Source organism: Bos indicus x Bos taurus, chromosome 6 (genome assembly GCF_003369695.1).
Source record: "Bos indicus x Bos taurus breed Angus x Brahman F1 hybrid chromosome 6, Bos_hybrid_MaternalHap_v2.0, whole genome shotgun sequence".
Classification (NCBI taxonomy): domain Eukaryota; kingdom Metazoa; phylum Chordata; class Mammalia; order Artiodactyla; family Bovidae; genus Bos; species Bos indicus x Bos taurus.
The window spans coordinates 75,623,804-75,695,892 of NC_040081.1; positions in this window are offsets into that span (position 1 = coordinate 75,623,804).

Genomic DNA, 72,089 nt, shown 5'->3' on the forward strand with positions numbered 1-72,089 from the left:
TTGCCAACATCCACTGGATCATTGAGAAAGCAAGAGAGTTCCAGAAAAAAACATCTGCTTTCTTGACTATGCCAAAGCCTTTGACTGTGTAGATCACAATACACTGTGGAAAATTCTTCAAGAAATGGGAGTACCAGACCACCTGACCTGCCTCTTGAGAAAACTGTATGCAGGTCAGGAAGCAACAGTTAGAACTGGACATGGAACAACAGACTGTTTCCAAATAGGAAAAGGAGTATGTCAAGGCTGTATATTGTCATTCTGCTTATTTAACTTACATGCAGAGTACATTATGAGAAATGCTGGGCTGGATGAAGCACAAGCTAGAATCAAGATTGCTGGGAGAAATATCAGTAAACTCAGATAAGCAGATGACACCATCCTTAAGGCAGAAAATGAAGAACTAAATAACCTCTTGATGAAAGTGAAAGAGGAGAGTCAAAAAGTTGGCTTAAAGTTCAACGTTCATAAAACTAAGATAATGACATCTGGTCCCATCACTTCATGATAAATAGATGGGGAAACAGTGTCAGACTTTATTTTTCTGGGCTCCAAAAGCACTGCAGATGGTGATTGCAGCCCTGAAATTAAAGACGCTTACTCCTTGGAAGGAAAGTTATGACCAACCTAGACAGCATATTCAAAAGCAGAGACATTCCTTTGCCAACAAAGGTCCATCTGGTCAATGCTATGGCTTTTCCAGTGGTCATGTATGCATGTGATAGTTGGACTGTAAAGAAAGCTGAGCACTGAAAAATTGATGCTGTTGAACTGTGGTGTTAGAGAAGACTCTTGAGAGTCCCTTGGACTGCAAGGAGATCCAACCAGTCCATTCTAGAGGAGATCAGTCCTGGGTGTTCATTGGAAGGACTGATGTTGAAGCTGAAACTCCAATACTTTGGCCACCTAATGCAAAGAGCTGACTCATTTGAAAAGACCCTGATGCTGGGAAAATTGAGAGCAGGAGGAGAAGGGGATGGCAGAGGATGAGCTGGTTGGATGGCATCACTGACTGGACGGACATGAGTTTGGGTAAACTCCAGGACTTGGTGATGGACCGGTAGTTCTGGGGTGCTTCAGTCCATAGGGTCTCAATAAGTTGGACACAACTGAGCAACTGAACTGAACTGAACTGAATAAAGGCTATGTATTATGTTGGTATTACATTTAATTCTATTTTCATTTATATATTTCTCAGCTTCAAATTTTTTTAGTAAGCATATATTCCTTTCACAATCATAACATATGTGTTACTTTTAAAGATATTTCATGATAAAATAAGAAGTTTATGTGCTTAAGTAGTAAAATATTAATATATCTGAGGATGGAGGAAAAATAAAATAGTTTTATGACAATTTAATCTCTGCACATTCAACTAATATCCTTGGAAACAAATTTTTTTTCATAGCTATAGTACACTTTATAAAAATTAAACTTCTACCACTAATTCTTTCTGCTCTCTATGCTTCCTTGATTTATAAACTGAATATCAAATGTAAATTTAGCCTTTATTTAATTTTTAATTTAACAGCATCCATGGTAAGTTTTTATTTGATCATTTGAATAATTTCACTTAGATTTTTTCAGTAATTTGCTTATTTTCACTTATTCTTACCTCCATCCTCCCTGAGAGAGGTCTAAACAAGGGCAATCCAATGTGATTAGCACAACAGAAGCATCTATAAAATGTAGACACAACACAGAAGGATAAATTAAATTTTAAAAAAATGGGAAGTTATTCAAATGTATTCATAAGCATATCTGAGATTATCAGAATACATAGTTTTCCAGGACCAGATGTCAGAAAAACCCACCTTTTGTTGCTATCTCTGATTTCTTCTCATCTTTCATCCATCAGCCTCCCCATCAACAAGCCATCATATTTGCTTATTCAGCTTTCCAAATATTTTCTTCTGTTAACTACTGACATTGTTTCTCATCAGTCCTTCTATGTCCTTGGCCTAAAAAACAGTGACTGACTCCTAGTTGTTATGCTTGATATTAGCCTCTCTGTCCAATATTGCATCTCACTCCCATCACACAAGTTAATTTCTTAAATAAGCATTTCACATGTTACTTTAAGAATATACAATGGATTAAAGACAATCTCTTTAACAAGTGGTGCTGGGGAAACTGGTCAACCACTTGTAAAAGAATGACACTAGAACACTTTCTAACACCATACACAAAAATAAACTCAAAATGGATTAAAGATCTCAACGTAAGACCAGAAACTATAAAACTCCTAGAGGAGAACATAGGCAAAACACTCTCTGACATATATCACAGCAGGATCCTCTATGACCCACCTCCCAGAATATTGGAAATAAAAGCAAAAATAAACAAATGGGACCTAATTAAACTTAAAAGATTCTGCACATCAAAGGAAACTATTAGCAAGGTGAAAAGGCAGCCTTCAGAATGGGAGAAAACAATAGCAAATGAAGCAACAGACAAACAACTAATCTCAAAAATATACAAGCAACTCCTCCAGCTCAACTCCAGAAAAATAAATGACCAAATCAAAAAATGGGCCAAAGAACTAAATAGACATTTCTCCAAAGAAGATATACAGATGGCTAACAAATACATGAAAAGATGCTCAACATCACTCATTATCAGAGAAATGCAAATCAAAACCACTATGAGGTACCATTTCACACCAGTCAGAATGGCTGCAATCCAAAGTCTACAAGTAATAAATGCTGGAGAAGATGTGGAGAAAAGGGAACCCTCTTACACTGTTGGTGGGAATGCAAACTAGTACAGCCACTATGGAGAACAGTGTGGAGATTCCTTAAAAAACTTGAAATAGAACTGTCTTATGATCCAGCAATCCCACTACTGGGCATACACACTGAGGAAACCAGAAGGGAAAGAGACACGTGTACCCCAATGTTCATCGCAGCACTGTTTATAATAGCCAGGACATGGAAGCAACCTAGATGTCCATCAGCAGATGAATGGATAAGAAAGCAGTGGTACATATACACAATGGAGTATTACTCAGCCATTAAAAAGAATACATTTGAATCAGTTCTAATGAGGTGGATGAATCTGGAACCTATTATACAGAGTGAAGTAAGCCAGAAAGAAAAACACCAATACAGTATACTAACGCATATATATGGAATTTAGAAAGATGGTAACAATAACCCTGTGTACGAGACAGCAAAAGAGACACTGATGTATAGATCAGTCTTATGGACTCTGTGGGAGAGGGAGAGGGTGGGGAGATTTGGGAGAATGGCATTGAAACATGTATAATATCATGTATGAAACGAGTCACCAGTCCAGGTTCGATGCACGATACTGGATGCTTGGGGCTGGTGCACTGGGATGACCCAGAGGGATGGTATGGGGAGGGAGGAGGATTCAGGATGGGGAACACAGGTATACCTGTGGCGGATTCATTTCGATATTTGGCAAAACTAATACCATATTGTAAAGTTTAAAAATAAAATAAAAATTTAAAAAAAATCAACACTACACTCTATTATTCATGCAATAAACTCCAAAATGTTTATATGACTCCTAAAGCCTATTCAAACATGATCTCAAATAAATCTATAACTTCTCTCTAGTAACAAACTCTGCCCCACCAACACATTATACCCTATGCGTCTCCTGATTTCTCTCTATATAGTTCCACTGTTTCTTTGACCCTGCTCATGCTTGATCAATTCAGTTGAGTTCAGTCCCTCAGTCATGTCTGACTCTTTGCAACCCCATGGACTGCAGCACGCCAGGCTTCCCTGTCCATCACCAACTCCCGGAGCTGGCTCAAACTCATGTCCATCCAGTCGGTGATGCCATCCCACCATCTCATCCTCTGTCGTTCCCTTCTCCCACCTTCAATCTTTCCCAGCATCAGGGTCTTTTCAAATGAGTCAGTTATCCGCATCAGGTGGCCAAAGTATTGGAGTTTCAGCATCAGTTTTTTCAACGAATATTCAGGACTGATTTCCTTTAGGATTGACAGGTTGGATCTCCTTGCAGTCCAGGGGACTTTCAAGAATCTTTTCCAAATCCACAATCAAAAGCATGGTGGTGGTGGTTTAGTCACTCAGTCATGTCTGGCTCTTTGTGACCCCATGGAGAGTAATGTGCAAGGCTCCTCTCTCCATGAGATTTCCCAGGCAAGAACACTGGAGTGGATTACCATTTCCTTCTCCGGGGGATCTTCCCAACCCAGAGATCGAACCAAGGTTCCCTGCATTGGCAGGTGGATTCATTACTGACTGAGCCACCAGGGAAGCTGCTCATGCTTAACCTCTGCCAATACACCCCATAGTTCCTTGGCCTCTTCTAAATTCCAGGTGAATTCCATCTCACCTGAGGTTCTTCAACACTAGCACTCCATTCCCCATCTAATAGAAATTTTAATAATATTTCTTTAATCTGCATTCCATCATCTTTTATAAAACTTTTGTTATAATATTAAGTTGATCTAAATATTATAGAGATATAAATTTATCTCAGTTATTACAAACTGACATTTTCTTCACTATGATATGAGCTCCTTCATGATGAGAATTATATTTCTTCGTATCCCCAACATCTAGTGTATAAAAAAGAAATGAGTGTTCTGAAATTTAAAGCTTCAAAATAATTCCTTTACTGTGTATAATATCTAATATCAAAACTATCTCATTCATATTTTATTTGGTAATACATTTCTGGTTATGCATTCTTTCTGTGTGACTCCACATTTTAAGTGCACACAACTTTAAAAAATACTGATTTTTCCTTGTACTATATTCTATTTCTTACCCAATATGATTTAACCTACCATTAGATAGATTAATTTCTGAATATCCTTGGATAAATTCCTTTTCTAACAGGATAAAACTAGAATGGAGTTCCCATGTTATTTTAATTAGAATTTTTAAGACAGGCAGTGATGTGATTTTAAATACTTGTGCTACATCTAATAAAATATATATAATGGTTCCTTCTTTATCAGAGCTGGTATCTCCAGCCCTCTCTAATACCCAATAAAACAAAAGATAAATACACAACATATGTAGCATTATAAGTGAGAAACAAAATGCTCCTGTGGGCTTTGAGACGGCTTTTTAGGTGCCTGCTTTTATCAAGGGGATAATTTTATTTATTTATTTTTTTTAACCTTTGATATTTTTTTTAAATTTTATTTTATTTTTAAACTTTACGTAATCGTATTAGTTTTGCCAAACATCAAAATGAATCCATCACAGGTATACATGTGCTCCCCCTCCTGAACCCTCCTCCCTCCTCCCTCCCCATACCATCCCTCCAGGTCGTCCCAGTGCACCAGCCCCAAGCATCCAGTATCGTGCATTGAACCTGGACTGGTATCTCATTTCATACGTGATATTTTACATGTTTCAATGCCATTCTCCCAAATCTTCCCACCCTCTCCCTCTCCCACAGAGTCCATAAGACTGTTCCATACATCAGCGTCACTTTTGCTGTCTCGTACACAGGGTTATTGTTATCATCTTTCTAAATTCCATATATATGCATTAGTATACTTTATTGGTGTTTTTCCTTCTGGCTTACTTCACTCTGTATAATAGGCTCCAGTTTCATCCACCTCATTAGAACTGATTCAAATGTATTCTTTTTAATGGCTGAGTAATACTCCATTGTGTATATGTACCACTGCTTTCTTATCCATTCATCTGCTGATGGACATCTAGGTTGCTTCCATGTCCTGGCTATTATAAACAGTGCTGCGATGAACATTGGGGTACACGTGTCTCTTTCCCTTCTGGTTTCCTCAGTGTGTATGCCCAGCAGTGGGATTGCTGGATCATAAGGCAGTTCTATTTCAAGTTTTTTAAGGAATCTCCACACTGTTCTCCATAGTGGCTGTACTAGTTTGCATTCCCACCAACAGTGTAAGAGGGTTCCCTTTCCTCCACACCCTCTCCAGCATTTATTATTTGTAGACTTTTGGATCGCAGCCATTCTGACTGGCGTGAAATGGTACCTCATAGTGGTCTTGATTTGCATTTCTCTGATAATGAGTGATGTTGAGCATCTTTTCATGTGTTTGTTAGCCATCTGTATGTCTTCTTTGGAGAAATGTCTATTTAGTTCTTTGGCCCATTTTTTGATTGGGTCATTTATTTTTCTGGAGTTGAGCTGGAGGAGTTGCTTGTATATTTTTGAGATTAGTTGTTTTAAAAGATAGAAGAGTGAAATAAAATCATCTAGAGATGCTTGGTTTTAGTGTTTAAAAAATTGAACTTATACATTTTCTGAAAATGACTTTTTATCAAGCTAAACTCATTTCATTTCTTTTTTTCAATATGTCAATAAGATAAAAGCTTATTTTTTTTATCCACTTTAAAGCAACTATTGTTACCATGGATAACTGAAAGAAACATCAGATTCCTTGAATTCAAATTTTTTATGAGGGAAGAGTTTTCTAAGGAATAACATGTTTGAGTTTTCTTTTTTTTTATTTGAAATTAAAAGGAAATAATAATTACTAAAAATTGGTATGAAAAATGTTGATGTATATTTTCACGATTTTTTATTACAGTATCATAAAAAGAGGTGTTCAACTTGCTTTATAGTTACTTGGATTGACTGGATAAGAAGATTTAAAACTAAATTTGAGAAATTAGGCGGTAGTGTCAACAAAAATCAAGCAGTAAGATGTAACAAAAATGTGGATTCCACTTTTGCACCCAGTGGAATGTTTTCCTTCTTAACAAAGCACTATACTTCAGATTGACAAAATAATTGATTTTTCTTTATCATAAAACACTTTAAAATTAATTTTAAATTTATTATAAGATTAAAAATAGAAGCATTGATATTTAAGTTATATGTTTCTCATGCCAACATCTTGAAGTCAAACAAGATAAAAGAAAAAAAAATATTATTCCCTATCTTCCCTATTCCCATAGGGAATATCAGTTAATATCACCCAAAATTTTGTTCCTATCGGTTTTTCCTTATAGCTCAAAGTTTGGCAAGTGGAGTTATTGGTGTCTTTAAACCCATCATCTTTTTCTCTATTATTTTGTGACTTTCTGGCTATTAAATCGATGGACTCAATGCACACATGACTCTGCACTTTCGTTTGCAGCCCTGGCACCCACACAGGTTCCTAGAGAGCCTGCATATGAAGGGAAGTATATCTTCCTTAGCCAGTCCCAGTAGGATAACTCCAGGTTCCAGTGCCAAAACAGATGGGGAGAAGACTGCACTCAGTGTTTGTATAGTCTGTAAAACAAAACAGTATAGTAGCAAAAACAACGAAAACCAAACATCTCTTGAAACTTACCATAGAAAATAAACTAAGTTTTAGGTCTCAACACAGCCCAAACTGTTCTCTCAAAAACTCTAGTGATACAATTGTTATTGTCCCTATTCTTGATTATATTCCACTTCTCAGCAGCAGGTACTTCTCCTAAGTGAACAACAGTTGACACTTGAGTGTCATAGTATATGTTTGAGGGAACAGCTTGTTAAAGGCTGTTAACAGCATGGAACCAGGCAATGCAGAGGGAGAATGGATATTCAAGGAACGGGAAATATCTGAACTTTAGTGGGGCTGGGGCTTAGTATGAAAAAAGGAAAGGGATGACTGAAGAAACTAGAGTAAATCAGGAACCAAATCTTGAAGAAGCTTGTAAGCCTTTTCATACCTCATGCTCAGGAACAGCTAACAGGTTAGGCTAGTACAAAATACAAAGCTCATATTAATTTTTCAGATCAGATCAGATCAGATCAGCCGCTCAGTCATGTCCGACTCTTTGTGACCCCATGAATCCCAGCACTCCAGGCCTCCCTGTCCATCACCAACTCCCGGAGTTCACTGAGACTCACGACCATTGAGTCAGTGATGCCATCCAGCCATCTCATCCTCTGTCGTCCCCTTCTCCTCTTGCCCCCAATCCCTCCCAGCATCACAGTCTTTTCCAATGAGTCAACTCTTCGCATGAGGTGGCCAAAGTACTGGAGTTTCAGCTTTAGCATCATTCCTTCCAAAGAAATCCCAGGGCTGATCTCCTTCAGAATGGACTGGTTGGATCTCCTTGCAGTCCAAGGGACTCTCAAGAGTCTTCTCCAGCACCACAGTTCAAAAGCATCAGTTCTTCGGCGCACAGCCTTCTTCACAGTCCAACTCTTACATTCATACATGACCACAGGATAAACCATAGCCTTGACTACATGGAACTTTGTTGGCAAAGTAATGCCTCTTCTTTTGAATATGCTATCTGCTGCTAAGTCGCTTCAGTCGTGTCCGACTCTGTGCGACCCCATAGACAGCAGCCAATCAGGCTCCCCCATCCTTGGGATTCTCCAGGCAAGAACACTGGGGTAGCTTGCCATTTCCTTCTCCAATGAATGAAAGTGAAAAGTGAAAGTGAAGTTGTTCAGTCGTATCTGACTCTTTGCGACCCCATGGACTGCAGCCTACCAGGCTCCTCCGTCCGTGGGATTTTCCAGGCAAGAGTACTGGAGTGCTATCTAGGTTGGTTATAACTTTCCTTCCAAGGAGTAAGCGTCTTTTAATTTCATGGCTGCAGTCACCATCTGCAGTGATTTTGGAGCCCCCCAAAATAAAGTCTGACACTGTTTCCAGTCTTTCCCATCTATTTCCCATGAAGTGATGGGACAGGATGCCATGATCTTCATTTTCTGAATGTTGAGCTTTAAGCCAACTTTTTCACTCTCCTCTTTCACTTTCATCAAGAGGCTTTTGAGTTCCTCTTCACCTTCTGCCATAAGAGTGGTGTCATCTGCGTATCTGAGGTTATTGATATTTCTCCCGGCAATCTTGATTCCAGCTTGTGTTTCTTCCAGTCCAGCATTTCTCATGATGTACTCTGCATATAAGTTAAATAAGCAAGGTGAGAATATACAGCCTTGACATACTCCTTTTCCTATTTGGAACCAGTCTGTTGTTCCATGTCCAGTTCTAACTGTTGCTTCCTGACCTGCATACAAATTTCTCAAGAGGCCTATCAGGTGGTCTAGTATTCCCATCTCATTCAGAATTTTCCACAGTTTATTGTAATCCACACAGTCAAAGGCTTTGGCATAGTCAATAAAGCAGAAATAGATGTTTTTCTAGAACTCTCTTGCTTTTTCCATGATCCAGTGGATGTTGGCAATTTGATCTCTGGTTCCTCTGCCTTTTCTAAAACAATCTTGAACATCAGGAAGTTCATGGTTCACATATTGTTGAAGCCTGGCTTGGAGAATTTTGAGCATTACTTTACTAGTGTGTGAGATGAGTGCAATTGTGTGGTAGTTTGAGCATTCTTTGGCATTGCCTTTCTTTGGGACTGGAATAAAAACTGACCTTTTCCAGTCCTGTGGCCACTGCTGAGTTTTCCAAATTTGCTGGCATATTGAGTGCAGCAGGTTCACAGCATCATCTTTCAGGATTTGGAATAGCTCAACTGGAATTCTTCATGTCTACTAGCTTTGTTCATAGTGATGCTTTCTAAGGCCCACTTGACTTCTCATTCCAGGACGTCTGGCTCTAGGTCAGTGATCACACCATCGTGATATCTGGCTCGAAGTTATAGAAAGGCCATTTTAGTTTCAGTGTTAAAAATGATTGATGGAAAAAGATGAGTTATCAAGTTGTTACTGTTATCTAGATGACAGTTAATGATGGCTTGATCTAAGGTAGAATTTCTCAACCTCAGCACTATTGATATCCTGGACTGGATAATCCTTTGCTATGGAGAGTGTCCTGTGCATTGACAGATGTTTGGAAGTATCTATGGCTATGCATGTATGCTAGGTCACTTCAGTCATGTCCAACTCTGTGGGACCCTATGGACTATAGCCTGTCAGGGTCCTCTGTCCATGGGGTTCTCCACACAAGAATACTGGAGTGGGTTGCCATGCCCATCTCCAGGTATCCATGGCTACTTCTCACTAGATGCACTAGATGTCAATATCATTTCCACACCAAGTTTTGACAACCAAAAATGTCTCCAGTCTCTGTTAAATGTCCTGTGGGGGCAAACACTTTCACCCCACTGCGTGCCCCAACTCCTTCTCCCCTTGAAGAACACAGATCAAAGAGTGTGGCAAAGAGGATACAGGAAAATACAGGAAAGCAGGAGACTAGAGTAGTAGTTAAAAGATTCTATCTGTGTCAACTATAAGGTGGTGATCTATTGGTTTCAGAGTTTGAGGGAGAATAAAAAGATGTATTTTACTTTCTACTAGGAATAATACAGATTTTTTTTTTTTAATAGGGAGGTGAAGACATTGATTTACATGCTTGAAAAATAAATGGTGGGTATATATATATATATATATATATATATATAATAAAACACACCTATACATGAAATACAGTATTTCAATATGAAATTGAGGAGCATCTCAACTACAGACATGACCGTGGAAACAGAAGGAAGCCCAGTGGTAAAGGTTTTGTTGGCCCTGTGGAGAAATGAGTCAGACTTTTGTTAAGGATCACTGTAATCTCTCTAGTTTGAACAGCTAGTCAACATTGACTGTTTTAGAAAAGATAATAGAAACAGCAGATCTGGAGAATTATGAGTCACAAAATATTAATTTTAGCTACACATTACTAACAATGTTCTGAAATACAATTAACTTCCTTTTTGAAAATATATATAATTTTAGGCACATAATATGGAAAATCAAGGACAAAATATAGTTTAATATTTTATAGAGAAGATGTGCACCATTTTTGATGTTACGGTACAGTGTATTTATTTGCCCAATTAAGTTAACTGAAGATAAGTAACAAAAAAGATATGTGGACAGCTGGAGAGCAAAAAGTTTGCAGAGTTAGAGCAGAGTGAAAACATGTGATTATTCTTGAGATGGTATGAGGAGAGCCTGTCCTTGTGATCTCAAACAGGATGTTTCTGCTATTACAAAAGATTTTTCTGTCAAGTCCTTATTAGGCACTTGAGCTTCATGTTTCCTACTTCTAGTGGTAAATGCAGGATATTGTTTGTCAAAAACCTACCATTTTTGCATGCCTATTCACTATTTTCACTATAAGCATAAAAAGGAAACTAAAGCTTTAAAAACAAAAAAAGGCTATTATTAGCCTAGCAAGAAGTAAAATAGCATCTTTTATGGGACATAAAAAAATCTGAAGTTTTTTACATTTTTTTAAGAGAAAGTAATATTGGCAAAGATTACTTAACCTGTAAAGGATACTTTCATATTCAGTCTGAAATCTTCAAACTGTGATTTAAATAAAGTAAAGAATACTTGAAAATACAGATTTCATTATTCAAACTTTTAGAAATTAAACTATAGCTTAAACTTTAGCAAGGTTAGAGAATCTAGTGTTATACTAGATCTATTGTCACACTTCTAACAGAATTTTTAATATATTTTTATCTATTTGTGTTTAAGAAACAAGTGTTCAATATAAAATAGTCAGAAAATAATTAACTAGTATTAACTACAGTTATGACTTGACATATAGGTTTTCATATCTATACCGATATAAATATTTTCAAAACTGTGATTAACATGTTTCAATAACTTCATTACTTCCTTATATTTATTGGACAATTTCCAGTAAAGATATTTCATAATTCTGTTATGTTTTGAAAACAATTCAATAGCTGTTTTTGGTTTTGTTTTTTAAATTTGATGACCAGTGCTTTTAAAGCCTGGATTATTTTTTCCAGTTCTTTGAAAGCAAACTTTATAAATGTTTTGGTCTCTCTATCTTTCTTTCAGAGATATTTACCCTTCCCATAGATTGTAAAATGATTTTTAAATTTTAAAGTAGCTTACATATTTAATTGGGCTTCCCAAGTGGCACTAGTGATAAAGAAACTGCCTGCAATACAGAAGATATAATAGAGATGCAGTTTGGATCCCTGAGTCTGGAAGACCCCCTGGAGGAGGGAATGGAAACACACTCCAGGATTCTTGTCTGGAGAATCCCATGGACAGAGGAGCCTGATGGGCTGTGGCTTGCAAAGAGTTGAACATGACTGAAATGACTTAGCACAGCATGACACATTTTTAATTCTAGGTATTTCAACACCATTATATAGATTAATGTTCTATTGGTATTTCTTCTTTAGTAAATGTCTTATGCATATCTCTGTCCTTATTTCTATTGAGTGCTTTTTTAAAATTGATTACTTTAGTTCCTTTTATGTTTAATATGTTACTATTCATCACATATGACACTAATTTTTTTGTAGCTTAATATTTATTTTTTACTAAACCATTTAAGATTATTTTGTAGTCAAATCCATTATTGCATTTCCTTGCAACATATTTTGTGCTTTTGAAAGCCATCTTAAACTTAAAGAAAAAGTTCTTTCATGTTATAATATACTTGCAATTTTATTTTAACATTTAAGTCATTAACTCATTTTTGGTTTCAGTCTAAGGAAAACTGGGTTCTCATACCAGCTTTGTTCATTGTTAATTCAAAGTTTGGGCAAGTTCAGTGATCTTTAGGTCTCCTCATTTTTAAAAGAATGTTGTAAAGTAATAAACCTCCAATTAAAATAAATAAATTTATAATTTAAAAAAATGTTGATAGTATCTAGCTCATTAGGTGCTTGCAGGGATGGAATTAGATAATTCATACAAGTGGTTTAATAGACTTCCTGCTGATAGTAAATAATAAGTGATGATAAGAAAGTCTTATGGATTCATACTTAAAAAGAATGTATGTAGGTATAGATCATTTATATAGAGAGGGACATCGAAACATCTATAATTTACCAAAGATTTACTTAGATACAGAAATTTAATTATTTGGATAACAGAGAGCTACTGTCACAACATGAATTAATATGGGCTTGAAATCAATTTCATTAAAATAATTTGGTTGCATTTGGAATAGAATATCAAATTAAGCAGTGCTCATGAATACTGGACATAGAGAATTCCTGTGCATGGGAGTTGCTTGGACTTTGAAGTTTCAATTCTTTGTTCTACTCTTTTTAATGGAATGATTCAATAAATAATGAAAAGTTAACAGTGATGGCAGATCAACAAGCAAAGATAAACACAAAAACGAGGCAAGACAGTGTTCCTTTTCAATATCCTTCAAGAGCTTCAGATTTAGATTATTTCTAGGCATCCAGGCATCTGAGCTATCATCAGGAATATCTAAATTGCTTTCTTACAGGTGCTATAAAGCACTCTCTTTACTTTATCTACACATTTTAGATGGAACCTCATTGAATTTCTCCTAGCCAATTTACTTTCTGCAAAGCTCACATTTCTCTTACAATAGAGAAATTTCTTCAGCTTTACTCTCTTAACTTTAGTCTAATAGCATGGAGGCTTTCCTTAAGTTTCACTGTCAGCAGAACAGCACAAATTTAACATTTATGTGATCCATTTTTAACTAAATAGCAGAAGCAGGAAGTGTAATGCCAAGGGCAATGTGGGTATTAATTTTCTCTATGGCTTATACAATTACTTGAATGCACCCCCAAAGAAAACTAATATATTGATCAAGCCTAAAAATTAGCCTTAATTTACATAAAACCGTAGTATGAATTACTTGTATGCTGTAGAAAAATAGGTTTCAGCAAAAATAACCTATAAGAATTTAGAATTCAGACTCATCTGGCACACTTAAACATATGCATTGCTTGAGAAGACCTTAGTTTGCCTAAAAGAAATGGCCTTTAATTTTCTTTCAATAGCAGAATTAAGATCAGAATCTCTTACATATTCATATTTATTTTTACAGGCTTTTTTAGTAACTGTCACTCTATCAAGTGAAGTAGCTGGAAATAGTTTTATCTTTTCCTACATATTTAGCATTAATTTCCATCCATGATTATATGTAATGCAAAGTTGTTCCAAGAGGATTGTGAAAGTTAAATTCAATTAATCTCACAAAAGCTCAGCAATAAGGGAATTTTATATGCTACTGACAATGTGGTTTCCTAGTGACACTAATTTGATAGTTGATATTACAGATCTATGGCATAGACTACACTAACCAGCAATGATGTCGCTTCCTGGTGTTCATGCTTTTGTCTGATCCTCTCTTTGTGAGTGTGATTGGCTTCTATGACCTGTTCCTAACTCATACAATATGACAATGGTGAGGGGATGGCTCTGCCATATTTAGGTTTCATTTTATAGCAAAGGTGAAAAAGTGAAAGAATGTTACTCCTGTCATAATGTTACATGATTCTCCACCTCAGTAAAGCTGTTCTTTCTCTCTGTTGGCCTTGAAGAAGCAAGCAGACACTTTGTGAGTTGCCTATGGTAAGGTTTCCATGGCAAAGCACCATGGGCTGTCTATAGGAGCTGAAGATTCAAGTTGTACAGCCATAAGGAAATGAATTCAGATAACAACCAGATAGAGCCGGGAAGGGGACTTTTTCCCTCTCTCAGCCTCCAGATGATACTGTAGCTTGACTGACACTTCTACTATGAGACCTTGAGCAGAGGACACAGCTAATATGTGTCCAGAATCCTGACCCATGGAAATTTTGATATAATAAATGTTCATAGTTTTAAGCCATTAAAAAATATTTTTAATTTTTTAAAAGCCTAAATGACTAAATAGAAGTAAAATGTGAGTCATATATTTTAATTTAAAAACAGTACAAAGAAAAAGGGAAACTTAATTTTAGTAATAAATATTATTTTATACTACTTTTAATATATATATTAAATGTCTATATATGCTTAATACATATATTAAATATATACCTTTATATATAAATATATACCATATATTTTATATATATATATATATATATATATATATATATATATATATATATAAGCAGAGACATTACTTTGCCAACAAAGGTCCATCTAGTCAAGGTTATGGTTTTTCCAGTTGTCATTTATGGATGTGAGAGTTGAACTATAAAGAAAGCTGAGCGCCAAAGAATTTATGCTTTTGAACTGTGGTGTTGGAGAAGACTCTTGAGAGTCCCTTGGAATGTGAGGAGATCCAACCAGTCCATCCTAAAGGATATTAGTCCTGAGTGTTCATTGGAGGGACTGATGTTGAAGCTGAAACCCCAATACTTTGGCCACTTGATGTGGAGAGCTGACTCATTTGAAAACACCCTGATGCTAGGAAAGACTGAGGGCAGGAGGAGAAAGGGATGACAGAGGATGAGATGTTTGGATGGCATCACCGACTCAATGGACATGGGTTTGGGTGGACTCCGGAAGTTGGTGATGGACAGGGAGGCCTGGCATGCTGCGGTTCATGGGGTGGCAAAGAGTCGGACACGACTGAGCAACTGAACTGAACTGTTCACAAATTGTACTTTGTGAAAGTAATGGTGATAGAAGTCAATGGGGACTAGGTAGGGTAGGGAGTGTCGTATGGCTTGTGTTAATATCTAGAATTCATATGGATATCATATACCCCAAATTCTTCTCACAAAAGATAAAATTTTGGTCTTAATACTTTATTCCTGGAAAAATATAAAAAAGAAAGAAGCAAATTTCAAAGAGGAGACCATGCCCATATCTCATGCAGAAAAACAACATTGCCCTTTAAGTCAACCTATCCTTATAGGAAATGTATTAGCAGAGAGGAAATATGAGCTTTGCCTAGTGTTTGGAGTGTCCACACAAATCAAGGAAGGCATTCTTAGAGCCCACACTCACAAGAAGGGAGCCAATACAATCAATTTGCAAGTGGATGGACCCAGACTCTTCTGGAAGTTGCCTTGGGTATTATTTAAAACATATGGGATATGCAGTAACTGTATTAACTAAATCACTCTATTTCAAGGGCAATCTGGCATCCTTGGCAATATGCCATCCAACTCAAGTGCTGCAGTAGTTGCTCTTCTAATGCATCCAATCTGCTGTGTCTACTAAAAAGTCAGTTGCTAGAACTTGTACCTGGTATTGGCTGGAGTATTAACTTTACGATTGCTAGGAAGTGTCAGAGCCTTGTGAGCCAAGAAGGGGAAGATAGAATTGCCTGAAGTTCTTATAAATAAATCCAAATAACTTTCCATATATCTTGATCAGATAAGGGCTTATTCATGATCATCCACCCCTACTATAGAATAGCCTAACTGTCAATGCAAAAGATTAATGGCCTGGGTTCAGGATGGATCAAACCACTGAGTTCAGACACTGGCTGCTGTGAGTCATTCCTATTTCCATCCAGATGGTGCCACTGTTGGGCTGAGTAGTAACTCAAGTTCCAGTGGGTAGGTTGCACCATCTAGACCCTCCTGTATACTAGGTATCAGGAGAAATTTTCCCCCTTCCCTGTCCAGACACTGCAGAGGCCATCACAGGAATAGGGGTGGGGACCTTTATAGGACCTACATATTCTACAGGATCTAGTAACATCTGCATTTCTGGAGACATGCAAGTGGACACGGTCCTCCTTTGTTGCAATAGGCAGTCACTTAGTCAAAGTGAGAGTTTGAGCTATGGCAGAGGTGGGTGGAACATATTTGTGATCCATCCTTTGATAGGAAGGGAAGTTCTTAACAGGACATGATTTTCCCTGGTGAGAGGCTCTACCTATAGGAACACTGTGTGCATTGCTAGGAGCTGTTGTTTTGTGGAGTTATATCCCCTCTACCCCATAGGTTATAAAAAGGAGGTTTAATGTATGTTTGTCTTTAATGATTATCCAGTCCTATTTTACCAAATTTCATCCTGCCCAGTTCTTCACTTGGATTACTTTTTATTTTTTTCCCCTCTTTGACAAAAAGAGAATATTTCACTGCTTTGAAATTTGGATAATCCTTTCTTATGTCACTATTTTTTAATATAAATTTATTTTAAAGGGAGTGAAGTGGGAGAAAAAATGAGATGTTGAAATCAGAAGAATTATACTTTAAAATTCCAGAGGCTGAAAAGCTGGACAGTAAATTTGAAAGAATTTTGAAACTTACAGACTGTAAATTTCTGAAGCATTGGTCAGAATACTGTAAGCTGTCAAGAAAGAGCTCTCTTTTGATTTATACTAAAGTCAGAGGTTCTGTTTCCTTCCCTAAACAAACAAATCAACAAACAAAATCAGTGGAAATGGCAATTTTTCCCCCTTCAAGTAGTTCTATTCTCATTAGTTCTTTAGACACCAGAAGAACATAACGGCACAAAATAAGAAAAAAGTTTAGATTTTCTAAACCAGTTAGATATAAGTGGAGCAGACAAATGAAAACAGAAACTTTTGAATATTTACTCATTTGTTTCTGCATCGTGATGAATATTAAGAGAGAAAAGATTATATGTATAATATTTTGTCTCTAAGACAAGGTATTTCTTCCAACTTGAACAGAAGAAATTTTTGTGATAGAACATTTATAGAAGTTTATAACATTTTAAAATTTTATAATTAAAGGCAAGTAATAATATGAATATTTAAAAATATTTAGGAAATAAACTTGATTTCTCAAATCATACTTTAATACTTATTTTAAACATATAAGTTTTGTAAGTTGCCAACATCTGCTAAATCATTGAAAAAGTAAGAGAGTTACAGAAAAATATCTATCTCGGCTTTATTGACTATGCCAAAGACTTTGACTATGTGGATCACAGTAAACTGTGGAAAATTTTGAAACAGATGGGAATACCAGATAACCTGGCCTGTCTCCTGAGAAATCTGTATGCAGGTCAGGAATCAACAATTAGAATTGGACATGGAACAACAGACTGGTTGCAAATAGGAAAAGAAGTATGTCAAGACTGTATATTGTCATCGTGCTTATTTAACTTCTATGCAGAGTACATCATGAGAAATCCTGGGCTGGAGGAAGCACAAGCTAGAATCAAGATTGCTGGGAGAAATATCAATAACCTAAGATACGCAGATGACACCACCGTTATGGCAGAAAGTGAAGAGGAACTAAAAAGCCTCTTGATGAAAGTGAAAGAGAAGAGTGAAAATGTTGGCTTAAAGCTCAATATTCAGAAAACTAAGATCATAGCAAAAAGTCCCATCATTTCCTGGCAAACAGATGGGAAAACAGTGGAAACGGTGGCTGACTTTATTTTTTTGGGCTCCAAAATCACTGCAGATAGTGACTGTAGCCATGAAATTAATAGACACTTGCTCCTTGGAAGGAAAGTTATGACCAACCTATACAGCATATTAAAAAGCAGAGACATTACTTTGCCAACAAAGGTCTGTCTAGTGAAGACTATGGTTTTTCCAGTAATCAGGTATGGATGTGAGAATTGGACTATAAAGAAAGCTGAGCACCGAAGAATTGATGTTTTTGAACTGTGGTATTAGAGAAGACTCTCGAGAGTACCTTGGACTGCAAGGAGATCCAACCAGTCCATCCCAAAGGAAATTAGTCCTGGGCGTTCATTAGAAGAACTGATGTTGAAGCTGAAACCCCAATACTTTGGCCACCTGATGCAAAGAGCTGACTCATTTGAAAAGACCCTGATGCTGGGAAAGATTGAGGGCAGGAGGAGAAGGGGACGACAGAGGATGAGATGGTTGGATGGCATCACTGACTCAGTGGACATGAGTTTGGGTAAACTCCAGGAGTTGGTGATGGACAGGGATGCCTGGCGTGCTGCGGTTCATGGGGTTGCAAAGAGTCAGACACGACTGAGTGAATGAACTGAACTGAACTGAAAGTTAGGTGAAAATTGGCTTAAGTATTTTTTCAGAAATCTGGAATCATAATTCAGTAAACCTTAGAATTTATTTATTAAAATATTTTGTCTCATGATTCTTCTACATATATTAAAAATATTTATTGGATTTCAGTTCAGTTCAGTTCAGTTCAGTTGCTCAGTCATGTCTGACTCTGCCACCTTATGAATCTCAGCACACCAGGCCTCCCTGTCCATCACCAACTCCCGGAGTTCACTCAAACTCACATCCATCGAATCAGTGATGACATCCAGCCATCTCATCCTCTGTCGTCCCCTTCTCCTCCTGCCCCCAGTCCCTCCCAGCATCAGAGTCTTTTGCAATGAGTCAACCCTTTGCATGAGGTGGCCAAAGTACTGGAGTTTCAGCTTTAGCGTCGTTCCTTCCAATGAACAACCAGGGCTGATCTCCTTCAGAATGGACTGGTTGGATCTCATTGCAGTCCAAGACACTCAAAGGTCTTCTCCAACACCACAGCTCAAAGGCATGAATTCTTCAGTGCTCAGCTTTCTTCACATTCCAACTCTCACATCCAGACATGACTACTTAACCTCCAAACTCACCCTGCTTTATATACCATTTTTTTTTCCTATGAAAAGCAAAATAACGACTCATAAAATAATGAATAAGTTTATAATGAATTTCAACTGGGTCATGGAAGCAGGCTGAATGTGAATGGCTTGAGTATAGGAAGTAATGAATTTCTAAGGTAAATTTAGTTTAAGCAACAGAGAATCAGCATAAGAGATAGCAGAGGCTAGCAGGGGTTAGCAGCGAAAGTTTCAATTTAAGCAATCAAAAATCTTTAAACACATGCACACAATAGACTGTGCTAAATATTAAGGATATGTATGTTGGTGAAGAAACAATAATCAATATGTTAAAAGTATCTTGAATCTACAGTGAAAAAGGAGTTAGCTAATGCTATGTTAGTACAGGATGTTACTGGATACAGAGAAATGGCATTCCAGGGTTTCACGTCCAGGGAAGAATTCCAAGAAGAAACATTTAAAATGAAGCCTGAACATCAATTAGGAGCTAGCTTGGAGAATGGAAAGGGAGGTAAGAGCAGATTAATATGTTGAAGGTAAAATTAAAAGATGAAGCAGAGCATGATACAGGTCAGAAAGAGTACCAAATGATAGGAATCTATGACTCACTCAAGAGGTAATTGAAAGAAGACTTTCCAGGTACCTTTTCTTTTTTTTTTCTTTTTATCTATTTAATTTTTCTAAATGAAGGGTAATTGCTTTACAGAAATTTTTTGGTTTCCGCCGATCATTAACATACATGTCCAAGTATCTATAATTGGCTTTTAAAGTTAGCTTAAGAAGTTTAGGATTTAGGGATTTCCGTGGTGGCCTAGTGGTTAGGATTTCAGGCTTCAGTGACATAGTCTGAGTTTAACCCTTGGTCACACAACTGAGATCCCACAAGTTGTGTGACCAAAAAGAAAAAAATAAAAGGAGAAGAAGTCTAGAGTTTATTCTGAGAGAAACTTGAGTTATCTATATTTTTAAACAGGAAATGACTTGCAATATTATAACTTTGCCATAGTAAGTGATGAAGTAAAAATTTTCAAATAGTAAACATAAGATATATTGACAAAAACATAAAATAAATCTATATCAAACAAATTTTAACTCATTAATCAGTGAGGGTAACAGTAAGATACCATAACTGATTCTAGCAAATCTATTTTGGCATTCTTAACCATTTAGTTGGATGATCACCTTAGTCCTACCGTTGGCCCAACTCAGAGAGTACTATTTCTTTTCCTACATTAGGATAATGCATGCCAAATTTCATTTGCTAATAGATAAAAACTGGTGATTAGTTCTTTGGCAAAAAGCGTACATGTAAGATTAAGAGTTGGACATGACTAGCACGTCACTTGGCGATCAAGAATTTTTTGCATTGTTATTTATTTCATCAAGTTAATTTCATCCTTACTGAATTTATATAAAATAGACTAGTCAAAACAAAGTCAGTCAAAAACCAAAGATCAAACTCTATAGAATCAATTAGCCACGGAGGTTCTGCAAAAAACAGTCAGAAAGGGGCTCAGCATTATTTTTTACACATATTCAAGTCTTTGATAATATTTCTGGGCATATTCTACTAAAAAATGATGGTGGCCTCAGTAAATGTGGTAAGAAAAATAAAATTAAGCAGATTGACTTGAGATTGTCGAAAGGTATATTTAGCAAAATTAATAAGATGAGGGACTAAATATTTCTTCAAGAAAATTAGAGATAACGAGGGAATATTTCATGCAAAGATGAGCACAATAGAGGACAGAACTGGTATGTACCTAACAGAAGCAGAAGATATTAAGAAGAGGTGGCAAGGATACAAAAAAGAACTATACAAAAAAGATCTCCATGACCCAGATAACCACGATGGTGTGTTCACTCACCTAGAGCCAGACACCCTGGATGTGAAGTCAAGTGGGCCTTAGGAAGCATCACTACGAACAAAGCTAATGGAGGTGTTGAAATGCCAGTGGAGCTATTTCAAATCCGAAAAGACAGTGATGTGAAAGTGCTGCACTCAATATGCCAGCAAATTTGGAAAGCTCAGCAGTAGCCACAGGACTGGAAAAGGTCTGTTTTCATTCCAATCCCAAAGAAAGGCAATGCCAAAGAATGTTCAAACTACCGCACAGTTGTACTCATTTCACACGCTAGCCAAGTAATGCTCAAAATTCTCCAAGCCAGGCTTCAACAGTATGTGAACTGTGGCCTTCCAGATGTTCAAGCTGGATCTAGAAAAGGCAGAGGAACCAGAGATCAAATTGCCAATATCTGCTGGATCATCTAAAAAACAAGAGAATGCCAGAAAAACATCTACTTTTGCTTACTGATTACACCAAAGCCTTTGACTGTATGGATCACAACAAACTGAAAAATTCTTCAAGAGATGGAAATACCAGACCCCTGACCTGCCTCCTGAGAAATCTATATACAGGTCAAGAAGCAACAGTTATAACTGGACATGGAACAGCAGACTGGTTCCAAATAGGGAAAGGAGTATGCCAAAGCTGTATATTCTCACCCTACTTATTTAACTTTTATGCAGAGTACATAATGTGAAATGCTGGGCTGGAAGAAGCACAAGCTGCAATCAAGATTGCCGGGAGAAATATCAATAACCTCAGATCTGCAGATGACACGACCCTTATGGCAGAAAGTGAAGAGGAACTAAAAAGTCTCTTGATGAAAGTGAAAGTGGAGAGTGAAAAAGTTGGCTTAAAGCTCAACATTCAGAAAACTAAGATCATGGCACCCGGTCCCATCACTTCATGGCAAATAAATGGAAAAACGGTGGAAACAGTGGCTGACTTTATTTTGGGGGGCTCCAAAATCACTGCTGATGGTGACTGCAGCCATGAAGTTAAAAGATACTTGCTCTTTGGAAGAAAAGCTATGACCAACCTAGATAGCATATTAAAAAGCAGAGACATTTCTTTTCCAACAAAGGTCCATCTAGTCAAAGCTATGTTTTTTCCAGTGGTCATGTATGGACATGAGAGTTGGACTATAAAGAAAGCTGATTACAAAAGAATTGATGCTTTTGAACTATGGTATTGGAGAACACTTTCAAGTCCCTTGGACTACAAGGAGATTCAGTCAGTCAATCTTAAAGGAAATCAGTCCTGAATATTCATTGGAAAGACTGATGCTGAAGCTGAAACTCCAGTACTTCAGCCACCTGATGCATAGTACTGACTCATTGGAAAAGACCCTGATGCTGGGAAAGATTGAGGGTGGGTGTAGAAGGGGATGACATAGGACAAGATGGTTGGATGACATTATCAATGCCATGGACATGAGTTTGAGTAAACTCCTGGAGTTGGTGATGGACAGGGAGGTCTGGCATGCTGCAGTCCATGGGTTCACAAAGAGTCAGACATGACTGAGCAACTGAACTGAACTGAACTGATCTAAATGTGTTAGTTTTCTATATATACATACATACTTAGATGCTCAGTTGTGTCTGACTACTTGTGACCCCATGGACTGTAGCCACCAGGCTCCTCTCTCCATGGGATTTTCCAGGCAAGAATCCTGGAATGGGCTGCCATTTTTTCCCCAGGGTATCCTCCTCATCCAGGGACTAAATCTGGGTCTCATGCATTGCAGACAGAGTCTCTATCAAGTAAGCTACCAGGGAAATCCTAAATGGAGTTAGTTTTCTATAGCTGCTTTAAATTGTGTATACATGCACCCCACAACTTGGTGGCTTAAAACAGAAGAGATTAATTTTCTTTCAGTTCTATAAACAAGAAGTGCTACACAAATCTCAGAGGTCTAAAATCAATGTGTCTATAGGCTTCATTCATTTATGGAAGCTGTAAGGGAAACTTTGTTTCCTGCTCATTTGGGTGTTGCAGAATTCAGTTTCATGGCCCTTGTAAGATTGAGGTCTGGTTTCTTTCTCTCTTTTGAAAGACAGCCTCAGATCCTAGAAGCCACTTTCTTAATTATCATAGTGAGATCTTTGAGGAAATGAGAAGGAAACAATCCAGAGAGCAAGGTAGTAGACCTTGGCCTTATAGATTTACTTGCAAATAAATACCATGAGAAGAAGAGAAACATATGAATGACAACATAGGTTGGTGAAGCTGTAGTAATTTAAGTATCATTTTGGAGATTTATTATTTTGTTAAGGAAGAAGAAAAATCATCTTGGAGAATGGAGAGATATTTCGGGAAGATCAATTATTTTAGTATAACGGAGAGAATGTAGGTATTCAGACAAATATAGGTGATGAACTGCATGCACCTACAAAGAACAAAATTGTTGTTTAGTCACTAAGTCCTGTCCTACTCCTTTTGCTACCCTGTGGACTTTAGCTTTCCAGGCTCCTCTATCCATGGGATTTTCCAGGCAAGAATCCTAGAGTAGGTTGTCATTTCCTTCTCTAGGAAATCTTCCCAATCCAGGGATCAAACCCATGTCTCCTGCATTGGCAGGCAAATAGTTTATCACTGAACCATCAGGAAAATGCTGGTGTCCAAAGAATAATGATTGACTATTTAAGAGTGTGCTCACACAAGTAACAAGTATTACAATAGGGAAATCACTAAGCAGACTGGATTTTAGAGAGTGATCAAAATCTGGATCAAGGCTTTCTTACCACTTAATAAATCATAATCTGCTACATATGCTACAGAAGAATTCTAAATTATTAAAATAATGCCACATGTTTAGATTAAACTTCATTTTCTTGGTGCCCAATTTATCCTTAGTGCTTTCTATAATCTACAATAAAATACACATTTATCCTAGCTGAATGTTCCATGTATATGTCCATACAACTCCTTTTCTCCAATGGCTCCTGTTTATCACTGCTCATCTAGCTTCCCTGAAATAATTTGGCCAAAGCTTGAGAAGTTGTACAAGAGTTAATATTTCTTATAAGAATGATATTCCTTACATTTTATATAAGGATATAAGTAGAGAAAACAGATTAACAAATGATAATATTTATTAGAGGAGAAGGAAATATTTAAGTTGGATCCGCTTAGTTAGTCAGTCTAAATCACTCCCCTTTACCCTTGCTTACCATAGAGATGGTTTATTGAAGTTATCCCATTATCAATAAAAATAAAGTATTGCCTGCCATATCAGTAAACAAAGGATGCTGCAGCCATCAAGCCATCACATTGCAGTCCCACAAGGGTGAGCCCTGAGGGCACTCAGATGGAAACAGGATGCCTGTCATCTAGCTGTCAGTCACTGAACCCCCACCAATGGTGTACCTTGAAGAGACTCAGGATGAGCAAGCACAGAATGCACGTCCCAGATGGCTGAAATTCATATGAAAGGAATTATTTCAGTGAGTTCTGACTTTTTCTTCTTCCCCCACACAGAAAAGCTCTAAATTCATTAACTTGAGATATTTTGTTTTCTTTAACTTATGGTGATCTTTTGATGTTCTGACTATCTGGTCATTATTGCAAGAACTCCTATATATATCCTGGATCCTCTCTTACCTCTTCTGAACTGTTTCTCAGAGCTATCTGAGAGGTTGGGTCCTGGGATTAAATCCTCAGTTTTGCCTGCCAAATAAAACATGATTTTCAGCTTTAGGATGTGCTTTTATTTATTTATTTTTAGTCGATATCACATTACTGAGAAAAGTTTTGGAAATTGGCAACATTTTTGCAAAGTATTTCGAACTCAATAAGTTAGGAGAAGTGAGAGAATTTGAAAGAACTGTGAAAAAAAATTTTGATTGGTATATTCAGTATATTCTGACTGTTAATTTAAACAAAATATAAACATGTTCCAGTTTAGATGGTCACTTGAAGTAGTACTAAAATCAAAAGAAGTTATGCCATGTCTGAAACTTACAAAACACTGTAAATCAATTGTACTTCCATTTAAAAAATGATAAAAATAAAAGAAGTTATGCCAGTGGCAATTTGCCATAACTCTCAATATGCACTCATTTGTACCTATGGCTGCAGATGGTAGAGAATAATTGAGAGGAAAATAGACTCATAAACAAGGAAATGTTGAGAACTGAAGATCCTCAAAAAGACATTGTATGACATAAATGCTAAAATATTGCTTGATAATTTCTTCATTTTATATTTCTAGAAATGTCAACTACTTCTTAATTCATTCTCTTATCTCTATTCTATTCCATTCTAATTTCATGTCAGCTTAACCACTAACAGAATTTTTAGTTTGGTTTCAAATATAACACATCTGTTAAAGACATTCAGGTCAGTTCAGTCACTCAGTCATATCCAACTCTTTGTGACCCCCATGAACTGCAGCACACCAGGCCTCCCTGTGCATCACCAACTCCTGAAGCCCAACCAAACCCATGCCCATTGAGTCGGTGATGCAATGCAACCATCTCATTCTATGTCGTCCCCTTCTCCTCCTGCCCTCAATCCTTTCCAGCATCAGTCTTTTCAATGAGTCAGCTCTTTGCATCAGGTGGCCAAAGTATTGGAGTTACAGCTTCAACATCAGTCCTTCCAGTGAACACCCAGGACTGATTTCCTTTAGGATGGACTGGTTGGATCTCCTTGCAGTCCAAGGGACTCTCAAGAGTCTTCTCCAACACCACAGTTCAAAAGCATCAATTATCCGGCACTCAACTTTCTTTGTAGTTCAAATCTCACATCCATACATGACCACTGGAAAAACCATAGCCTTGACTAGATGATCTTTGTTGAAAAAGTGATGTCTCTGCTTTTCAATATGCTGTCTAGGTTGGACATAACTTTCCTTCCAAGGAGTAAGCATCTTTTCATTTCATGGCTGCAGTCACCATCTGCAGTGATTTTGGAGCCCAGAAAAATAAAGTCAGCCACTGTTTCCAGTTTCCCCATCTATTTGCCATGAAGTGATGGAACCGGATGCCATGATCTTAGTTTTCTGAATATTGAACTTTAAGTCAGATTTTTCACTCTCCTCTTTCACTTTCATCAAGAGGCTCTTTAGTTCTTCACTTTCTGCCATAAAGGTGGTGTCATCTGTATATCTGAAGTTATTGATATTTCTCCCCACAATCTTGATTCCAGCTGATACTTCATCCAGCCCAGTGTTTCTCATGATGTACTCTGCATATAAGTTAAATAAGCAGGGTGACAATGTTCGACCTTGACATACTCCTTTTCCTATTTGGAACCAGTCTGTTGTTCCATGTCCAGTTCTGACTGGTGCTTCCTGACCTGCATACAGATTTCTCAAGAGGCAGGTCAGGTGGTCTGTAATTCCCATCTCTTTCAGAATTTTCGACAGTTTATTGTGAACCACACAGCCAAAGGCTTTGGCATAGTCAATAAAGCAGAAATAAATGTTTTTCTGGAACTCTCTTACTTTTTCAATGATCCAACGGATGTTGGCAATTTGATCTCTGGTTCCTCTGCCTTTTCTAAAACCAGCTTGAACATCTGGAAGTTCATCGTTCACATATTGCTGAAGCCTGGCTTGGAGAATTTTAAGCATTACTTTACTAGAGTGTGAGATGAGTGCAATTGTGGGGTAGTTTGAGCATTCTTTGCTATTGCCTTTCTTTGGGATTGGAATGAAAACTGATCTTTTCCAGTCCTGTGGCCACTGATGAGTTTTCCATATTTTCTGGCATATTTAGTGCAGCACTTTCAGAGCATCATCTTTCAGGATTTGAAATAGCTCAACTGGAATTCTATCACTTCCACTAGCTGCGTTCGTAGTGATGCTTCCTAAGGCCCATTTGTCTTCACATTCCAGGATATCTGGCTCTAGGTGATCATACTATCGTGATTATCTGGGTTGTGAATATCTTTTTTGTACAGTTCTTCTGTGTATTCTTGCCACCTCTTCTTAATATCTTCTGCTTAAGGAGGTCATTCAATTAATATATTTGTACACCAACTACAGTGAAGTTTGATATTTAGTCTTACTAATGGAGTTGCCACCTCATGCGAAGAGTTGACTCATTGGAAAAGACTCTGATGCTGGAAGGGATTGGGGGTAAGAAGAGAAGGGGACAACAGAGGATGAGATGGCTGGATGGCATCACTGACTCAATGGACATGAGTCTCAGTGAACTCCAGGAGTTGGTGATGGACAGGGAGGCCTGGCGTGCTATGATTCATGGGGTCGCAAAGAGTCGGACACAACTGAGCAACTGATCTGATCTAATCTGAATGTAGTTGCCAATAGGAAACTGCATCTTCATACATTAAATGTGAATAAGGACTGACAACACTTGCCTTTTTTCATTATCATAGTTTTAAGATGCTCAGCTTACATTTTGAAAAGATGTAAATGCTTCTTGGAGGTGATGTGTGTAAGAAACCTGAAGAATCCTCTTTACAAGTTAACAATGTGAATGCCTTGCAAATTCCTAAGTTACACAAGCACAATAATTAGAAATAAATCAGGGGAGATTGTATTTTCATTACTCACAGCCCTTATACAGACTTCCCTGGTATCTCAGCAGTAAAGAATTTGCCTGCAATGCAGGAGACATGAGTTTGATCCCTGGGTCAAGAAGATCCCTTGGAGGAGGAAAGGCAACCCACTTCAGTACTCCTGCCTGGAAAATTCCATGGATATAGGTGGCTGGTGGGCTACAGTCCATAGGGTCACAGAGTTGGACAGGACTGAATGTCTCTCACACACACACACACACACACACACAGCTTTCATAAGATCAGCTTTGAAATATATTCAGCATGAGATTCTAATGGAGAACAGTGATGCAAATTCTTTTTTTTTTTTGCTTTTCTTTTTTTGAATTTTATTTTATTTATTTATTTTTTTTTGTTTTATTATTTTTTTAATTTTATTTTATTTTTAAACTTTGCAAAATTGCATTAGTTTTGCCAAATATCGAAATGAATCCACCACAGGTATACATGTGTTCCCCATCCTGAACCCTCCTCCCTCCTCCCTCCCCATACAATCCCTCCGGGTCATCCTAGTGCTCCACCCCCAAGCATCCAGTATCGTGCATCAAACCTGGACTGGCAATTCGTTTCATACATGATATTATATGTATGATGTATGGTATTATATGTATGTTTCAATGCCATTTTCCCAAATCTTCCCACCCTCTCCCTCTCCAACAGAGTCCATAAGACTGTTCTATACATCAGTGTCTCTTTTGCTGTCTCGTACACAGAGTTATTGTTACCATCTTTCTAAATTCCATATATATGCATTAGTATACTGTATTGGTGTTTTTCTTTCTAGCTTACTTCACTCTGTGTAATAGGGTCCAGTTTCATCCACCTCATTAGAACTGATTCAAATGTATTCTTTTTAATGGCTGAGTAATACTCCATTGTGTATATGTACCACTGCTTTCTTATCCATTCATCTGCTGATGGACATCCAACAACACATTAAAAAGATCATACACCATGACCAAGTGGGCTTTATCCCAGGGATGCAAGGATTCTTCAATATCCACAAATCAATCAATGTAATACATCACATTAACAAATTGAAAAATAAAAACCATATGATTATCTCAATAGATGCAGAGAAAGCCTTTGACAAAATTCAACACCCATTTATGATAAAAACTCTCCAGAAAGCAGGAATAGAAGGAACATACCTCAACATAATAAAAGCTATATATGACAAACCCACAGCAAACATTATCCTCAATGGGGAAAAATTGAAAGCATTTCCTCTAAAGTCAGGAACAAGACAAGGGTGCCCACTTTCACCATTACTATTCAACATAGTTTTGGAAGTTTTGGCCACAGCAATCAGAGCAGAAAAAGAAATAAAAGGAATCCAAATGGGAAAAGAAGAAGTAAAACTCTCACTATTTGCAGATGACATGATCCTCTACATAGAAAACCCTAAAGAGTCCACCAGAAAATTACTAGAACTAATCAATGACTATAATAAAGTTGCAGGATATAAAATCAACACACAGAAATCCCTTGCATTCCTATACACTAATAATGAGAAAACAAAAAGAGAAATTAAGGAAACAATTCCATTCACCATTGCAAAGGAAAGAATAAAATACTTAGGAATATATCTACCTAAAGAAACTAAAGACCTATATATAGAAAACTATAAAACACTGGTGAAAGAAATCAAAGAGGACACTAATAGATGGAGAAATATACCATGATCATGGATTGGAAGAATCAATATAGTAAAAATAAGTATACTACCCAAAGCAATTTATAGATTCAATGCAATCCCTATCAAGCTACCAAGAGTATTCTTCACAGAGCTAGAACAAATAATTTCACAATTTGTATGGAAATTCAAATTCTTAAGAGAGTATAGAGGAGAGCTATAATATTTATTTGGGGAGGTCTGCTTTATGGGGAAAAGTCTTCAAGAAATTAAACTGGTTCCAAGAAAAAATATGGTAAGCATATTTAATGATGAACACAGAAGGAAAGAAAATTTAGGTAAAACATGAAGAAGTATGTAATTGAGAAATGTGTTCAGATTAAAGTTCAGTATAAATATATCTGAGAAAAATAAAAATGAAAAACAATTCTCTTTTCTATCACACAAATTTGCAAAACTATTTATTTTTCAGAATATTTTTTGAAATTTTTACTTATGAGAATTACATATACTAAAACACTTTTAATTTTGTAATAATGAAGATGGTAAAATTATACAAAATTATACTAAGTATACAATAAATATCACATATAATATCAATACATATGATCCTTTTTCTATTTATAAATGTTTTATAAAATTTTACACAATTTAGCATAATAATGAATAAATAGTTAACACAAAAATGTGGATAAAAAACAACATGACAAAATATAGTAAGTATTAAAGAGAAAATCCCAGGCCCCAAATGTCCTCACTTTTGCCCAGGATATCAAACCTGGACTTAATACCTAACTTAATTGCAATTTCCACTTTCCTTAGAAACTGTACCAGTGTGGACTTTTCTAGTCAGCACCAGTGAAGTAGTCTGTCACTATTGCCCAAAGAAAGAAGAGGCTATCTGTATGATAAAATCCATTCCACAACTTTCCACTCAAAAAAAATGAATAAATAAATAAATTCCTGGCTTAAAAATAAGCCTATTGCTTCTTTTGCTCATCTCACTTTTGTTCCACCCTCCTGCTTATAATGGGGCTTCTCTTGTGGCTCAGCTGGTAAAGAATCTGCCTGCAATGCATGAGACCTGGTTTCAATCCCTGGGTTGGGAAGATCCCCTGGAGAAGGGAAAGGCTACCCACTCCAGTATGCTGGCCTGGAGAGTTCCATGAACTGTATAGTCCACGAGGTTTTAAAGAATTAGACATGACTGAGTGACTTTCACTTTCACCTGCCTGTAATAACCTTTAATTTTGCACAACCCCTTGGAGCACTGTTCCTGTTTCTAGAAAGGATGCTGATGGATTCATGAAAGTTTGAGTAAAGCCAATTAAGATCTTTAAATTTACTTAGTTGAATTTTGTGTTTAACATAATATCAGGATATTTAAAAGTTAAACAATGTAAGTTTTCTGGAATCAAGTCTAATGCCAAACAATTCCAACAGCAAAACACTGTAGGAGAGGGAAGAAAAATAATTTTTCTCTGCCCTTCTAAGAATCTTGATTGAGGTCTGCCTTATAATAAAGACAGCTTAACAAGAGAAAAACAGAAGTTTAAATATACTTTCTCTATGCATGGGGGATATCCAGGAAAACAGTAATTTCTGAAACTGAGCAGCACCCCACAGGGCCTTCTCAGGTACAAAAGCCCCTCTGTGTTCCCCGTTTATTGTTTGTAAGAAAAAAAACAACAACCAAAAAAATTTAGTCTCCTAGGCCTTCCCTAAGTTCTAAAAAGCAGGCACAGTTAATCAATCAAGAAAAGTAATGATAATTTAAACAATGCGGCCATTCCTGCTAAGTCACTTCAGATGTGTCCAACTCTTTGCAAACCTATGGATTGTAGCCTGCCAGGCTCCTCTGTCTACTGGAGTCTCCAGGCAAGATTATTGGAGTGGGTTCCCATACCCTCCTTCAGGGGTTCTTCCTGACCCAGGAATTGAATCCATGTCTTTTATGTCTCCTGCATTGGCAAGTGGGTTCTTTACTCCTAGTGCTGCCTGGGAAGCCAAATTTAGACAGTAGTTCCCTCATAAAACAGTACTAGTTCCTCCTTGAAGGATATTTATAACAATCTGATATGTACCTTTGACTTGTTCTGCAGAGATTAGTATGCCACTCAGATAAAGAATAGTGACTATGGGATGACCACAAGCAGTAAACCCCAGAATGGTTGGAACCATATGGTTGATTATTAAGATTCAGAAACACCACTATGTTACCTCACCACTAACCAAACAGAAGAAAGTCCACAAGTTGGTCACATACCCTGCAACACTCATCCTAATATTGTCTTTAAAAACCCTTCCCTAGAGAGGGTGGGATGAATTGAGAGAGTAGCCCATGTGTAAAATATATAGCTAATGGGAAATTGCTGAATAGTGCGGGATGCTCAGCATGATGCTCTGTGACAACCTAGAAGGGAGATTCAAGGGCAGGGGGGATAATATAGGTATATCTGTGGTTGATTCATGATGATATATGGCAGAAACCAACACAATATTATAAATCAATTATCCTCAAATATAGAAAAAAAAAAAAAAAAACTTTCTTAAAAGCCATTGGGTGTTTGGGTCTTTTGAACATGAGCTGTTCATTCTTGTTTGGCACCCTGCAATAAACACGTACTTTCCTTTACCACAATTCATGGTCAGTAGACTGGCTTTGCTGTATGGTGGGCAAGTGAACCCAAGTTTTGTTAAGTAACACTCCTGAAATCATCCAAGCTACCACTTTAAATAACATCTCCAGATAAAAAGAAAAGAAGATGTTGAAGTGTGTGTGTGTGTGTGTGTGTTTGGTCGGGTTATGAAACGTTTTTAGTCAAATCACTGTAAACTAGGATATGGTTGTTGCTGCTGCTGCTAAGTCACTTCAGTCGTGTCCCACTCTATGTGACCCCATAGATGGCAGCCCACCAGGCTCTGCCATCCCTGGGATTCTCCAGGCAAGAGCACTGGAGTGGGTTGCCATTTCCTCTCCAATGCATGAAAGTGAAAAGTGAAAGTGAAGTCGCTCAGTCATGCTCCTTACCAAGACCTCCTGTTGTAAAATAACTCAGGCAAACAGTTAATATGGTGCCTGGCCAGGAAGGGCGGTTTCAGTCAATGTTTCCCGTAACAGTATACCAAGGGAGAGCACTTTACAAACAGAGATTTTCCTCTTAAATGTAAATGCTTCTTTAAAAGGGCAACTTCTGCTGGGTTTTTAGAATTTCTCCTGAGACTGTTGTCTCTTAAAAACAATTGTTATACCAAAGAGACATATTTTGGGGTAGTAGATTCTTCTCCTCTTCAACACATACTTCATATTTTATCAGAATAACAAAATTATCTTCTTGATATGAAAACCATTAAGAAGAAATGTAGCTGTGTAGGAAAAAAATGCAAAAAGTTTATAAATTATAGAGAATTTAGTGCAAAAGTGAAAAATAATATTTTAAAAAGTCATTTTCTATGAAATGAGGTGACTTTGAAATGGGGGAGGAGGAGGCAGGGCACAACATTAAAAAAAATAAAATAGCCCAAGGATACAATGTAAACTGATTAGAACCAAATGAGTCCAAGATGGTGGACAAGTTGACTTCCACTGGACGTATTGATGTGTTTCACATGAGCCTATAGTAAGGCTCATTGTGTAACACATCAGCAAACTAAATGAAACACCCCCAGGCACCATGACAGTTGCAAAGCTGATTATAAAGGTCAAAAAATGATCAGTAGCCTTTTTCCTGGAAATCCCCATCCCTTCCCCAAAATAGCTGGAATAATCTTCCCATTAATTAACCTATGAAATTACCCACCCCTATAAAAGCAGACAACTCATACTCTTTGCAGCTTTTGCCTTCTCTAATGGCTAACACTATCTGTGGAGTGTGTTTCTCCCTAAATAAATCCACTTCTTACTCTAAATTCCTTCTGCAATGAGACATCAGAAGATGATCTTCAATAAGCCCTGAGATGAGATGTGTTGTTGTTGTTGTTCAGTCACTCAGTCATGTCTGTTTGTAATCCCGTGGACTGCAGCACACCAAGCTTCCCTGTCCTCCACTATCTCCCAGAGTTTACTCAAACTCATTTCCTTTGAGTCTGTGATGCCATCCAACCATCTCATCCTCTGTCGCCCTCTTCTCCTTTTGCCTTTAATATTTCCCAGTATTAGGGTCTTTTCCAATGAGTCAGTTCTTGGCATCAGGTGGCCAAAGGATTGGAGCTTCAGCTTCAGCCTCAATCCTTACAATGAATATTCCAGGGTTGTTATTAAAAAAAAAAAAAATTCCAGGTTGATTTCCTTTAGGATTGATTGGTTTGATATCCTTTCTGTCCAAGGGACTCTCAGGCATCTTTGTTCATAGTAAATCTTCCTAAGGCCCACTTGACTTTACACACCAGGATGTCTGGCTCTAGATGAACACACCATCATGGTTATCTGGGTCATTAAGACCTTTTTTGGTACAGTTCTGTGTATTTTTCCACCTCTTCTTAATCTCTTCTGCTTCTGTCCATACAATTTCTGTCCTTTATTGTGCCCATCTTCGCATGAAATGTTCCCTTGGTATCGCTAACTTTCTTGAAGAGGTCTCTAGTCTTTCCCATTCTATTGTTTTCCTCTATTTCTTTGCATTGTTCACTTAAGAAGGCTTTCTTATCTCTCCTTGCTATTCTTAGAAGTCTCCATTCAGATGGGTATATCTTTCCTTTTTTCCTTTGCTTTCACTTCTCTTCTTTTCTCAGCCATTTGTAAGGCCTCCTTAGACAACCATTTTGCCTACTTACATGTCTTTTTCTTGGGGATGATTTTGATCACTGACTGCTGTAAAACGTTTTGAACCTCCATCCATAGTTCTTCAGGCACTCTATCAGATCTGGTCCCTTGAATCTATTGGTCACTTCCATTGTATAATCATAAGTGATTTTATTTAGGTCATGCCTGAATGAACTAGTAGTTTTCCCTACTTTATTCAACTGAAGTCTGAATTTTGCATTAAGGAGACCAGGTGTGATCTCAGTTTAAAGACTGTGGGTGTAAGTCTCAATCTGAGTTACGTGGTTTCATCTTTATACACATTAAACAAACATCTTATAGAAGCAGGAATATACCAAGATTTTTTAAAAAATACAAAGAATTGTCAAAAATTCATTTAAATTATGATATACTGCATTTTTGGCAAATAAATTAGTATCAGAGTCATCAGAATTATAATAGTAAAATTATAAACAGTTGAGGATAATCATAGAACTTAGAAAAGACAAAAACATGCAGAGTGTACTCTTGTGGAAGTCTTCAGCATCTCTTCATTAAAAAAGATAATAAGCCCTCATTAGTGTGTTGAGTCAGAGAAGGCAATGGCACCCCACTCCAGTACTCTTGCCTGGAAAATCCTATGGACAGAGGAGGCTGGTAGGCTGCAGTCCATGGGGTCGCTAAGAGTCAGGCACGACTAAGTGACTTCACTTTCACTTTTCACTTTCATGCATTGAAGAAGGAAATGGCAACCCACTCCAGTGCTCTTGCCTGGAGAATCCCAGGGATGGGGGAGCCTGGTGGGCTGCCGATGTTGGGGTCACACAGAGTCGGACATGACTGAAGCGACTTAGCAGCAGCAGCAGCAGTGTGTTGAGTAAAAGAGAGATTTTTTTTTTTCTTTCCTGGGTATACTCTGTGTTTATTGCATGTGTTCTCACTTCCAACACTCATCACTAATCTTGGCCTGCTTTAAGACTTGTCCTTAAGTATCAGAGTACTATAAGTTTATTTCTATGAATGACTGTTTTCCATGATTATGCTCTTCATATTTATACCTGTTTATTGGATAATGAAATGGTCAATTGATGTTTAAAAATGACGTTCTTCATTTTTTGTATCCTGAATTTTGATGCCTTTTTTTCTTGGTGGATGCATTCTGTTTGTGAGAACAGCATGTTCTCCTGTTGCTTACAACAAGAAAAGATAGTGATTTTTTGATGGGAAGACCATTCTCTACTTAGAGAATAAACTGAGATGAATAAACCATAATATTACCTGGTACAGTGTATTACTTTATATGCATTAAACAATGGAAATTATAGATTATCCTTTATATATCGGTAAAGTGAACATAGTAAATTCTCAATGAATGCAAAATGTGGGTGATGTATTCTCTTTAGGGAATAAACTCTTCAATAGCAGATATTGTATATTTCTCTTTTTAAAAATGGTATAGATAATTCAGGGACCACATTCTTGTCATCATAGTGCACGTACATTTCTTCTCTGGTCTTTTTTGTTTTTTCTCCCCACTTCTGACACGACCCCTCCAAAAGCAGGTACTCTAAAATATTTAATATATGTTCTTAACTTATATGTATCTTTGTAAAATAAGTAATGACAATTTGCACATTTGTATGTTTACAAATAATGCTAAGGCCTTGCATTATTTTTTCCTATTTTATATGTTCAGCAATTTGAGCTCTCTGTTGCAGCATATCTATTGAAGATTATTGTTACATTGTCTCCATCACATGAATTCAACACATTTCTTGTAACCATTCCTCTGTTAATGGATACCTGCTGCTGCTGCTGCTAAGTCGCTTCAGTCATGTCTGACTCTGTGCGATCCCATAGATGGGATTCCACCCAGGCTCCCCCATCCCTGGGATTCTCCAGGCAAGAGTACTAGAGTGGGTTGCCATTTCCTTCTCCAATGCATGGAAGTGAAAAGTGAAAGGGAAGTCGCTCAGCCATGTCCAACTCTTAGCAATCCCATGGACTGCAGCCTACCAGGTTCTGCCTCCCTGGGATTTTCCAGGCAAGAGTACTGGAGTGGGGTGCCATTGCCTTCTCCAGTGGATACCTAGTTATCTCCATAAACATTGAAAATAACTTCTTAATCAGTGATGCTCTTCTCTTAACAGAAATCTTTATTTGGATAAAATTCAACATAATTTTAATCTTACAAAGGTCTGTTCTTTTGGTAATGTTTTTCTATTATTGTTTTATACAAATATTTTTCTTCTTTATTATTTTTATTAATTACTCTGAATCCTCCTTTATAAATGTTTTAATATCTAGGCCTGGGCTTATTGCCCTTCTCCATAGAAATTTGGTTGTCCCAGTTCCATCTACTAACAATCTGGCATTTCCCCCTGTATAGCACCATGGTTATCATATATCAAGTACTCATATAGACATGGGATTGCCTCTTCACATTATTATTATTTTTTTGCATTGATCTGAGGCATTGATTTGATTGATTGCATTGATTGAAGAAATGGATTGATTTTATTTCTATAAATTTTTAATATAATGCTATATTAAGGTAATCCTCTTTATGTTATCTTCTATTTCAAAGTCTAATAGCTCTTACCTTGTATTATGGTATTTAAATATGAGAGTGGTTATAGAATTCATAAAAAATTCAAGCTGATATTTTTTATTGAGGGGGGTTTAATTGTGAGGATATATTTGAAAAAGAATTATCATTACAAAAGATGTCTCAGTAAGTAATATTATATAATGATCTAGTTAATTCAAATATCTCATGTCCCTTAATACAATTAAATTTTATCCATAAAGATATTTCCCACACTTTTCAGGTTGATTACTATATACTCATAATTTGCCTTAAGAGTGAATAAAAATTAACTTCTATTTCAGCAAGTTTAACTTTAAATACTGAATGTGCAAGAATTTATTGACTTTCTCATTCTGGTTACAAGATTTTTGCTTCCCCATTCTATTGTATTTTACTAAATAATAATTACAAAATCCATATGTAATGAAATTTTATTCTTTTTTCTCATATTTACATATCTGATTCTTTTTTATATATCCATTGGTAGCAGCTTCCAATATTGAACTAAATGGTAGACACAATAACAAGCATCTTTATGGTACATTTATTCTTAAAGATAATATATCTAAAGATTTTCCAACAGGTATATAAGCATTTTATTTTAATTATCTTGTCTAAGTATTCTTTTTAATTTTTATCCATAAATAGGGTTGAATTATGTAATTTAAAAAATCTTGTCAGTTATAAGACTTTCTTTATTAACATGATGTATATTTTAACTTGTAACTCTTTTTACCTTTATTATGTAGGCAGCATTTGATTAGAATTCATTTTTAATAAAATATTAGATTCAATCAAGTAATATTTTCTTCAGACATTTAAAATTTATGTTTCTACGTAAATTAGAACAACAATATTTTCTTATGATGGTGTTATTAATATCAAGAATATGTTAGACTCATAAGACTATTAAGCTTTTTTCTCTTTTTATCTAATTGCTGGTATACTTTGTATAAAAGAGGAATTGCCGATTCCTTTAAATAATTGGTAAAAACAAACAAACAAACAAAATAACACCTGTGAATTATTGAAAAAACATAGATTTTAGGATAGGACAGAATAAGTCCCAACTTGGTGTGAATACAAGTAGCCATATTTGAAACATGTTTGTCCATTCAGTCTGTTTCCTTTTTCCTTTTTTTTTTTTTTAAATACACTGTCTTGTGTTACATTTGAGAATTTTTATTACATTTGAGAAGAGTTTATTATTATTTTACTAGTGCCAGGAAATACTCTAATCACATTAGAAACATTAAGTGACTTAATCCTCACAATAGTATGCACTGTTATTGTCAGAGAGGTTAATAAATTTGTTCAAGGTCACACAGCTAATAAGAGGGCTACATAGCTAACCAGTTAATTTGGATTCAGATAGTGAATGGTCTTTGACTGTAGCCATTGCCCTAAAAGTTACCTCCTTATAAATAAGAGTTTAAAAACCTGTGAATGTTTATTCATTTAAAATCTTGGTCTCAGTATCTAATTTCATTTTTGTTTATAGATTGCCTCTAAGTCATCTTCCAGAACTACTCACTTTTTCCACATCTATCATATCTACAACTTTCTTTACCTTCTGCATCTGCATATAGGAGAACTACTATGCAGATGAGGGAATAGTTCTACACAAGCATGGTTTAGTCATATGGGTGAGGAATTGTGCAGAACCTAGAATGCTGCTGCTAAGTCACTTCAGTCGCATCCGACTCTATGTGACCCCAGAGACGGCAGCCCACCAGGCTCCCCCGTCCCTGGGATTCTCCAGGCAAGAACACTGGAGTGGGTTGCCATTTCCTTCTCCAATGCATGAAAGTGAAAATTGAAAGTGAAGTCGCTCAGTTGTGTCCAACTCTTACTGACCCCATGGGCTGCAGCCTACCAGGGTCCTCCAGCCATGGGATTTTCCAGGCAAGAGTCCTGGATGGGTTGCCAGTGGCTTCTCCAGAACATAGGATAAAAGGAGTCAAATGCTCACGATATCCCATCACCATGCTTAAACCAATCTGAATATGACAGGGCACACTGTCTGGTCCAGTCCAGGCTCCCCACTAGACTGTATGGACTTGACCTATATGTTTACCTTCCCTGAACTTCAGTTTTCTCACTTGTAAAGGGAGGTTAATAAAATCATCTATCACACAGAGCTTATGTTAGAATTAACTAACCAGTACAGCCAAAAACTTAGAACAACAGCTAACTAGTATACTCTGCTTGTGTTAGTCACTCAGTTGTGTCTGACTCTTTGCATCCCATGGACTGTAGCTCGCCAGGCTCCTCTGTCCATGGAATTCTCCAGGCAAAAACACTAGAGTGGGTTGCCATTCTCTTCTCCAGGGGATCTTCCCAACCCAGGGACAGAACCCAGGTCTCCTGTTTTGCAGGCAGATTGTTTACCATCTGAGCCACCAGGGAAGCGCTATACACTGCTTAAGTATTTCATATTTTCCATAAGACAAATATCATTTTGATACTTCTTTAAAAGATATTTAAGTGAACACCTTTTTAATATAATTGGGTGTTGGTGTTGTCAGAGTTTGGTAAAAGTGTGATGTGTGTGTGTGTGTGTGTGTGTGCGTGTGTATGAAATGCTGTGCCCGATATCCAGCATCACCAGCTCTCATAGCACCCAAAGATTCAATGACATTGCATGTGTTATGGAATTAAAAAAAAAAAAAAATCTACCATTATGCTTGTCTATGTATTTGGATGTGATAATAGGACCATAACAAAGGCTGAACACAAAAGAATTTATGCTTTTGAATTATGGTTTTGGAGAAGACTTTTGAGAATTCCTTGGACAGAAAGGAAATCAAAACAGTAAATTGTAAAAAAAAAAAACAACAACAACAACAACAACAACAACAAAACCGCTGAATATTCATTGGAAGGGCTGATGCTGACATCAGCTGATATCATATTGTGTGATGCCACAACAAACTCTGGAAAATTCTTCAAGAGATAGGAATACCAGACTACCTGACTTGCCTCCTGAGAAATCTGTATGCAGGTCAGGAAGCAACAGTTAGAACTGGACATAGAACAACAGACTGGTTCCAAATAGGAAAGGAAGTGCGTCAAAGTTATATATTGTCACTCTGCTTATTGAACTTATATGCTGAATACATGATGAGAAATGTTGGGCTAGAAGAAGCACAAGCTGGAATCAAGATTGCCTGGAGAAATATCAATAACCACAGAAACACAAATGACACCACCCTTATGTCAGAAAGTGAAGAACTAAAGAGCCTCTTGATGAAAGTGAAAGAGGTGAGTGAAAAAGTTGGCTTAAAGCTCAACATTCAGAAAACAAAGATTATGGCATCTGGTCCCATCACTTCATGGCAAATAAATGGGCAAACAATGGAAACAGCAAAAGACTTTATTTTGGGGGGCTCCAAAATCACTGCAGATGGTGACCACAGCCATGAAATTAAAAGATGCTTACTCCTTGGGAGGAAAGTTATGACCAACCTGCTGCTGCTGCAAAGTCACTTCAGTCATGTCCGACTCTGTGTGACCCCATGGACTGCAGCCTACCAGGCCCCTCCGTCCATGGGATTTTCCAGGCAAGAGTATTGGAGTGGGGTGCCATCACCTTCTCCAACCTAGATAGCATATTAAAAAGCAGAGGCATTACTTTGCCAACAAAGGTCCATCTAGTCAAAACTATGGTTTTACCAGTAGTCATGTATAGATGTGAGAGTTGGACTATAAAGAAAGCTGAGCACTGAAGAATTGATGCTTTTGAACTGTGGTTTTGGAGAAGACTCTTGAGAGTCCCTTGGACTATGAGGAGATCCAACCAGTCCATTGTAAAGGAAATCAGTCCTGAATATTCATTGGGAGGACTGATGCTGAAGCTGAAACTCCAGTACTTTGGCCACCTGATGCGAAGAACTGACTCATTTGAAAATACCCTGATGCTGGGAAAGATTGAAGACACGAGAAGGGGATGACAGAAGATGAGATGGTTGGATGGCATCACCGACTCAATAGATATGAGTTTGAGTAAACTCAGGGAGTTGGTGATGGACAAGGAGGCCTGGCGTGCTGCAGTCCATGGGGTCGCAAAGAGTCGGACATAATTGAAGGACTGAACTGAAATGAACTGATGCTGAAGTTGAAGCTCCAATACTTTGGCCACCTGATTGGAAGAGCCAACTCTTTGGTAAATATCCTGATGCTGAGGAAATTTGAAGGCAGGAAAAGAAGGGAATGACAGAGGACAAGACAGGTGGATGGTATCACTGACTCAAAGGACATGAGTTTGAGCAAACTCCACAGGACAGTGAAGCACAGGGAAACCTGTCGTGCTGCAGTCCATGGGATCACAAGGAGTTGGACATGACTGAGCAACTGAACAACAATATACTATTTATTTTATTCTCAGATAAGTATTATTTTGTGTTTGCCTCCCTGAAAATTTAAGAGAAAATGGAAACATTTGATTACTGAATCAAAGAAAACCATAATTCATTAATTTGAGAATTCAGCTGACTTTTTTCATGTTTTAGGATAGAAAAGTACTGGGACAAAGGTATGATAACGTGATAGAAATAGAACAAAACTTCCATTTATTATTTAACTTCCTTCAAGTGTAAAACAGGTACAGGTTTCTTATTTTTGGAAATAAACCTCTGGAGCTGAACTTAAAAAAGTATTGGCCTGACTTGTAATAAAAGTGAATGTTCCTAACACAATATTAAAAATTGGCAAGTCAGGACCTAGGATGATTCTTTGCAAGCATGTGGTAGTAGCAGGATATCTGCTTTACCCTGGTTGATCTTGCTCTATCCATTTCTTGTAGGGTTATAGAGTTCATGTCTCTGTCAGGAAGCATTAGCTTGAGGCAAGAGCCTAAGGGCATTCAGATGGTAATTTAAGTGTCTGATGCTACCCTGTAAGTAATAGGTTTCCATTAAAAAAAATAAAAACAGTTCTTTATCAGTACAATAAAAATGTATATGTTAGAGATTAGGTTGTAGGGAGAATGGCTTATAAAAAAGAACCATTGGGGAGGAGATTATGATTTATAATATATTTATCATAGATGTTAAAATACATACACTTGTAAAAATTAAAAAAAAATCAAAATATCTTTCAGAATAAATATTTTATTTCAGAATTATCAGTTATATTATTGGTGAAATTAGAGGCAATTTCAATCATTGTTTGTATGAGATTCTATCAGTTTTGTTTCCAAATCATTTTTGTCTAAAATGTTAAATATATGTGTCTATTTCTTTTTCTGAATTAATTAATGTAAGCCTTGGTGATGATAGTGCAATGCTTCTCTGCAAGTCTCATCCATAACATATTTCTTGATCTAAGTCATTCATTGATTCATTCACTCAGTAAATTACTAAGCAGCTACTATATGCCAGACAGGTGCTGATTGCTGAGATTCAATGTCAATCAAAAAAGACATATTTTCTGCCAAGAACATGGGGAGAAGAAGATATCAATCAAAAATGTATGCAAAGAAGAATATATTTGTGAATAAAATATTATAAGAAACATGGTATTCTGAGAGCACAAAACAGTTATTTCTCCCAATCTCATAAATCAAGTAAAACTTCTCTAAGGGACTAAAAGAATTCCTGAATTAAAAGGGAAAATATTAGTCACATTGTTGATCACCATAATCTAATATTGGTTGTATGATCTATGAAAAATCTATAAAATTATATTTCTGTAAGTACTTATCATCACTAATTATTTATTAACAGCCTACATTTATTCATCTAAAATATATTGATATAGTCAATCTCTCTCTTTTCACACACAGAATGTGTGTGTGGGTGTGTGTGTCTGTGTATATACATATATAGGTACAATTAATGTTATAAAACTATAAATCTTACTCTTTCTTGTTGTACTGGGTTTAGTCATCCATATGAATTAAAAGAGCAAGATTGGAGATTTATTTATGTTTGAAAATACTAAGGATAAATAACTTGGGTAAATTAAAAGACTGGGTAGAAATTTGCAAAGTTTCTTTTCTAATCAATATCAACAGTAATTGCAAAATCAATTTTGACTACTCCCAATGAACAATACAGAAACAAGTCACCATATCTATTGGCTCTGGAAAGAAAATGACATAGTATTAAAGATGAATGAATAAATAAAAGAGGAGAGTAACATTTCCATGATAACTCAAATATTTAACTTGATTTTCAAAGCATATATAATATTCTGAATTATACATTTTTCTTATACTGAATTTACTATGTTCCAAAAATATTTACAGTGCCTTCATAATTTAAAAAAATCACAAATACTATGAGATTTGCAACTAAAATTCTAGAAACATATACTATTTTGATAATAGAAATATGCATTTTGGCTAACTGCATAATCTTTAGAGACATTTCACATAAATATACTGGAAGATAAGACCATAAAGCATTATCGTTATGCAAATGATAGATTACTAAATCCAGAACAATCATATAGATAAATGTGTTTCTTCTTACTGTTTTTTAAATCACATCCATAGTAGCTAGCTCAAAATTTGCATTTAATTCATATTAAGCATATTCTAGCAATATTAAAATCATTTTGAACTAAAATCTATTTGAACTTTCTTATCTGTATCTCTAGAAATAAAAAATATATTGGCTTTCTCTATTTTCAAAATATCACAATAAAAACAGTTTTGTGTACTCATGAATTTTTAAGTATTCGCTTATTTAAATTCTTAGGTGTAGTAATTTATTTAAACCTCAAAATAACCATGAGATAGATATACTTTTATCCTAAATTTACAACAAATTGAACAACAGAAGGTGCTATTAATTTAACTTAAGGTCCCACAACTGATAATGGTGGAGTAAGGGTTTGTATTTGAGGGCATAGACCTAGAACTTGGACCTTTACTTAGAGAAACCCTGAGTTTCTATATATATTTAATTTAATTGCAGTAATTATATTTCAATACCTTAGATAAGGAGTGAGTATCAGTTCAGTTCAATGAAGTTGCTCAGTCGTGTCCGACTCTTTTCGATCCCATGAACTGCAGCATGCCAGGCCTCCCTGTCAATCAACAACTCCCAGAACCCACCCAAACCCATGTCCATCGAGTCCGTGTGTGATGCCATCCAACCATCTCATCTTTTGTGGTCCCCTTCTCCTGCCCTCAGTCTTTCCCAGAATCAGGGTCTTTTCCAATGAGTTGGCTCCTCACATCAGGTGGCCAAATTATTGGAGTTTCAGCTTCAACATCAGTCCTTCCAATGAACACCCAGGACTAATCTCATTTAGGATGGACTGGTTGGACCTCCTTGCAGTCCAAGGACTCTCAAGAGTCTTCTCCAAAACCACAGCTCAAAAGCATCAATTCTTTGGCACTCAGCTTTCTTTATAGTCCAACTCTCACATCCATATATGACTACTGGAAAAACCATAGCCTTGACTAGATGGACCTTTGTTGACAAAGTAATGTCTCTGCTTTTTAATATGCTGTCTAGGTTGGTTATAACTTTCCTTCCGAGGAGTAAGCATCTTTTCATTTCATGGCTGCAGTCACCATCTGCAGTGATTTTGGAGCCCAGAAAAATAAAGTCAGTCACTGTTTCCCCATCTATTTGCCATGAAGTGAGGGGACCAGATGCCATAATCTTCATTTTCTGAATGTTGAACTTTAAGCCAACTTTTTTACTCTCCTCTTTCACTTTCATCAAGAAGCCCTTTAGTTTTTCTTCACTTTTTGCCATAAGGGTGGTGTCATCTGTGTATCTGAGGTTATTGATATTTCTCCCAGCAATCTTGATTCCAGCTTATGCTTCCTACAGCCCAGAGTTTCTCATGATGAGGAATGAGTGTACACAACTTTTTTTTAAATTTTATTTTATTTAACTTTACAATATTGTATTGGTTTTGCCATATATCAAAGTGAATCTGCCACAGGTATACATGTGTTCCCCATCCTGAACCCCCCTCCCTCCTCCCTCCCCATACCATCCCTCTGGGTCATCCCAGTGCACCAGTCCCAAGCATCCAGTATCGTGCATCAAACCTGGACTGGCAACTCATTCATATATGATATTATACATATTTCAATGCCATTCTCCCAAATCATCCCACCCTCTCCCTCTCCCACAGAGTCCAAAAGACTGTTCTATACATCAGTGTCTCTTTTGCTGTCTCATATACAGGGTTATTGTTACCATCTTTCTAAATTCCATATATATGCGTTAGTATACTGTATTGGTGTTTTTCTTTCTGGCTTACTTCACTCTGTATAATAGGCTCCAGTTTCATGGCAAGACATACCAAGCAAATTCTCCAGCAACACAGGAACACAGCCCTGAGCTCCAATATACAGGCTGCTCAAAGTCACCCCAAAACCATAGACATCTCATAATTCATTACTGAACACTTCATTGCACTCCAGAGAGAAGAAATCCAGTTCCACGCACCAGAACATCAACACAAGGTTCCCTAACCAAGAAACCCTGACAAGCCACCTGTACAAACCCACACACAGTGAGGAAATGCCAAAATAAAGAGAACTCCACAAACTGCCAGAATACAGAAAGGACACCCCAAACTCAGCAATTTAAACAAGATGAAGAGACAGAGGAATACCCAGCAGATAAAGGAACAGGATAAATGCCCACCAAACCAAACAAAAGAGGAAGAGATAGGGAATCTACCTGATGAAGAATTCCGAATAATGATAGTGAAATTGATCCAAAATCTTGAAATCAAAATGGAATCACAGATAAATAGCCTGGAGACAAGGATTGAGAAGATGCAAGAAAGGTTTAACAAGGACCTAGAAGAAATAAAAAAGTCAATATATAATGAATAATGCAATAAATGTGATCAAAAACACTCTGGAGGCAACAAATAGTAGAATAACAGAGGCAGAAGATAGGATTAGTGAATTAGAAGATAGAATGGTAGAAATAAATGAATCAGAGAGGATAAAAGAAAAACAAATTAAAAGAAATGAGGACAATCTCAGAGACCTCCAGGACAATATTAAATGCTACAACATTCAAATCATAGGGGTTGCAGAAGAAGAAGACAAAAAGAAAGACCATGAGAAAATACTTGAGGAGATAATAGTTGAAAACTTCCCTAAAATGGGGAAGGAAATAATCACTCAAGTCCAAGCAATCCAGAGAGTCCCAAACAGGATAAACCCAAGGCAAAACACCCCAAGACACATATTAATCAAATTAACAAAGATCAAACACAAAGAACAAATATTAAAAGCAGCAAGGGAAAAACAACAAATAACATACAAGGGAATTCCCATAAAGATAACAGCTGATCTTTCAATAGAAACTCTCCAAACCAGGGGGGAATGGCAAGACATACTTAAAATGATGAAAGAAAATAAACCACAGCCCAGATTATTGTACCCAGCAAGGATCTCATTCAAATATGAAGAAGAAATCAAAAGCTTTACAGACAAGCAAAAGCTGAGAGAATTCAGCACTACACAACTCTTTATTGGCAAACATTAAATTCATATCATTAAGAAAAAAGGTAAAAATGATATAGTTTGTATTTATTGATTTGTATGTGTTTGTGTTTAATTGTGTGCAAATCTTTGAAACCCCGTGGATTGTAGCTAACCAGATTCTTCTGTTTTTGGAATTTTCCAGGAAAGAATATTGGTACAGGTTGTTATTTCCTACTCCAGGGGATCTTTCTGCTCCTTCTGGATCAGAACCTGATTGAACTCCCTGACTGAACCTGTGTGTCTTATATCTCCTGCATTGGCAGATGGATTCTTTACCACTGCACCACCTGGGAAGCTCACTGATATTTTTATCAGACTGTAATTATAAACTCTGTATAAATCAAAACTTTTATTGTAATAGTACACTTAAGCTTTTTTTTATACTTAAGCTTTATAATGCTTCTTGATTTAAAATATTATTTCTATTTTATGCTTTAATTTTAAGTGTATATCCAAATAAATTGACTGCTAGATGGAATAAGTTCAAATCTATCTGCCAAAGACAAGAAACATCCAGATTTTCCATTTCTGTAATGTGACTAAAGTTTTTGATTGACAAACACAGCATTATAGATGCTAAAGCTGAAGTTTTTTTTTTTTTTTAATTCCTTCATTTAGCTGGTTCAGTAAAAACAGTATATAAATAAGGAGTATATTGTGAAAAAAATACCTTTAAGTTAAACAGTTGAATAAAATACTCATATGATTCAGACATAGATATCAATACTACACAAAATGTTTTACAAATTGTTGTTCAGTCACTAAGGCATGTCCAAATTTTTTCCATCCCATGGACTGCAGCAGGCCAGGCTATCCTGTCCATCAGCAACTCCCAAAGCCTGCTCAAACTCATGTTAATTGAGTCAGTGATATAATCCAACCATCTTGTCCTCTGCCCCCCTCTTCTCCTTTTGTCTTCATTCTTTCCTGGCACCAGGGTCTTTTCTAATGAGTCAACTCTTTGCATCAGGTGGTCAAAGTATTGGAGCTTCAGCATCAGTCCTTCCAATGACTGTTCAGGGTTGATTTCCTTTAGGATTGACCTTTTGATCTCTTTCCAGTCCAAGAGTCTTCCCTAGGACCACAATTCAAAAGCATGAATTCTTCAGCACTCAACCTTCTTTATGGTCCAAATCTCATATCTGTATACGACTACTGGAAAACCCATAGTTTTGTCTATACAGACATTTGTCAGCAAAGTGATGTCTCTGCTTTTTAATATGCTGTCTAGATATGTCATAGCTTTTCTTCTTAGGAGTTAGTGTCTTTTAATTTCATAGCTGCAGTTACCATCTGCAGTGATTTTGGAGCCCAAGATAATAAAATCTGTCAGTGTTTCCAATTTTCCCCCAGCTATTTGTCATTAAGAGATAGGACAGGATACTATTATCTTTGTTTTTTGAATGTTGAATTTTAAGCCAGCTTTTTCACTCTTCTCTTTAACCCTCATCAAGAGTATCTTTAGTTGTTCTTCAATTTCTTCCATTAGAGTGGTATCATTTGCATATCTGAGGTTGTTGATATTTCTCCTGGAAACCTTGATTCCAGCTTGTGATTCATCCAGCCCAGCATTTCACATGATGTACTCTACATATAAATTAAATAAACACAGTGACAATATACAGCCTTGTCATACTCCTTTCCCAATTTTAAACCAGTCAGTAGTTCCATATAAGGTTCTAATTTTTGCTTCTTGACCTGCATACAGGTTTCTCAGGTTACAGGTAAGGTAGTCTGGTATTCTCATTTCTTTAATAATATTCCACAGTTTGTTGTGATCCATACAGTCAAATACTTCAGCTTAGTCACTGAATCAGAACCAGATGTTTTTCTAGAATTCCCTTGCATTGTCTATGATCTAATGAAAGTTGGCGATTTGCTCTCTGGTTCCTCTTCCTTTTCTAAACCCAACTTGTACATCTGGAAGTTCTCAGTTAACATACTACCGAAGTCTAGCTTGAAAGATTTTGAGCATACCCTTACTAGCATGTGAAATGAGCACAAATAGATATGAATACTAAATAATACAAAATTAGAAAGCAAAAATGGTGTTAAAAATATAAACAATACTGAAGTATATACCATTTTATTGTAAATTTAAGAACTTTCTTTAAAATGTTGATATATGGCAAAACCAATACAATATTGTAAAGTTAAAAAAAATTAAAAAATGAAGATATCTTTGAGTTAACTGTAAAAATTTTAAATAATCTTATTTTAATTGTGTTTATAAATTTTACTTTATGTCAAAAGTAAAGTAAGAAGATAATGTGAACATAAATTAAATCAATGCTGAAGCTGTAGCTCCAATACTTTGGCTACCTGATGTGAAGAACTGACTCATTGGAAAAGACCCTGATGCTGGGAAAGATTGAAGGCAGGAGGAGAAGGGTACAACAGAGGGTGAGATCGTTGGATGGCATCACCAACTCGAGGGACATGAGTTTGAGCAGGCTCCAGGAGCTGGTGATGGATAGGGAGGCCTGGTGTGCTGCAGTCCATAGGGTAGCAAAGAGTCAGACATAAGTGAGTGACTGAACTGAACTGAAAATGAAATCAGTAGATTAAAATAATGTTTATTGATCATGCTAATCAGCAGGGCAAATATGAAAGGGTATGCGAGGGATAATAAGATCTATGATATACCATCCCTACTCTTAATAAGTTTTCTCAGGACTTAACTGGAATACTTCCACCTCCCCTTCCTGACACTCTACTTCACAAGGTGAATTTCATAAATATTTTAAGCTTCAAATGTCATACTGTCATTTTACTTATAAGCCTTTCTCTGACACATTTTAAATCAAATTTCTTCTTCTCTTCTCTATGTACTTGTAAGAAGTAGACACTAGTGTGAGAACTAGAACTTAGGGTGACCCTCAATGAGTCCCACCTCCTAGTGTTTATAGTTTTGAGTAAACCATCTCCCCCATCCCCTTGAGTGTGGGGAGGACCCATGACTTGCTTTTGATCAATTAAATAAGGCAAAGATGATGTGATGTCACTTTGTGATTGCATTATGTCATTTAAGATAAGTTCTTAGCAAGCTAGAACTAGAGGATTTTCTTGTGTATGTGATGAAATACACAGCCAGTTTGAAGAAGCCCACACGACAATAGAAAAAACAAAAAAGAAAGAAATACAATCCTCAGTCGTGAAGCTACAAGGAAATGAATTCTGTTAACTACTTAGATGAATTTAGAAGTGGAATCTTTCCCAGTGGTGCCTCCAGATGAGAAAGCAGTCTGGCCAACACACTGGGTGCAATTTTATGAGACTCTGAACAGCACATCCATCTAAAACATGCCTGGAATCCTGACCCATAGAAATTTCAAGATAGTAAATGTGATTGGTTAAGAAATTACGTTCCTACTAGTTTGTTTTACAGCAATATCAAACAAATACCCTATCCAATTGGAGAAGGAAATGGCAAACCACTCCAGTATCCTTGCCTGGAGAATCCCATGGACCAAGGAGCCTGGTGGGCTGGAGTCCATGGGGTTGCAAAGAGGCAGGCAGGACTGAACAACTAACAGACCCTATTCAAAACACTTTCTATTTCTTCTTAAATATTATTCTAACTACCTATAGTTGACACTAGGCTATGAGCTACCTATAAACTTGTTAATTGTTCTCTATATAGAAGATAAGTACAAAATACTTAGCAGATTTATTTTGAATCTGCCTTCTCTCTCTCTCTCTCACACACACACAAGCTATTTCTTGCAGCAAAACACTATTCTATGTATGTTAGTTGCATGAATAAATAAATGAAAAATGAATGAGTTATTTATTACTTCCATTTTAATGATTAGGAAACTGAAGCCTGAAAATGTTATATAGCTTATAAATGAGAAAGCCAGGATATAAACTAAAGCATCTGGCTATAAATCCTGTACTTCTTCTGCTACAAAACAGAATATACAAACTTATATATTATATGATTATTGTGTAGTAGATTAAGTGAAATAAAACAGATAAATTGCTTAAAGGACTCACTAATATATAGTAGGATCTTAATAAATGCCCAATAACTTTATAATGCCTAAGCTCCCAGAAAGCTAAAAACTCCAATTTGTACTCAGTTATAACAATCAGATCATCTTATCTCTAGAGTAATTTTGTTTGTACCTCCTTTTAAACAGTGTTTGTGTTACTAAGTATGTATTTCAATAATCCTGCTTTATGTATTCTTTTTGCTATCACAAATATTTTTAAATTGTTGAGGGAAATATTAGGGTCGAGAATATTTTAGTAAATATGTTTTATTCAATAGTGCACATTTTGCAGAATACTTTATGTACCAGACATTTAGAAAATCAAAATGCTTGTAACTGATCAAGGCCATATAACAGTTCATTAAATTCTAATGTCTACATGACAAACAAGAGTAACACTGGTTTTCTGCTTCCTTGAATGTTTCCATTCAGTAAAAACTGAATCTATTTTCTCTGGCCAGACTTTTCTTTTCAAAATTTGTAATGCTTCTGACAGGCTCTACCTAATCAGAGTGGCATGTCTATAAAGGTAGGACACAAAGCTGAGAATTTGCTTTCTTTTTTTTTTTTTAGTCATTAAAACCACAAAATACCTGAGATTTAATCATTTTTTTTATAATGTGAGAGGCATTCATACAATTTTCATATCTCAACATTTGTACATGTATTCTCCTGGATATTAGTTTAAATGTAATATTTCCAGGTGTGTGTTAGTTGCTCAGTCGTATCCAACTCTCTGCAACCCCATGGACTGTAGCCTGCCAGGCACCTCTGTCCTTGTGATGTTCCAGGCAAGAAAACTGGAGTGGGCTGCCATTTCCTTCTCCAGGGAATTGTCCTGACCCAGGGATCAAATTTGGGTCTCCTGCACTGCAGGCAGAGTCTTTACCATTTGAACCACCACTAAATTCCATTTGCAACTCCAATTCTTCACTTCTAAGAGAGATTAAAATACCAAAAAAAAAAAAAAAAAAGTTTTATTTCTGAGCCATGTTAGAAACTACAGCAATCAGAAAATACTGCAGAATGCCTATTTCAAACATTATGCATGTTTTTCACAGAGGAAGAGAGAATTCTTGGGCCATCTTGGCTTTCACCTAACCACTGGCATTCATTTATTTGCTTAAAACAAAGTACCTGGAGATGTAAGTGAGTTTCTTTTCTTTTCTTTTTTTTTTTTTTAGCAGTATGGTTTATCAGCTATCAGTTCAGTTGTCAGTTGCTCAGTTGTGTCCAACTCTTAGTGACCCCATGGACTGTAGCACGCTAAGCTTGTCTGTCCTTCACCAACACCCAGAGCTTGCTCAAACTCATTACCAGTTATACTAATTATTATTGCTTTACAAATTACTCCAAACTTTAAAAAAGTATTTATTATTGTCATACACTGGTTGGGCACATCTGATGGTAAGTTTCAGGCTTGGCTGTTTGCAGCTGGGTTTACTTTTTTTTTTTTTTTTTTTGACCTGCTATCAACTGGAGGTTTGAGTGGAGGCTGTGACTCCAGGACAGTCAAATTCAAGTTGTAACTAGCTCTCTGGCTGTTAGGTGGAGAAGACTATCCTGGGCCTGTTCACATAGCAATAGTGGAATCTGGCAGAAAAGTGGAAGAGCATAAGTTCTCTGAGGTCAAATCTTGGAACTGGCACACCATTACTTTTTCTACATGTTATTAAACAAAGTGAATTATAAGACCAGCCCATATAGAAGAGGTAAGTAGATTCTAATTTCTGATGAAACTATTGCAAAAGTAACATTGCAAAGATATGGCCCTAGCAGTGAGTTAAGATTTGAGGTGATTTTTGCAAATAGCATACCACAACATTTTTCCAGGAATTTCACTGAATGTACTAGCTTTGCTAGTTTTTGTTTGTTTGTTTTAAGTTATTAGACTCAGTCTGTGCCAAAATGAACTTAACATCTTACCCTTATACACAGACTGTATGTTGGAGGAAGACAGAAACAGTACAATCTATTCCAGATGACCACTATTCCTCTCTTGTGGCTAGCCCCACTGCATAAGTGTTCCTATTAGATCTGCTCCATTTCTCACTTCCTTGAGAATTCAGAGGCCACACAATCCTTGTTGGCTACACAGGCTGTAAGAGCATGAACTTTGTATTTAGAGAGACACAGCTGCAAAACCCAGCCATTGTCCCACTGAGTGACACACAACACAGGTAACTTATCCTCTCAGTGTCTGTTTCCTTATCTTGAAAAAAATGAGGTTAATAGTCCATATCTCATAGGTCTCTTGTGAGGATTTAGAGATTGTAAATAGCTCAAGAGAGTGCTATTATACAGTAGGTGCTAAATACTTATCGATTCACTCCACCCCCATTGCTTTCTTGAAATGATTTCTTTTTTTTTTTTTTTTTTCACTATAGGCAGTCTTGTCTCAAAAATTAAGCTCAGAACTGTTCACAAAGGAATAAACTTATAATTTTAAGTGTAAAAATATTTAGGCTGAGTAAAGTAAAAGAGTAAGCTTAAGTCTATATATATATTATTCTAAGGTTTATTATTTTCTTGAGGATATTTTCATGACTTTTTTTCTGATTAAATATATCCCCAAAGTGTATATTCCAAAGATGAATAATGAGAATAAAAAGGAAAGTGCTGTCATAGGTAGTATGCATTCTTTGTGGATATAAAGTATATTAATAACTCAATCATAACAATGTATACTGGGATGACATAATTAATCTTGGGTATATTTGGGGGTCACCTTTAATAAGAGGATATTGAAGTTATTAATACAAATGAAAAGAAAAGACATAAAAAAGTGGCATTGATTCATAGGACAGCAGAATATATTACTTGGTGCAAGGTAATTATTTAAATGGTCTCCACTTAAACTGATGAGGTTAGAAACTCCTCAATTCCACAGGTATGTCTCCTCAGCCAGGCTTTCCAAAACCCAGTAAGGGAGTGAAGAATTTATATTCCTTTCAGCAGAAATAATCCAGGTGAAACATTCAATCTCAGTAACGAGATTTAAAGTCTAATTTCATCCCATGTGGGGGTGAGAAAAAGCAGATTGTTTTAAAGTCACAGAGAAATGCTTGTAGGAGCCTTTTCAAATATATGTCTTCTCTCATTTAAATAAACAGCCCCACATCCTGACAACTATAAAGAGATCCCAAAGGGAATGTGACTGGTAAACATCGGATTCAGACAGGTTGTATGACAGGCTATACATTATTACACCTCAACTCCCCATAGCCTCATGAAATGATCCATAAATCCACGCCTGTTCACTTCCTGTCAGAAATATTTTTTACAACACATTGCCCAATCCAACCAGGTGGCTATAGTCCTATACTAACTCATTGACTCCTACATAAGACCTCATTTAGACTATTTCCTAGGACTGGTTTCTGTTATCCTAAGAAGTCTTTGTAAGTTTTCTGTCTGAGGTAAATGTCACTTTCCTTCATCTTCTCATTGCCATTGCTGACTCCATTCTTCATTCCTGACTACCTGTCTCATTTCCGAAAACTCATCTTGCTTGGATCTATAGTATTATTTATGGTTTGGTTTTACAAAATTTTATAAAGCTTGTGCCCCATGGTCTTGCCATTTATTTTGTCACTTATATAACTGCTACCGTTAGAATCAGACATAGAACAATGAACTGGTTCAAAACTGGGAAAGAGGTTCAACAAGGGTGTATATTGTCATCCTGATTATTTACATTATATGCAGAGTACATCAGGTATAATGCTGGGCTGGATGAATTACAAGGAATCAAGATTGCTGAGAGAAATATCAGCAACCTCAGATATGCAGATGATAACACTCTAATGTAAGAAAGTGAAAAGGAACTAAAGAGCCTCTTGATAAGAGCAAACGAAGAGAGTGAAAAAGCTGCTTAAAACTCAACATTTGATAAACAAAGGTCATTGCATTTGGTCCCATCACTTCCTGGCAAATAGATGGGGAAAAAGTGGAAACAGTCGCAGATTTTATTTTCTTAGCTACAAAGTCACTGTGAAAAAAAAAAAAACAAAATCACTGTGGATGGTGACTGCATCCATGAAATTAAATGATGCTTGCTTCTTGGAAGAAAAACTGTGATGAACCTAGACAGCATATTAGAAAACACAGACATCACTTTGCTGACAAAGGTCCATATAGTCAAAGCTATGTTTTTTCCAGTAGTCATGTATGGATATGAGTGTCAGACCATAAAGAAGGCTGAGAGCTGAAGAATTGTTGCTTTTGAATTGTAGTCCTGGAGAAGACTCTTGAGAGTTCCTTGGACAGCAAGGAGATTAAACCTTTAAATCCTAAAGGAAATCAACCCTGAATATTCATTGAAAAGACTGATGCTTGAAGCTGAAGCTCTGATACTTTGGTCACCTGATGCAAAGAGCTGACTCATTGGAAAAGACCCTGATCCTGGGAAAGATGGAAGGTAGGAGAAGAATGCTGCAACAGAGGATGAAATGGTTAGATGGCATCACTTTCTCAATGGACATGAGTTTGAGCAAACTCCAGGAGATAGTGAAGGACAGGGAAGCCTGTCATTCTGCAGTTTATGGAGTTGCAAAGAGTCAGGTAGGACTTAGCAACTGAACAACAAAATAAGTGCTACATCTTGATTTCTCATCTAACTCTGCTGGACTTGTGGCTTCTGGGAAATGCCTGAGATCAAGGCTGTTCCAGGTCTTTCAATGCTTGGTTTGCCTGGACTTTTCCTGCCTCTTCAGTTTCACCAGATAGGAAGAGTCAAAGAGAACCCTTCTTCGTGGGCCTTGGTTTTGTTAATAACACCGAGAACAATCTGAGGTCTTACCTGTGGCAAAAACAGGATTACTGAAGAAAGAACAGAAAATAAAAAAGAAAAAGAAAAAAAAAAAAAAAAAAAACACCTCAAAGGAGAGGTGGGCCAAGTCGAGAGAGCTACTGGCCCTGGAATGATGAGGTATGGGGGTTTTTCAAGACAGGGCTTTCATATATTCATCCAGGTGGGTGTGGACTGACAGTTCTGATTAGTGAAAGTCGCTCAATTGTGCCTGATTCTTTGTGACTCCATGGGGTATAGAGTCCAGGGAATTCTCCAGGCCAGAATGCTGGAGTGGGTAGCCTTTCCCTTCTGCAGGGGATTGTCCCAACCCAGGGATCAGACCCAGGTCTCCCTCATTGCAGGCAGATTCATTACCAGCTGAGCCACAAGGGAAACCCACAGTTCTGATTAAGGGTTGAAAATTACATAACAACAGACTCGATTGTGCTTGTCTTTCTCATAATTCAGTCTGCTATTATCAGATGTATGCACGTATAGAATATTTATAAATCCTTAATAGGCTGCCTAAGGTCACTTGAGGACACAGCTGTGAACCAAGAGTCCACGTGCTGGAATTGGAGAAGCCTCTGTGGTTATTTTGTAACACATCTGTGAGCTCTCCTGGCCCATATTGGGGCATGTCTAAAGTGGGGTTTAGCTTGAATCTTTTCAGCTGGGCCACCACTTGTTACTCAGGCCTAACTTCCTACTTAACATCCAGCTAGTCTCTCCCTGTGATCAATACTCTCGCCCATGTGCGTTTTGACAAGTTATATTCAATTCTTTGTTGATCGAAAGGGAGTTTGAATTGCTTTAATTGCATAATGTATGTACATGTACTGTTTTGAGAATTCTCAAATAGAGGTGTCTGTTTTGTATATCCAAGTTAGAGTAAGCATTTACTTTATAAAAATTAAAAACAAATCATTTTCATTTCAGCACTCCATTTACATAATGAGGTCAATATTGTTTAATAAATGGAAGAGTAAGTCCCTTCAGTTCAGTTCAGTTCAGTTCAGTCGCTCAGACGTGTCCGACTCTTTGCGACCCCATGAATCTCAGCATGCCAGGTTTCCCTGTCCATCACCAACTCCCGGAGTTCATTCAGACTCACATCCATCAAGTCAGTGATGCCATCCAGCCATCTCATCCTCTGTAATCCCCTTCTCCTCCTGCATCCAATCCCTCCCAGCATCAGAGTCTTTTCCAATGAGTCAACTCTTTGCATGAGGTGGCCAAAATACTGGAGTTTCAACTTTAGCATCATTCCTTCCAAAGAAACCCCAGGGCTGATCTCCTTCAGAATGGACTGGGTGGATCTCCTTGCAGTCCAAGGGTCTCAAGAGTCTTCTCCAACACCACAGTCCAAAAGCATCAATTCTTCGGCACTCAGCCTTCTTCACAGTCCAACTCTCACATCCATACATGACCACAGGAAAAACTATAGCCTTGACTAGATGAACCTTTGTTGGCAAAGTGATGTCTTTGCTTTTGAATATGCTATCTAGGTTGGTCATAACTTTCCCTCCAAGGAGTAAGCGTCTTTTAATTTCATGGCTGCAGTCACCATCTGCAGTGATTTTGGAGCCCCCCAAAATAAAGTCTGACACTGTTTCCAATGTTTTCCCATCTATTTCCCATGAAGTGATGGGACAGGATGCCATGATCTTCGTTTTCTGAATGTTGAGCTTTAAGCCAACTTTTTCACTCTCCACTTTCACTTTCATCAAGAGGCTTTTGAGTTCCTCTTCACTTTCTGCCATAAGGGTGGTGTCAACTGCATATCTGAGGTTATTGATTTCTCCTGGCAATCTTGATTCCAGCTTGTGCTTCTTCCAGTCCACGTTTCTCATGATGTACTGTGCATATAAGTTAAATAAGCAGGGTGACCATATACAGCCTTGATGTACACCTTTTCCTATTTGGAATCAGTCTGTTGTTCCATATCCAGTTCTAACTGTTGCTTTCTGACCTGCATACAGATTTCTCAAGAGGCAGGTCAGGTGGTCTGGTATTCCCATCTCTTTCAGAGGTTTCCACAGTTGATTGTGATCCACACAGTCAAAGGCTTTGGCATAGTCAATAAAGCAGAAATAGATGTTTTTCTGGAACTCTCTTGCTTTTTCCATGATCCAGCGGATGTTGGCAATTAGTAGGGTCTTTAAGGGTCACTCCAAAATGACTGTTTAAATTACACTAGGAGTCTGCTTAGTCTGTTTAGTAAAAGTCACTCAGTTGTGTCTGAACTATACAGTCCATGGAATTCTCCAGTCCAGAATACTGGAGTGGGTAGCCTTTCCCTTCTCCAGGGGATTGTCCCAACCCAGGGATCAAACCCAGGTCTCACACATGGCAGGCAGATTCTTTACCAGCTGAGCCACCAGGGAAGCCCAAGAATACTGGAGTGGGTAGCCTATCCCTTCTCCAGCGGATCTTCCTGACCAAAGAATCAAACCGGGGTCTCCTCCGTTACAGGGAGATTCACTAGTAGAGGGATGTGATAGTGAAGTATTTATTATCCTCACAGGTCCTGAGGAGGAAGGTATAGCATACCTTAGAGGGCCACACAAATTCACCGAAAGTCCAAAGTCTGGTCATTGCAGGAAGGAAAAGTGCAGAGCAAGGATTCAGGCAAATGTCTGAATGGGATAGCTGTGGCATGTGAGAAGCCGCAGTGCGACTAGGTCAAAATGGAAAGCGGAGGAATGAAATGGAAAGTCGTCAAAAAGCTTATTGCTCAAACATGTTGGAAACAAATAATAACCCAGAGACAAGCAATAACTAGGTAAAATTTCAAAACAAGCAGGTGGGTGCTAGCACTCAGGGAACTATTAAAGCAGCAAATAATATCTTTACATTACAAATACATAAGTCATTTAGGTTTCTTTCCCTTCTCAACCCTGGTTATTGTCATAATTGTATTTTGAAAAACAATTAATTCTTTTATTTTACAATATTTGTTTACACAATAAACATCAAATTTAAAGATATATATTGAAGACAGAAATATTCTGAGCAAAAATCCTATTTTCTATACTGAAAATAGCATTGGTAACATTTTGCTATTTGGAAATGTCTCAGAAAATAAAGAAGTTGTTACTGTCTCTTATGCTGGCATTAAACAAGTCGATTTAAAATATACAAACCCATAAAGAAGGCTCTGCCAGGACTGCTGTCTCTCACTTTAAAGGCAAAGCTTAAAGACCTAAAAACTTTTTGGAGATTTAACTGTGTTATAATATCCATAGCAGACTGACAGTGAAATCAAAATGTTAACATGAATTTCCAGCTGTGCCTCACATATGGTTTTTTCTCAATGACTTTTTATTTGCTGTCCCCTACACTTGAGTATCATTGTCCAAAACTATCACATAATTTGCTCCTTCACTTTCATTCATTGAGTTTTTATTTATTTATTTTTAATATCACCTCAAAGAAGCTTTTATTGATCACTTTACAGGTAGTAACCCCTTTCACTCTCTATCTCCACAATTCAGTTAATTTTTTCAAAGCTGTGCCATTACTCATCTTTCTATATTCACACATACAAACATGCATACATACAATGCTATTGCCTATACTCTACAATAGCTTATAAGCTCCACTGGGGCAGAAAGTCTTACATGGACAAAAAGATACCAAACAAGCTTATCAGTAAACATACACACATACATACAATAGCACAGAATGATTCTTTTTGAGGGTTGAGCCTTGATACTTCACAATAACAGCAGCTATGCTAGTGGCCAGCTTCCTGAATAGACAATTACAATTACTAGCCAAAATCTCCCTACACAGGTGGCTAGGCAATGATATCAGCTGCACTGTAAGTCAGAGTTATTTAGGATGTTAAATAATTTTCAGGCCAATCAGAATGATTCCCTACTAAAAACAGATTTTCAATGACTAGAGAATGGTTAATATATCAGTTAGGAAACTTAACAAAATTATCATCAATTTTTAAACTGTTAATGGAAAAAATCCAAAGAAATGGTCAAATATTTAATGATGGGACTAATTTTTGATGAGAAAAATTCCTACAGCAAATTGTATAACCCACCATTATATCTATACTTTATGACATAATGAAGTATAGATATAGATATAATGTAAAAGTAGAAAGTCAAGGAACACCTGGAGTAACAGGCAAATTTGGCCTTGGAATACGGAATGAAGCAGTTCAGTTCAGTTCAGTCACTCAGTCTTGTCCAACTCTTTGCAACCCCATGAATCACAGCACGCCAGGCATCCCTGTCCATCATCATCTCCCAGAGTTCACTCAGATTCACGTCCATCGAGTCAGTGATGCCATCCAGCCATCTCAACCTCTGTCCTCCCCTTCTACTCCTACCCCCAATCCCTCCCAGCATCAGAGTCTTTTCCAATGAGTCAACTCTTCACATGAGGTGGCAACTCCATTAGTAAGACTAAATATCAAACTTCACTGTAGTTGGTGTACAAATCTATTAATTGAATGACCTCCTTAAGCAGAAGATATTAAGAAGAGGTGGCAAGAATACACAGAAGAACTGTACAAAAAAGATCTTCACGACCCAGATAATCACGATAGTGTGATCAATCACCTAGAGCCAGACATCTGGAATGTGAAGACAAATGGGACTTAGGAAGCATCACTACAAACACCGCTAGTGGAGGTGATAGAATTCCAGTAAGCTATTTCAAATCCTGAAAGATGATGCTCTGAAAGGGCTGCACTCAATATACCAGCAAATTTGGAAAACACATTAGTGGCCACAGGACTGGTATAAAAGAAAAGAATATCATGCACAGTGATTCTAGCTTCTTTGTAGATATTTCAAATACTATATCATTTATGGTGGAAATTTATTGTTAGTAGACCTATCAAACCAATCATATTTTGTCAGTTATGAGGTTCCCATGTTAACAGCTCCCCCTATCATCACATTTCCATAAGACACGAGCTGCATTTAGATCCTGTGCTTGCATCATACAATTGAATGACTGCATGCTCAATCGCTCAGTCATGTCCGACTCTGCAACTCGCTCAATTGTAGCCTGCCAGGTTCTTCTGTTTATGGAATTTACCAGGCAAGAATACTGGAGTGGGTTACCATTTTGTATTCCAGGGTATCTTCCCTACCCAGAGATTGAACTCATGTCTCCTGAACTGGCAAGCTGATTCTTTACCACTGCATCACCTGGGAAGAACTTTAGACTCATCAGCTGTATGTTGTATCTCAACAGTTCCCTCTTTAATAAGGTCAATCATGTGAACACAGCCCAATGACACAGCAGAGGCTGGAGGCATTCATTCCCTCACTCATTCATTTTATATTTATTGGAGCCTACTATGTGCCTTCAGTTCAGTTCAGTTCAGTCACTCAGTCATGTCCAACTCTTTGCGACCCCATGAATCGCAGCATGCCAGGCCTCTCTGTCCATCACCACCTCCCGGAGTTCCCTCAGACTCACGTCCATTGAGTCAATGATGCCATCCAGCCATCTCATCCTCTGTCGTCCGCTTCTCCTCTTGCCCCCAATCCCTCCCAGAATCAGAGTCTTTTCCAATGAGTCAACTCTTCTCACGAGGTGGCCAAAGTACTGGAGTTTCAGCTTTAGCATCATTCCTTCCAAAGAAACCCCAGGACTGATCTCCTTCAGAATGGACTGGTTGGATGTCCTTGCAGTCCAAGGGACTTTCAAGAGTCTTCTCCAACACCACAGTTCAAAAGCATCAATTCTTTGGTGCTCAGCTTTCTTCACAGTCCAACTCTTACATCCATACATGACCACTGGAAAAACCATAACCTTGACTAGACGGACCTTTGTTGGCAAAGTCATGTCTATGCTTTTGAATATGCTATCTAGGTTTGTCATACTTTTCTTCCAAGGAGTAAGTGTCTTTTAATTTTATGGCTGCAGTCACCATCTGTGGTGATTTTGTAGTCCCAAAAAATAAAGTTGACACTGTTTCCAATGTTTCCCCATCTATTTACCATGAAGTGATGGGACCAGATGCCATGATCTTGATTTTCTGAATGTTGAGCTTTAAGCCAACTTTTTCACTCTCCACTTTCACTTTCATCAAGAGGCTTTTTAGTTCCTCTTCACTTTCTGCCATCAGGGTGGTGTCATCTGCATATCTGAGGTTATTGATATTTCTCCTGGCAATCTTGATTCCAGCTTTTGCTTCTTCCAGCCCAGCTTTTCTCATGATGTACTCTGCATATGAAGCAGGGCAAAGGCTAATAGAGTTTTGCCAAGAGAACCCACTGGTTATAGCAAACACCCTCTTCCAACAACACAAGAGAATACTCGACAAATGGACATCACCAGATTGTCAATACCAAAATCAGATTGATTATATTCTTTGCAGCCAAAGATGGAGATGCTCTGCTGCTGCTGCTAGACAGTCAGCAAAAACAAGACCAGAACTCACTGTGGCTCAGATCATGAGATCTTTATTGCCAAATTCAGATTTAAATTGAAGAAAGTGGGGGAAATCACTAGACCATTCAGGTATGACCTAAATCAAATCCCTTATGATTATACAGTGGAAGTGAGAAATCTATTTAAGGGACTAGAACTGATAGACATAATGCCTGATGAACTATGGATGGAGGTTCCAGATGTACAGCAGACAGGGATCAAGACCATCCCCAAGAAAAAGAAATGCAAAAAAGCAAAATGGTTGTCTGAGAAGGGCTTACAAATAGCTGTGAAAAGAAGAGAAGCAAAAGGCAAAGGAGAAAAGGAAAGATATAACCATTTGAAGGCAGAGTTCCAAAGAATAGCATGGAGAGATAAGAAAGCTTCTTCAGTGATCAATGCAAAGAAATAGGGGAAAACAATAAATGGGAAAGACTAGACATCTCTTCAAGAAAACTAGAGATACGAAGGGAGCATTTCATGAGAAGATGGGCTCAATAAAGAACAGAAATTGTACAGACTTAATAGAAGCAGAAGATATTAAGAAGAGGTGGCAAGAATACACAGAAGAACTACACAAAAAAGATCTTAATGACCAAGATAATCACGATGGTGTGATCACTCACCTAGAGCCAGACGTCCTGGAATGTGAAGTTAAGTGGACCTTAGAGAGCATCAGTATGAACAAAGCTAGTGGGGGTGATGGAATTCCAGTTGAGCTATTTAAAATCCTGAAAGATGATGCTGTGAACGTGCTGCACTCATTATGCAGCAAATTTGGAAAACTCAGCAGTGGCCACAGGACTCCAATCCCAAAGAAAGGCTTTGCCAAAGAATGCTCAAACTACCGCACAATTGCACTCATCTCACACACTAGTAAAGTAATGCTCAAAATTCTCCAAACCAGGCTTCAGCAATACGTGAACCGTGAACTTCCTGATGTTCAAGCTGGTTTTAGAAAAGGCAGAGGAACCAGAAATCAAATTGCCAACATCTGCTGGATCAGGGAAAAAGCAAGAGAGTTCCAGAAAAACATCTATTTCTGCTTTGTTGACTATGCCAAAGCCATTGACTGTGTGAATCACAATAAACTGTGGAAAATTCTGAAAGAGATGGGAATACTAGACCACCTGATCTGCGTCTTGAGAAACTTGTATGCAGGTCAGGAAGCAACAGTTAGAACTGGACATGGAACAACAAAGTGGTTCCAAATAGGAAAAGGAGTATGTCAAGCGTGTATATAGCCACCCTGCTTATTTAACTTATATGCAGAGTACATCATGAGAAACACTGGATTGGGTGAAGCACAGGCTGGAATCAAGACTGCTGGGAGAAATATCAATAACCTCAGATATGCAGATGACACCACCCTTATAGCAGAAAGTGAAGAGGAACTAAAAATCCTCTTGATGAAAGTGAAAGAGGAGAGTAAAAAATTTGGCTTAAAGTTCAACATTCAGAAAGCTAAGATCATGGCATCCAGTCCCATCAGTTCTTGTAAATAGATGGGGATACAGTGGAAACAGTGTCAGACTTTATTTTTGGGAGCTCCAAAATCACTGCAGATGGTAATTGCAGCCATGAAATTAAAAGACGCTTACTCCTTGGAAGGAAAGTTATGACCAACCTAGATAGCATATTCAAAAGAAGAGACATTACTTTGCCAACAAAGGTTCGCCTAGTCAAGGCTATGGTTTTTCCAATAGTCATGTATGGATGTGAGAGTTGGACTGTGAAGAAGTCTGAGTGCCGAAGAATTGATGCTTTTGAACTGTGGTGTTGGAGAAGATGCTTGAGAGTCCCTTGGACTTCAAGGAGATCCAACCAGTCCATTCTGAAGGAGATCAGCCCTGGGATTTCTTTGGAAGGAATGATTCTGAAGCTTAAACTCCCGTACTTTGTCCACCTCATGTAAAGAGTTGACTCATTGGAAAAAGACTCTGATGCTGGGAGGGATTGGGTGCAGAAGGAGAAGGGGACGACAGAGGATGAGATGGCTGGATGGCATCACTGACTCGATGGATGTTAGTTTGAGTGAACTCTGGGAGTTGGTGATGGAAAGGGAGGCCTGGAGTGCTGTAATTCATGGGGTCGCAAGAGTCAGACACGACTGAGTGACTGAACTGAACTGAACTGAACTGATGATACAATAGTTATGTTCCTAATTTTTCTAGGGCAATTCCAATAGCAAATCTTTAAAACTATTTTTGAAAGTACACTTGCATTCTCTGAACATTGTCCCGTTTTCATTTAGAAAATAATAGATATTAATATAAGAAATGCTAATAATGAAGCATTCTTAATAAGAAGGCATTCTTAGAAGGTATTTGCAGTTTTTTCTAATTACCTTCATGTCATTGCATAAAAAAGTAGGGAATCAAGTAAGAATTCTTCCTGAATTCTATATTTGAAAATTTATCTAAATTTTATACCTCAGCTTTTAGTACAGATAAATATATATATATTAATGTGTACTATTCCACTATTTGAATAGTACTAATAAGTAGAACCATGACTAATCAAAAAACGTTTAAAATAGACATATACTTTAGAATTCAAATATGTCAGTCATTCCTGAATTTCCTGTGGTAATCCATGGAATATGAATTTACTTATGAGGTCTGTGTTCTTAACACTGACGTTGAACTAACTCTGGAAAAATTCTATTTAAGAATAAGTACATTAAAACATTGTGACAGAATATAATTCCTTTGTTCTGGGTAAATTGTACATGTTATTTTAACTGTACTTTAATAGTTTATTAGGCTGTAATTATGTAAATCTGAGATCTACAAAAGCTGATCTACAACAGCTCTTGTAGAAGTAACTGTGGTTGGTGACAGTAAATGGTTTGAATCATTTGTGGAATCAGAGGGAGGCCTTCATTGCTTTTCTGCTGACGTACTCAGAATTGGAGGTTCTCAGAAACTTGGGGATGAGGTGAAACGTGGAGACAGTTTTTTGTCATAGCTTAGTTTTTGAAAAAAAAAAAAATACTCCCTCAAAGTGTATGTATAACATGACTCTTTGTGAAATGATCTTATTTAAATCAACTGAGAACAGGTTATAACAATGTATAGCTTGCAGAACTATATTTTCATTGAGATGGAATGTTAGATTTGTTTGGGAAAAATTGTCTTTGGTCAAATAAACATAGAAAATAAATTTGAATTTAATTAAATAGGTTCATATATTGAAAGGCTTTTCAGAACTATAATTATGCTAGTGATAATCATGACAAGGCCACCAAATCCCATTTCAGAAAGAATCACTGGCAACAAATGTTCTAAAAAACACAATTTGCTAAGCCCTTACTTGGGACAACAGTAGAATAATACTTTACCTCAAAGTAAGAGTAGACTCTAAAATAATGATTAATTAAAACTTTTCAGAAAAGCACAATGGTACAAAGACTAATGGACAAATGATAGAATTACAGAGATTTACATTTGACATGGGCCTAAAGAATATATATATGTTCTTATATGTGTCAGCATACTGACAGTCAGTATGCTGACACTTAAAGGTGCAGAAATCTAGATTGTAGAGTAAGGCAAGACAGAGTTGTGAGAAAGGAAGTCATTCATGCAGGAATTCAGTTAGTTATTAAGCAAATATTTACTTAGAACCTGGTATGTGTAATATGTTGCTTTAGGTGCTATAAATACAGAGGGGAGATGACAGACAGCACCTATAACACCTAAATTCACTTAAATCTAAACTTACCTACAAAATAGAAATAGAGTTACAAATGTAGAAAACAAATATAGTTACCAGAGTGTAATGTGGTGGGGGAAGGGGGGATGGGGGTGAGAAGGAATATGTTGGGATATTGAGATTTACATATACACACTTCTATATGTAAAATTGGAGAAAGGCATGGCATCCCACTCCAGTATTCTTGCCTGGAGAAGCCCATGGACAGAGGAGCCTGGCAGGATACAGACCATAGGGTAGTAAAGAATCTGACAAGACTGAAGCAACTTAGCACACATATATAAAATAGATAACTAATAAGGACCTACTGTATAGCACAGGAAACTCTACTCAATGCTCTGTAATGGCTTATGTGGGAAAATAATTTAAAAAAGAATATGTATGTATATATATGTATAACTGATACATAACATATGTATAACTAACATGACATTGTAAATTGACTATACTCCAATAATTTTTTTTAATCTAAATAAAAATCATAAATGAACTGCTAGTTATTTTTAAAAAATATTTATTGGAATAAATACTTCTTTGATTCTTGTTTTATTCACTTATTGTCATGTTCTTTTAGTTACCACCATTAAACCATCTTAAAAATATAAAGGTGTGAATTTCTACCTTTCAGAATAGCCATTCAGATCAGATCAGTCACTCAGTTGTGCCCGACTCTTTGCAACCCCATGAATCATGAATCGCAGCATGCCAGGCCTCCCTGTCCATCACCAACTCCCGGAGTTCACTCAGACTCACGTGCATAGAGTCAGTGATGCCATCCAGCCATCTCATCCTCTGTCGTCCCCTTCTCCTCTTGCCCCCAATCCCTCCCAGCATCAGAGTCTTTTCCAATGAGTCAACTCTTCTCATGAGGTGGCCAAAGTACTGGAGTTTCAGCTTTAGCATCATTCCTTCCAAAGAAATCCCAGGGCTGATCTCCTTCAGAATGGACTGGTTGGATGTCATTGCAGTCCAAGGGACTCCCAAGAGTCTTCTCCAACACCACAGTTCAAAAGCATCAAGCTTCGGTGCTCAGCCTTCTTCACAGTCCAACTCTCACATCCATACATGACCACAGGAAAAACCATAGCCTTGACTAGACGAACCTTTGTTGGCAAAGTCATGTCTATGCTTTTGAATATGCTATCTAGGTTGGTCATAACTTATGGGAGAAATAGTTATCCTGCTTCCTATTCTTTATTAGTCTCTCAGCATCTTGGCAGTGGTCAGAGACTCAAGTACAAAAGAAGAACGTGGAATGGAAATTGGGAAAGAAAGGAAAAATGAGAATATCTGGAGTGTATATATATATGTATGTGTGTGTATATATATATATATATATTCCTTTTAGCATATATATTTCTTCTAATATGTATATTCCTTTAAATATATATTCCTTTTCATATATATTATTTTTAATATGCATACACACACATATATTTAAATATATATGGGCTTCCCTGATAGCTCAGCTGGTAAAGACTCTACCTGCAATTCAAGAGATCCCAGTTTGATCCCTGGGTTGAGAAGATGCTCTAGACCAGGGCATGGTAACCCACTCCAGTATTCTTGCCTGGAGAACCCCCATGGACAGAGGAGCCTGGTGGGCTATAGCCCATGGGGACTCAAAGAGTCAGACATGACTAAACACAAGCACTATATACGTGTGTGTGTGTGTGTATATAATATATATATATATATAATATATTCTTTTTGAATAAAGGAGAGCTACAAAATGAGGTTGACCCAGAACTGACAGTAAGAAGGATAATTAAGAGCAAGAACCTAGCCTCCCTCCAGGAGCACATATTCCATCTGTAACAATTTCTAGGATGTGGTGACTCAAATACATTAATGATCATTTGTCAGGGTGGAAAGAACTCCTCTGTTTGTTATTAGATTAACTATATAAAAGGCTAAAAATTATCATAAGTGTAAGTCTAGAACTTCTAAATCTAAGTGATGATTATATCATCACTAACTGTTTGTTAACTTTTCAATTATTTTCAGTCCCTTATGTATGTATGTGTATGTGTTAGTCGCTTGGTTATGTCCAACTCTATGCAACTGCATGATCTATAGTCTGTCAGGTTCCTCTGTCCATGGGATTCTCCAGGTAAGAATACTGGAGTTTAATCCACAGGTGGTTTATTAATTAGACATTACAGTATCTATCGCTGATAATATAGGCTGACAATATAAGACAAGTACTTGAAGATTATGTATTTTCTGTTTAATTTATCAAATGTCACCTGTCAGCAAAACATACACCCATAATCAGTTCAATAAGAAGTTAGTAAGGAGCTTTTAAGGAGGCTGAACCATATAGTTCCCTGCTTTCTCAAAATACCTGCGTGTTAGAATCATAAAGAAATCAAAATTGTTGTTTAAAACTACTCACTCAAGGCACAAATGTCCTAACAAAGCATAGGCAGAAATCAGTTTAGAATTCACTCATTGTTTTCACATAGACAGGCTTCAGTTTACAAAGACAGTATCATGGAAAACATGGTTACATGCACATCTTTCAGGAACCTGTAAAGATGCTTAAAGATAGTTACTTTTTTTTTTTTTTTTTTTGCAAAAGCTGGGCCTATGTAGTGCCAGGGATTCAACAAGTGTTTAAGTTCTAGTAAATGCATAGGACTTAGTATTATAATCTCACCTATGATGAGAAAAGAAACTATGGTCTAAAGATGTTTCCTACCCCTATTATTTATAATTTGACCCTCTCCATTTTCCTTAGTTATCAAGTATGCATATATAAATTTCAAATAAGACTTCAATACACTGAAAATTCAAGTCATGCGTATAACCACGTATAGGTTCTCATTGACTTTTCTTTTGTCTGCCAATATACAGTAATACTTGGTGATGATTAAAAAAAATAAAATCACTGTATTTCACATATCCTCTACAAGTATGGTCTTCCAGTTGCTTCAGCTGCTCCTCTATCCTAGTTTACTAAATCAATTTTAAATACTCACTTTTATTTTTAAAAAATATAAAACATTGAAATTGCAAATCACTAACAAAGGAAGTCAAATAAATTATTTGCTTAGCAAAGATTTTTTTCCTCCTACAGTCTGTTATTAATTTTTTTCCCTAAAAGTAGGTTGTAGTAAGAAAAAATAATAAAATCAAAGAATGTCATGCACAGTGATTCTAGCTTCTTTGTAGAGATATTCCAAAGAACTATATAATTTATGGTGGAAAGATATTGTTAGTAGACTATAATCAAACCAATCATATTTTGTCAGTTATGAGGTTCCCATGTTAACAGCTCCCCCTATCATCACATTTCCATAAGACACGAGCTGCATTTAGATGCTGTGCTTGCATCATACAATTGAATGACTGCATGCTCAGTCGCTCAGTCATGTCCGACTCTGCAACTCGCTCAATTGTAGCCTGCCAGGTTCTTCTGTTTATGGAATTTACCAGGCAAGAATACTGGAGTGGGTTACCATTTTGTATTCCAGGGTATCTTCCCTACCCAGAGATTGAACTCATGTCTCCTGAACTGGCAAGCTGATTCTTTACCACTGCATCACCTGGGAAGAACTTTAGACTCATCAGCTGTATGTTATATCTCAACAGTTCCCTCTTTAATAAGGTCAATCATGTGAACACAGCCCACTGACACAGCAGAGGCTGGAGGCATTCATTCCCTCACTCATTCATTTTATATTTATTGGAGCCTACTATGTGCCTTCAGTTCAGTTCAGTTCAGTCACTCAGTCATGTCCAACTCTTTGCGACCCCATGAATCGCAGCATGCCAGGCCTCTCTGTCCATCACCACCTCCCGGAGTTCCCTCAGACTCACGTCCATTGAGTCAATGGTGCCATCCAGCCATCTCATCCTCTGTCGTCCGCTTCTCCTCTTGCCCCCAATCCCTCCCAGAATCAGAGTCTTTTCCAATGAGTCAACTCTTCTCATGAGGTGGCCAAAGTACTGGAGTTTCAGCTTTAGCATCATTCCTTCCAAAGAAACCCCAGAGCCGATCTCCTTCAGAATGGACTGGTTGGATGTCCTTGCAGTCCAAGGGACTCTCAAGAGTCTTCTCCAACACCACAATTCAAAAGCATCATTCTTCGGCGCTCAGCCTTCTTCACAGTCCAACTAGCCGGACCTTCGTTGGCAAAGTAATGTCTCTGCTTTTGAACATGCTATCTAGGTTGGTCATAACTTTACTTCCAAGGAGTAAGCGTCTTTTGATTTCATGGGTGCAGTCACCATCTGCAGTGATTTTGGAGCCCTCCAAAAAAATAAAGTCTGACACTGTTTCCACTGTTTTCCCATCTATTTGCCATGAAGTGATGGGACCGGATGCCATGATCTTAGTTTTCTGAATGTTGAGCTTTAAGCCAACTTTTTCACTCTCCTCTTTCACTTTCATCAAGAGGCTTTTTACTTCCTCTTCACTTTCTATAATAAGGGTGATGTCATCTGCATATCTGAGGTTATTGATATGTCTCCCGGCAATCTTGATTCCAACTTGTGCATCTTCCAGCTCAGCGTTTCTCATTATGTACTCCGCATATAAGTTAAATAAGCAGGGTAACAATATACAGCCTTGACGTACTCCTTTTCCTATTTGGAACCAGTCTGTTGTCCCATGTCCAGTTCTAACTGTTGCTTCCTGACCTGCATACAGATTTCTCAAGAGTCAGGTCAGGTGGTCTGGTATTCCCATCTCTTTCAGAATTTTCCACAGTTTATTGTGATCCACACAGTCAAAGGCTTTGGCAGAGTCAATAAAGCAGAAATAAATGTTTTTCTGGCACTCTCTTGCTTTTTCCATGATCCAGCAGATGTTGGCAATTTGATCTCTGGTTCCTCTACCTTCTCAAAAACCAGCTTGAACATCTGGAAATTCACGGTTCACATATTGCTGAAGCCTGGCTTGGAATTTTGAGCATTCCTTTACTAGCGTGTTAGATGAGTGCAATTGTGCAGTAGTTTGAGCATTCTTTGGCATTGCCTTTCTTTGGGATTGGAATGAAAACTGACCTTTTCCATTCCTGTGGCCACTGCTGAGTTTTCCAAATTTGCTGGCTATATGCCTTAGTACCATGCTAAACATAGTTTGGAAATACATGGTGATGGTGCAATACGATACTGAGATAAGTAGTTAGAGGAAAAAAGGTAAAAATGAAAACAGATAAATTCAAACCAACAGTACAAATATTAGTAGAATTTCTGATTTGTGTGAATTTGAATAGAAACAAATGGTTCAATTTTTTAAGCTTGTTTGTTTAAACAGTTTTTATTTGGAAGTAGGAATGATATGATTTTTGTATCTAAATGTTTAGCATTATACCTATTACATGCTTTTACTTTTAAACATTTAATGAAAGAAATATTTTCCTAATTAGCACAGAGATCTAAATTATTTTAGGAAATATAGAACTCTGTATACTCATTAATTATACCTTGTGGTATCAGATGTTTTAAAATTTTCCAACTACTTGCCTAACCAGAAAATTGTCTATGAAATTTGAATTCTTGTAAATTATTTGTATAATTTTAATTTTCAACTGCCATCATTTACCACTAATGTTGAGTGACTTTTATTCAGAGCTCTTCCTCCTGCTGTTAATGTGTTGTTTCTTGCACTGAAAGGACAGTCACACATATTAGAACTGTGTAAAAAATAAAATAATCTGCAAGCAATATCCAGAAATTACCTTTTGTGAAAAAGAACAGATCATCCTATGCATTGACTGTGTGACATTAATATTTCTTAAAGCAGAAGCATCACTTTACTGACAGAGGTCCCTATAGTCAAAGCTATGTTTTTTTCCATTAGTCATATATGGATGTGAGAGCTGGACTATAAAGAAGGCTGAGTGCTGTAGAATTGATGCTTTTGAATGAGGTGCTACAGAAGACTCTCAAGTGTCCCTTGGACAACAAGGAGTTCAAACCAGTCAATCCTAAAGGAAATCAACCCTGAATAGTTATTGGAAGGACTGGTGCTGAAGCTGAAGCTCCATAATTTGGCCACCTGATGTGAAGAACTGAGCCACTAGAAAAGACCCTAATGCTGGTGTTAGGTAGTTAAAATAGGAGACAAGAGTCCAGAATAATGGTGGCTAAAAGACAAGGAAGGGAAAAGCCCACAAAAATAGAACAAAGGAAGGTCTGAGGACCAGAGTGAGGACCTCAAGTAGAACAAACAGCACTCCTGGCTAGCCCAATTTACAAAGGGCCAGCCCAGGAGGAGGAAAAAACATATAAAAAGAGGAGCCAATAGGCCGGGGATCACTCTCTCTCTCTCTCCCACAAGCTCTCTGTCTCTGTCCCTCTCTCTCTCTCTTTGCATCTTTTGGTATAGCATGCCCTCACACCTTGAAGATATATTTTCCTTTATTTCTAAATAAAACTGACCTGTCCAAGAGCTATAACACGGTCTGCCCAAAAGCGAAGAACTATAACAATATCTGTCTGAGAGTTGTGGCACACCGAGGGCTTTAACATCTGTTGCTTCAGATTTTTGTTGTGATGAAACAGAACCGAGGAGATTACACTCCCATGACACTGGGAAAGATTGAGGGCAAGAGGAGAAGGGGGCGACAGAGGATGAGATGATTGGATGGCATCATTAACTCAATGAATATGAGTTTGGACAAACTCTTGGAGACAGTGAAGGACAGGGAAGGCTGGCGTGCTGCAGTCCATGGGATCTCAAAGAGTTGGACATGATTTAGCGACTGAACAACAACAACAACCTACTTATACTTTCTTTGATGGGTGCTTAATTGCATTCATATAGTGTTGTAGCCATGCATCCCAGGAAACAAACTCACTCAGAAGGACAATGCAGATAGCGGAGCACAGTTTATTACACAGGTGGGCCCAAGGCAGTCTTCTCTTAGCCAAGGACCCTGACCACTTTTCACGAAAACCTTATATACCCAAAGTGTATGTGGCCAAACGCATCTCCCCAAATTCCCTGAAACTAGTTTGAACAAAGGAAAAGAAAGATACAATAAAAAGTTAACCTCTGATTCATATGCCTTAAGCCTAGGTAGTTAACAGAGGGCCAGTATCAATAGGCCTGAGATCATACCCCAATAAGCATAATAGAATTTATGATTCTATTTGGTTACACAGATAATTAGGGTATTCTTTTAGGTAAAGGAGAGTCTAGGTATGAGCCCTGGGGCTCTTCTTTCCGGGGCCTGGTTTTCCAGTTGGTATGTCATTTCCATAGATACTGGCCA